The sequence below is a fragment of the Crinia signifera genome, chromosome 4 (genome assembly GCF_055691185.1).
Source record: "Crinia signifera chromosome 4, ASM5569118v1, whole genome shotgun sequence".
In the NCBI taxonomy this organism is placed as follows: domain Eukaryota; kingdom Metazoa; phylum Chordata; class Amphibia; order Anura; family Myobatrachidae; genus Crinia; species Crinia signifera.
The window spans coordinates 6,276,729-6,348,817 of record NC_139220.1 but is presented as its reverse complement, the minus strand read 5'-3'; the positions used below and the strand labels follow the sequence as shown (position 1 = coordinate 6,348,817).

The 72,089-nt window shown below is 48.7% G+C and overlaps 1 protein-coding gene across 3 annotated transcripts; it reads left to right on the top strand.

Annotated features, from left to right (window-relative positions):
- The first annotated feature begins 32,162 nt into the window (after positions 1–32,162).
- Positions 32,163–61,599, top strand: DCP1B (decapping mRNA 1B). 3 transcript variants are annotated; one of them, XM_083180869.1, is made up of 9 exons: positions 32,163–32,356; positions 34,177–34,217; positions 35,414–35,541; positions 39,832–39,898; positions 48,992–49,124; positions 55,607–55,726; positions 56,925–57,650; positions 60,462–60,689; positions 60,906–61,599. In XM_083180869.1, the coding sequence occupies exons 1-9, from the start codon at positions 32,210–32,212 to the stop codon at positions 60,990–60,992; spliced, it is 1,677 nt and encodes a 558-aa protein (XP_083036995.1). In that variant the 5' UTR covers positions 32,163–32,209; the 3' UTR covers positions 60,993–61,599. The 3 variants fall into 3 exon arrangements, with proteins under 3 accessions (XP_083036995.1, XP_083036996.1, XP_083036998.1); XM_083180870.1 differs by having other exon boundaries at positions 32,164–32,356; positions 60,465–60,689; XM_083180872.1 differs by lacking the exon at positions 55,607–55,726 and having other exon boundaries at positions 32,164–32,356.
- The last annotated feature ends 10,490 nt before the right edge of the window (positions 61,600–72,089 follow it).

Here is a 72,089-nt window from a genome sequence, read left to right as displayed (position 1 = left end):
AGAAGCTGGATACAGTACACAGGCTCCGCCATGTCAGGAAGGCCTCTGAGTGCTACGTCCCAGGTGCAGGAGGAATTACCTTCCCTCTCGTACAGGCCTGAGAAGGCCTCACTAACACAGATCAGTCAGAAGCGGGATACAGTACACAGGCTCCGCCATGTCAGGAAGGCCTCTGAGTGATACGTCCCAGGTGCAGGAGGAATTACCTTCCCTCTCGTACAGGCCTGAGAAAGCCTCACTAACACAGATCAGTCAGAAGCGGGATACAGTACACAGGCACCGCCATGTCAGGAAGGCCTCTGAGTGATACGTCCCAGGTGCAGGAGGAATTACCTTCCCTCTCGTACAGGCCTGAGAAGGCCTCACTAACACAGATCAGTCAGAAGCGGGATACAGTACACAGGCTCCGCCATGTCAGGAAGGCCTCTGAGTGATACGTCCCAGGTGCAGAAGGAATTACCTTCCCTCTCGTACAGGCCTGAGAAGGCCTCACTAACACAGATCAGTCAGAAGCGGGATACAGTACACAGGCTCCGCCATGTCAGGAAGGCCTCTGAGTGATACGTCCCAGGTGCAGGAGGAATTACCTTCCCTCTCGTACAGGCCTGAGAAGGCCTCACTAACACAGATCAGTCAGAAGCGGGATACAGTACACAGGCTCCGGCCTTTCAGGAAGGCCTCTGAGTGATACGTCCCAGGTGCAGGAGGAATTACCTTCCCTCTCGAACAGGCCTGAGAAGGCCTCACTAACACAGATCAGCCAGAAGCGGGATACAGTACACAGGCTCCGCCATGTCAGGTAGGCCTCTGAGTGCTACGTCCCAGGTGCAGGAGGAATTACCTTCCCTATCGTACAGGCCTGAGAAGGCCTCACTAACACAGATCAGTCAGAAGCGGGATACAGTACACAGGCTCCGCCATGTCAGGAAGGTTGCCGAGTGATACGTCCCAGGTGCAGGAGGAATTAACTTCCCTCTCGTACAGGCCTGAGAAGGTCTCACTAACACAGATCAGTCAGAAGCGGGATACAGTACACAGGCTCCGCCATGTCAGGAAGGTTGCCGAGTGATACGTCCCAGGTGCAGGAGAAATTACCTTCCCTCTCGTACAGGCCTGAGAAGGCCTCACTAACACAGATCAGTCAGAAGCGGGATACAGTACACAGGCTCCGCCATGTCAGGAAGGCCTCTGAGTGATACGTCCCAGGTGCAGGAGGAATTACCTTCCCTCTCGTACAGGCCTGAGAAGGTCTCACTAACACAGATCAGTCAGAAGCGGGATACAGTACACAGGCTCCGCCATGTCAGGAAGGTTGCCGAGTGATACGTCCCAGGTGCAGGAGAAATTACCTTCCCTCTCGTACAGGCCTGAGAAGGCCTCACTAACACAGATCAGTCAGAAGCGGGATACAGTGCACAGGCTCCGCCATGTCAGGAAGGCCTCTGAGTGATACGTCCCAGGTGCAGGAGGAATTACCTTCCCTCTCGTACAGGCCTGAGAAGGCCTCACTAACACAGATCAGTCAGAAGCGGGATACAGTACACAGGCTCCGCCATGTCAGGAAGGCTGCCGAGTGATACGTCCCAGGTGCAGGAGGAATTACCTTCCCTCTCGTACAGGCCTGAGAAGGCCTCACTAACACAGATCAGTCAGAAGCGGGATACAGAACACAGGCTCCGCCATGTCAGGAAGGCCTCTGAGTGATACGCCCAGGTGCAGGAGGAATTACCTTCTCTCTCGTACAGGTCTGAGAAGGCCTCACTAACACAGATCAGTCAGAAGCGGTATACAGTGCACAGGCTCCGCCATGTCAGGAAGGCCTCTGATTGATACGTCCCAGGTGCAGGAGGAATTACCTTCCCTCTCGTACAGGCCTGAGAAGGCCTCACTAACACAGATCAGTCAGAAGCGGGATACAGTACACAGGCTCCGCCATGTCAGGAAGGCCTCTGAGTGATACGTCCCAGGTGCAGGAGGAATTACCTTCCCTATCGTACAGGCCTGAGAAGGCCTCACTAACACAGATCCGTCAGAAGCGGGATACAGTACACAGGCTCCGCTATGTCAGGAAGGCCTCTGAGTGATACGTCCCAGGTGCAGGAGGAATTACCTTCCCTCTCGTACAGGCCTGAGAAGGCCTCACTAACACAGATCAGTCAGAAGCGGGATACAGTACACAGGCTCCGTCATGTCAGGAAGGCCTCTGAGTGATACGTCCCAGGTGCAGGAGGAATTACCTTCCCTATCGTACAGGCCTGAGAAGGCCTCACTAACACAGATCCGTCAGAAGCGGGATACAGTACACAGGCTCCGCTATGTCAGGAAGGCCTCTGAGTGATACGTCCCAGGTGCAGGAGGAATTACCTTCCCTCTCGTACAGGCCTGAGAAGGCCTCACTAACACAGATCAGTCAGAAGCGGGATACAGTACACAGGCTCTGCCATGTCAGGAAGGCCTCTGAGTGATACGTCCCAGGTGCAGGAGGACTTACCTTCCCTCTCGTACAGGCCTGAGAAGGCCTCACTAACACAGATCAGTCAGAAGCGGGATACAGTACACAGGCTCCGCCATGTCAGGAAGGCCTCCGAGTGATACGTCCCAGGTGCAGGAGGAATTACCTTCCCTCTCGTACAGGCCTGAGAAGGCCTCACTAACACAGATCAGTCAGAAGCGGGATACAGTACACAGGCTCCGCCATGTCAGGAAGGCCTCTGAGTGATACGTCCCAGGTGCTGGAGGAATTACCTTCCCTCTCGTAGAGGCCTGAGAAGGCCTCACTAACACAGATCAGGCAGAAGCGGGATACAGTACACAGGCTCCGCCATGTCAGGAAGGCCTCTGAGTGATACGTCCCAGGTGCAGGAGGAATTACCTTCCCTATCGTACAGGCCTGAGAAGGTCTCACTAACACAGATCAGTCAGAAGCGGGATACAGTACACAGGCTCCGCCATGTCAGGAAGGCCTCCGAGTGATACGTCCCAGGTGCAGGAGGAATTACCTTCCCTCTCGTACAGGCCTGAGAAGGCCTCACTAACACAGATCAGTCAGAAGCGGGATACAGTACACAGGCTCCGCCATGTCAGGAAGGCCTCTGAGTGCTATGTCCCAGGTGCAGGAGGAATTACCTTCCCTCTCGTACAGGCCTGAGAAGGCCTCACTAACACAGATCAGTCAGAAGCGGGATACAGTACACAGGCTCCGCCATGTCAGGAAGGCCTCCGAGTGATACGTCCCAGGTGCAGGAGGAATTACCTTCCCTCTCGTACAGGCCTGAGAAGGCCTCACTAACACAGATCAGTCAGAAGCGGGATACAGTACACAGGCTCCGCCATGTCAGGAAGGCCTCTGAGTGCTATGTCCCAGGTGCAGGAGGAATTACCTTCCCTCTCGTACAGGCCTGAGAAGGTCTCACTAACACAGATCAGTCAGAAGCGGGATACAGTACACAGGCTCCGCCATGTCAGGAAGGCCTCTGAGTGCTATGTCCCAGGTGCAGGAGGAATTACCTTCCCTATCGTACAGGCCTGAGAAGGCCTCACTAACACAGATCAGTCAGAAGCGGGATACAGTACACAGGCTCCGCCATGTCAGTAAGGCCTCTGAGTGATACGTCCCAGGTGCAGGAGGAATTACCTTCCCTCTCGTACAGGCCTGAGAAGGTCTCACTAACACAGATCAGTCAGAAGCGGGATACAGTACACAGGCTCCGCCATGTCAGGAAGGCTGCCGAGTGATACGTCAAGTGGACAACAATTGATATAAATGCAATAAGAAAAGCCAATAATCACATCTAGCGTGGCCTACAACCTGGAATAAATGGGAACGTTACTGAATCAATAGGAAGATGGAGATTGAATTGGCGCCGCTGTAGATGAGACTGGGGCTGGGATCTTCCGCATGCCCCACAAATGTTCCATATTTACTGCAATTTTACCTCAGACAAAGGAATGTGTTTACTACAATCTGCTTTCCTGGTTGTTCTAGCACTCGCCATGCGCCACATTACAGTGCACAGGTACTATATACAGTATTATATATATATATATATATATATATATACATATACATATATATATATATAGGTAATAAAGGGCCTGATTCCTGATTCAGATGTTATCGCCATTGTGTGAAGTCTATCGATTATCGAACAACTGCGCATGCATATTGTGGTGCGCATACGCCTGGCCAAACAGCAACATAAATCAGGAATTACTCTATTCGCAACCCCCTCGCAAGTTGATTTACAGGAAGCCGGCATTTGGGGTTGATAACTGGCAGTTTTCTGGGAGTGTCCGGAAAGACAGGCGTGGCCAAGTGTTTTAAGGGAGTGTGCAATCAGCAGCGGCCTTGATTAGCTTGTCTCTGTCGCAGAGTTGTGGAAGGGTCAGAGATTCGCACACTTGTGCACATTGGGGAAATCATTCGATAGTAATTTGCGAATGGCTTTGCAGCTGGTCAGCGATCCTCCCAACTGTCCTGATTACAGCGGGACAGTCCTGCTAGTTGAAGACTGTCCCTCCCGCAGGTTGCAGTGTCCCATGGGTGTGGGGACCGGAGAACACTGCTGGGGGAGGGAGCAGCCTGTGATCACTGAAGAGATGATGTGAGAGAGCCGGGGCTGTCCAACTGCTAGGGGCGCCCCCGAAAATGATGAAAATGGGGGTTGCGTGTCTGTGGTCATACCCACCTGGCGTGCAGCACCGCTTCTTCTGTGCGGCAAGTTTTCAGCAGTTGGGAAAGTTCCATAGGGCCCAGCTCTTAACTGGAGGAGTCATCAAGCCACCTTGTGTTGGTTTTATCCAAACCGTTTCAGCAGTGTCCGAATGCATACCGTACAAACAAACAGACAAGTAACAGACAACAAATATGCAAGAGATTGCGGTACAGCACTGTAATATAAAATATTGCAGTACAGCACTGTAATCTATACTATTGCAGTACAGAACTGTAATATAAATATTGGGGTACAGGGCTGTAATATATAGTATTGTATTGCAGTATAGCACTGTAATATGTAGTATTGTGGTACAGCATAGTAATGTATAGTATTGAGGTACAGCGATGTAATATATATAGTATTGCGGTACATCATTGTAATATAAAATATTACAGTACAGCGTTGTAATATATAGTATTGCGGTACAGTGCTGTAATATATAGTATTGTGGTACAGCACTGTAATATATAATATTGCAGAACAGAACTGTAATATAAAATATTGGGTACAGTGCTGTAATACATAGTATTTTAGTACAGCGCTGTAATATATAGTTTTGCGGTTCAGTGCTATAATATATAGTATTGTGGTACAGCACTGTAATATATAATATTGCAGAACAGAACTGTAATATACAGTATTGCGGTACAGCGCTGTAATATATAGTTTTGTGGTACTATACATAGGAGGTAAATATCTGGTTATTAGACGTCATCGCAGGGCGGATGATGTAATGGTTAGCATTACTGCCTCATAGCATTGAGGTCATGGGTTCGATTCCCACCATGGCCCTAACTTTGCAGAGTATATTCTCCCCGTACTTACGTGGGTTTTCTCCGGGTGCTCCCGTTTCCTCCCAAAATATACTGGTAGATTATTTGGCTCCTAACAAATATTAACCCTAGAATGTCTGTGTGTACGTGTACATGTGGTAGGGAATATAGATTGTAAGCTCCACTGGGGCAGGGACTGATGTGAATGTTCAAATATTCTCTGTAAAGGGCTGTGGATTATGGCCCTTATTCAGATCTGATTGCAGTACAAATTTGTTCTCAAAATGGGCAAAACCATGTGCACTGCAGGTGGGGCAGATGTAACATGTATAGAGAGAGTTAGATTTGGTTGGGGTGTGCTGAAACTGAAATCTAAATTAGTGTAAAAATAATGCAGCCAGTATTTACCCTGCACAGAAACAAAATAACTCCCCCAAATCTAACTCTCTCTCTCTCTATACATGTTACATCTGCCCCACCTGCAGTGCACATGGTTTTGTTCATTTGAGAAGGAATTTGTACTGCGATCAGATCTGAATATATATGCGCTATATAAGAAACTGTTAATAAATAAATAAATAAATTGCAGCAACACCGATAAATCACAACAGTAGAAATGACGCAGAAGGATGACTGACTTACAAAGAGTTCAAATTCTATTTATTTTGTTTTATCCTTTTTAAACTTCTAAATCCCGTGCATGGGGACATAGTGGGAACATAGCCACGTACTGGCCTGAACTAATATTTATAAGTGCATTCATAGCTTTCATTACGATAAAGGAGTTTTTCCGGTAAATTCCGTCTTGCGCAGAATGATTTATGCATCGAAAATATTTTAAAAACGCACCTAAGTTTAGCGAGTGCAGCAATAAGCACCAGCGCTCGTATACAGCCATGTTGCTGCCATGTGTTTTCTGGAAACAGAGACTCTTCCTAACATGTGTCATCAGTTTATATAAGAGGCACGTGCCCGGTGAAGGAGATGGATTTTGTGTATACAGAGCAGAGTCTCTCAGCCCTGACCCTGAATGGAGTAAAATCTGTGTTGTTTATTTATTCACAAGCTGTATTGTATCCTAGAGTCGGACTTGGCAATGCGCCCCCTGCGGATCCCCGGAATGTACAACACAATAGGTGTCATACTGACGCCACGTGCCAAGACAGTGGGTGAGATGCATCAACCCTTGGAAATAAAGTGGAGAGAGATTAAGTACCAGACAGTTTATTGCCACCACTGTATCTCTGTCCAAGCTTTAATACATCTCCCCCAGTGTGTTTTCGGAAAGTAGCATTACACGAACTTGACATGATGTTCCTGTACAAGCTCCAATGTTGTTGATTGCATTCCCAATGCTAACATACCAGCATATATACAGCCCATTAGCAGAAGATTAAGAAGAACTATGTAACCAACACGCTGCAGACCTAATATTTGATGTTACAGTACAGCCTGATAACGGGGCCACAATACAGTGGAGACCTATCAGTCATGGCTGGCTACTCGAGTGCCTGGTCCATAATGTCACTCCAGAATACTTATCCAGTATAAAGTTAGCACACTCTGAATGAACTGGATGACATGTTCTGGTAGAGAGAGGTGGAGAGTTCCGGAGAAAAGTTGCAGCTCTAGTGGAGTCCAACCTGTAACTATTATGAGACAGCTCCCAAACAACCTATCCCTGGATGGTGATTGTGCATTCATGGATCAGACTATATTACATTCTTAATGTTGCTGTTACTTTGCTATAATGCACCTGCTTCACTATTAAGCCGGTAGATCTTCCCAATTCCTATCTATATATTGATTGCAGAAGGACGACTTTTCTGAGTAATTAACTTCTATGTTGCTGCTGTTGAGCACATCATATACCAAGTTCTTGGTCCGTAGATTTGGAGAATTATACTGGCGATGTAATCGGTTGCTTAATTTCCGAGTTATATGGTAAAATGTCCACCTGCCATTTACAAAGCATCACCATTGTGCTCTGGAAAATGTGCCAGTTGGTGAACTCTCACTGTGTATCTTCTGGGTGACCTGGAACATGTGACCTGCTGGGTCATCTGTAAACTGTGAAAGCTATTTGCAGCCACCCACTAAGCAGGGATTTTTTTTATTTTACTCCTAAGGGGGGTGATAAGGGGTAAATTATCCCCCCACATCAGCTAGTTCCTCGGAATAACGCAAGAACGGGAGAATTCTTGGGTCTGACAAGTGCCGCGGTTCAACAAGATAAGTAGAATTATAATGGCAACATGGTGTTTATAGAAACTATTCTAAAACTGGGAATTTCTCAGATATTTAAAAAGATCTCCGGACATAGGGCCTTATAATGTAGTGTATACATTAGGTGTAATGGTTAGCAGACCTATGAGCCTTTCTATGGGCCTTATTTTGGTTCATTCTTTCTGACAAAATCCTTCTTAGATGGGCAAAACCATGTGCACTGCAGGTGGGGCAGATGTAACATGTGCAGAGAGAATTAGATTTGGGTGGGGTTTTACTTCAAAGTGAGATCTATATTGCAGTGTAAAAATAAAGCAGTCAGTATTTTCCCTGCACAGAAACAAAATTACTCACCCAAATCTAATTCTCTCTGCACATGTTACATCTGCCCCCCTGCAGTGCACATGGTTTTGTCCATCTAAGAAGGATTTTGACAGAAAGAATGAACCAAAATAAGGCCCATAGAAAGGCTCATAGGTCTGCTAACCATTACACCTAATGTATACTACGGATGGCTGAACTATCTGCAAAAAAACCATCGAGTGCTGTTTGTCTTAGAATTCACTGAAGCGCGCGGTGTAATCTCATAAATAACATATAGTTTTATTTACACAAGAACAGCCATGTTTAAATTTCCATCTGGATGTGATATAAGGCAGAGCCCAGGACAGTTACACACATACAGTGTGCTACAGCGTCTAGCCTCAGCTCGGGGGGGGGGGGGGGGGGGGGGGCGTTAATAAATGGCTGTTTGCAGAGGTGAAATAGAAGCAGCTGTTCCTTCTTTTCTTCTTAATACATGTGACCCAATTACGTATACAATGATTTGCAGGTATTCTACTGGTGCTGGTGCCGGCTGGTTACCCCCTGACATTAGGTAAACACCATGCGGGACCTGTCAGTTTAGGAAACTTAGCATTGACTTGCGGCAAACTCTACTGACTTATGTGCTGTCACCTCCAAGAGAGAGCGATAAAGGTGCCAATTGCGACATTGTGACACCCCCCCCCCCCCCCATCGCTTTATTAGTGCAATACGGCATATCGTGGCATCGTACAAAAGGGGTATGGATCATTGAGTCAATCAATATTTTTTTGTCGAGAAGCCCCCTCTTTATCAGGGTCCAGCCAGGCTCTCCATGCCTCTGAGGGTAGGATACTTCCAGTAATGGGTTGAATTTTATTCAGGAATCATTGCCCTTATTCTGCGGCCCTGTACTGATCAGCACAGAGGAGTCGTTCTACCTGGGAAGTGAAGACAATGGTGCCCCTTATAATACAAGTAATGATACTTTACAATGCATTACAATGACCACACAGAAACGCGTGGGTGGCAGATGATCTCTTGCAGCATAACAATGGGGGCGTGGCTGCAGAAACCGGTGGGAGTGGTCACATCGTGATGGGTGTGGCCATGCTCCTGGTCATCAATTTTTCCGATTTTTTTATTGCGTTTTATGGAAATACCACTCAGCCTAAGGCAAACGTGAGACGGTGGGTGTCTGTTTCGCTAAACTGAGGATCACTGGGAGGAATTGATCTAGGTTTGGACAAATAGAAGCAATTTAAATGAAAATCCTCTAGAGAATATTTCATTATTTTCAAACATTTACAGGTCCTGTTTCCGGAGATGATATTAATCGAGCACAGAAAGATATCGCAGCATGAATCCGCCCCGGACCCACCACTGCCGAGACGACATTAGTATGTTTGTATTAGGAGTATTTCAGGGGGGCTGCAGAGGACCGCCAGGTATTAGGAAATAATATTACGCCACCTACTGGGGTTAGCCAGTAGCATTCCGAAACATTAACAGTGAACAGATGTTTCTTTGATATTCAGTTTTACCTCTTTGGGATTTGACAATACTATAGAAACCCTATAATTGGGTTCAGGTACAAAACCCTTTATTAAATAACACATTTAGATACGCTGAAGTACATGGGATTCAAACCTATGGTCTGTTGCATTCCAGTCAAACTTCTTAGTCATTGAGCTGCTTAATCCTGCATAAAAAACTTTGAGATTTCTAATTTAATGAAGCTCCCTGTACTTTGTAAGGGGAAAAAAATCAGATCTATTGAGCAGATCTATGTAGAGTGTCTGGCTGCAGTGTCACAGGTGGTGGGTTTGAGTCCCGGGTGTGTCAGTGTCTTGAAATATAATAAGGGACAGTGTGACTGAGTGGCAAAGATCTACCAAGTTGAGTTCATGAATGTTGTATAGGTATAAGCGATGGAGGGGGAGGGGTATGGAGACAGGAGACGCCGGACCTCAAAGAGGGGAGGAAAGCTACAAGTGAAAGTAATTAAAACAGAACATTGACAAGTGCTACCAACAGCAGCACTGTAAGCGGTGGCACACTCCGCACCACCCTAATTACAGTCCTGAAACCCATGTCCGGCCTTGTGGTATTTGTAGAACTTTGAATGAATTACATTTATTGCATGCAGAAAAAATGTCAAATCTCATATCTTCTACAAGACAAAATGGATAAAAGTACCCAAATACGAGATCCACCATTGACACGTTCCTCAAGGGATTACGGTGCTGTAAATAAACATAATGTGTACGATCTGTTTTGATTATTACTCTTAAAAGACCCATTAACTAATTTAGGTTTCAGAAGTGATTGCTACTGGGTAAACAGTGGACTTGACACAATTCTATTTCTTTCCCAGAATTCCTTTCTCTGTACCTTTTCATTTCCTTTCTCCTTCCTTCTTTCCCATAAAGGTCATTATTATTTTTGTCTCATATTATACACACTCAGAATCCAGCTTCGAATATAATTTTATAATTTATATTGAACTAGTGACAATTACAAATACCAGGCCAGGCCTATCCTGGATACCTCTGCCCCAAAGCCTCCTCCTCAGCGCCACATAAGGGTTCCAGCGGATTCAGTATTGAATCCCGGCGGTCGGGATCCCGGCGTTCAGAATCCCGACGCCGGAATCCCGACAGCCGAAATGCCGACAAGGGGGGGACGTGGATCGCCCCCCTTGCGGGCTCGCTGCACTCGCCACGCAGCGGGCCCGGTGCCTCGCTACGCTCGGCACACTAATTTATTCTCCCTCCAGGGGTGTCGTGGACACCCCAGGAGGGAGAATGTGTCAGCATTTCGGCGGTCGGGATTCCGGCGTCGGGATTCTGAACGCCGGGATCCCGACCGCCAGGATCGTAACTGCATCCCGGTTCCAGCAACCGCCCACACACAAGCAGAATATTCTGGAAGGTCACCCGCATTGTCTTTGAACCTCAGGCTCCATAGAGGATGGAACCAGTTGGGTTATTGTGTCATTAGTGTCTTGGATCTGGTGCATTCACCTGAGAGGTTCATGGTTTCTCCGTAAAATGAATTATGGCCTCAGTTAGTATTTTCCAGTTCCTAAAACCCATTTGACAGCAATATCTTCTCTTTCCCTGCTGCCAATACCCCTTTCTCTAGAGGACAATTTCCTGCTCAGGAATAGGACTGAATTTTCTCTCTCCATTATTGCTTGGGAAAGGACAGCTCCCAGACCAGCCTCAGGAACATCCGTGCCAGAAAATAATGATCAAAGTCAAGTGCAATAAGGCGCCGTACAGCACAGTCCAAGTGTTTTCTGGTTTGCGCAGTCCGTACCGCTTATAATTGAATGATCCTCATATAGATATTGCCCTGTCTTATATATACGGTGTTGGAATATGGTTGGGCGCCATATAATGCACATAAAGCAATACGGAATATTGAAATTGACCATTTGTCAAATCGAGAGACATCGTTTAACTGTATTAATTAAGTCATTGACTTAACGTCATTACAAAACCAATTATATCCATCAAGTTTTGGCATCAAGACAATAGCACTTGACTAGTTACTGAGAGTATTGATTACCCAAAGACCTAATGTATTTTCTACCTACTTTGTTTTATTCATTTCTATTTATTTAGTAACTTGCTCTCAGCTGTTGGCGGTTCTCCAGAGGTAAGTTCCCAGTAAGTGCATCCCAGGGACAATCTTATTGATAACCGTGATCTGATAATTGAGAGGATGTTGGGATAAATGGCTGCCTGGGTGCTCAGTAATTATATGTTCCCCATGTCCGTGTCCCTCATCAGGATACGTCTAGTGCATATCTGTACGTGTGATATATATCTGTACTGTCACCGTTCCTTGTTCCCACCCTGGCTATTGCACAGCAATCCAAACCAAATTCCTAGTATACATAAGTTAGCTGATTCTGATAAACTGTTAGCAACTGGGAATGGACTTTATAAACATACCAGCAGATAAGTGGCGGCAGCCGGTGAGGATGCCGGAGCGCACATCAGCGCTCACCGCCGTGACATATACAAAGTATAAGTGAGCTGCTTTCAGCTCAGAATCGCCCAGTGTGTATGGTCCTTAAGTTCTTCGACATGGAGAGGATGGCTGCTGCACAGTGTTTGTCTGGGGCACTGAACAATGTGTGAGTGTATCTCCTCCTATACATGGAGGTAGAAGGATAGCATTAGAGACACCCACTGTCTGTGTAACTGGGATACTGGGATATGGAGAGCAGTGTGATAAGAGTAGTTGTACAAGGGATTTCATTGCACAGATATTGAGCCTCTTGTGCAGTCACAGAATTCATGGTGGAGAAGGACTAGGCTTGTGTGGAGCGCAGCCTTCCTGTGCCCTAATATGGATACAAGGCAGGGAGACCAGATTTTTGGTGCACTTCCAGCAAGGTGCACAGGAAATAGTATATACATTTGCAGAGCTGCCGTAGCATTGTTTGCTGATGGAGTTCACACATGCACAGCGGGAACTCCATTGTCATAACCAAGACGCGCGTTTCGCCGGAAGGCTTTCTCCTAGCTAAAGGCAACAGGAGGTGACATCTCTGTCTAAGCAATATAAACGTGTTGCCCCCCAAAACGGTACAGAAATGCGTTAAAGATATATAGAAGCATATTTAGTAAAGGTTATCGGACCAGTCAATCAATTAAGGTTGTCTGAAGGTAGGAAGCCAGGAATATAAAGTAGGATATTTAGTAAAAGTTGTCTGAAGGTGGAAAACCACTAAAGCGTATTTGTTTAAAGTTAACCCTTCATCTTGCACTCATTGTATGTGGAACGCATTGTGCGTGTCCAGCAGGAACAAGTGATGTCACCTCAAGCCTCAGTGATGTCACTAGTACCTAATGCACTGACACAAGTCCCAAAATATCTGTGGCTGCTGTGTGCATGTGACAGTTTCACTGTAAAAGGACACATTTGTATTATGCACACTGTATAGAAGTAGGAAGCATTGATATTACCAGGTCCGATGTGTGTGTAGGTGTGCGTAGGTGTGTGTGCGTGGGGGGGGGGGGGGCTGGAATGGATTACATTCTGCAGGAGGTAATATATGCACTTCCATGTGTGTGTACATAAGTGTTTTGTGTACACATATATAGTTGTGTGTGTGTGTGTGTGATTACACACTCAGCTGATAATATCCATAATACCTCTCTTCTGCTAGACCTGACATTGCATAATACCACTTAGCCATTTTTCCAAATTAGCGAGGCTTTCACTTTGCTCGCCAGCCTGCGGGCTATCGCTTTGTGTCTAGCAAACAAGCCTCCTGTAGACACAGCCTCTTCCTAAACGCTGCTGTGTCCACCGCTCGTGTCTGGGGCGCAGAGATCAAGGTTATCTCCAGTGCTGCAGTGGGGCAGACGCATCGCTGTGGGGACTACAATGCAGAATAATCAGCAAATCCCCGACTGGTGATTTCTGCAGTGCTGACAGAGGCAACGTTACAGGAGACTGCTGCAGTCACTGCAGCACTGACACATTCTGCAACCGTGCAGCACATCCACCTCGCGTCACATCGTCACACCGCATCTTCCGGGCATAGTAAATGGAGATTCAATAAAACTACCAATAAAGCAAAATGAAATAGTCAAGACACAATATAAAAATGATATACGCTTGATCTGTATAAGAGAATTGTTTTTAGATTTTGTTCAGAGAAAATATTGCCATGGAATGTGAAAACACCTTATTTCGGTACCCAAATCAAAGAAGTGCTAAAATGCGGCTATATCATACACAGAGCAGCGAATTTCGATAGAGCCGGGCTCGTGTGGTGTTAGCTCATTCTGATCGTCTGCCAGGTGTTCAGCTACTTAAATCCCCGAAGCGCTCAGTAACCGTCCCTCCGATTCCGCAGGGCGATATTGTAGGCGCTGTCTGGGGAACCAAAGGCTAATTTAGCCACGTGTTTAGTCTGAAGGTCGACAAGCCTTAAATCGACATGCCTAAGGTCGACAGGGTCGTATTGTCGACACACGTATTAGGCCGACATTGGGAAGGTTGACAGTCAAAATGTCGGCATGGGTTTTTCGCATGTTTTTTTTAGCCGACAGGCGGTATTCCACGCCCTACCATCCACTAGGGCGTGGAGGGAGAATATAATAGTGTGCTGAGAATAGTGAGGCACCGCACCCGAAGCATGGCGAGATCACCTCCTGTGAGGCATTTGGGGATTCCGCGAAGACGTTCCAGCTGAAGATCCCCCATTCACTTCTCCAGGGGAAGACGTCGCATAAGATTTCCCTTGCACCGCCCAGCAGCTTTCCGGGCGGCAGGGTCACATACACCGCATATTATGTATCGTGTGGGATCCCGGCCACGGCTGCCGGATCCGATAAATCGATAGTGCAGCCCTTGCGTTCTCTGGCTCCGATCCGATGTCAACGGGACTGCGCATCAGATCGGATGTCAAACACATGTGATTTTGCCACTTCATCCGATTTCTCGCCCCGGTGCGCTGGATTCGGGTAAACAGGGCCCAAATGGCACTTCACAGGTAAGTTCTATAATGACATCATATATTATATATAATTATTCATACAGAGTTACAGTATACTCTGCACAGATTGGGACTCGTAGGTCTGTTGCCTGCAGATTTTTTGGGCAATTTCCAAGATTTGAATCTTCATTGAATGGTAAGGTACACTATAATATAACATCCAGTACAATGTATTGGAATTCGATGAGGAGCCCATTAAGAAACAGTACAATATGTAATTGGGGGGGGGGGGGGGGGTAATTAATGTTGTGTATAGGGGGCGACCTGACCCCTAACGAATAATTACATGATGCAATGATCACCGATCCTGTAATAACGCTGTGCAGGAATGGTTGACGTACCTCTTGGCCATAAATACCTTATATTCCTCTATATAAGACGCTGGTAGTCTCCCGAACGCCCCGATTCCGCACGACAATACAGATTTGGGGTTACCCTGTGATTTCCACATACGTCCAGGAATTTATTTACCAAATATTGTACAGCAATGCTGTGTGCCCACACTGAGTGGCCACGCCCACCACAACGCAGGCACACCCCCAGCGTGCCGCAGTGTCGCACCAAAGTCCCCATTCCCAACGTTGGGAGGTATCAGAAAATATAAATGCTAACGGACAGCAGACACAGTTGCCAGCGGAGATTACAGCCAGATTGGGACAGAGTGTACGAAGCCTTCGAGAGCAATAAGGTGGAGGGAGATCAAGTGGAAAGAGATAAAGTACCAGCAACCCAGCTCCTGCCATTATTCAACCACAGCCTGTAACACGGCAGCTAGTACTGAGCTGATTGGTTCATAGTTTGGGGCAGATTTAATGAGTTATATTCTTTTTAGTCACTCCTTCAGAATAATAATTGCTCCTAACTGTCATGTGCTGATTGTCTGGAGCACCAATATGTACGTCCTCGCCGCCAGATAGCAGCACAGAAATGACACTCACAGATGATTGTTATTGGTGGCGACTGTTAACCCTGATATTCTACAGTAACTGCCGGCAACGTCCTTTCCACCAGCTACAGTCGTTATTCCGCTGCCTTATGTGTTACTTGTTTCCCACAACTCTTAGATTGTAAGCCCATGTGGTTAGGACTATCATAGTATGTCATTTGTTCTGTGACCTCAATGTATAGCACTTTGGTAAGCTGCAAGCTGATCCGTTGCTATGGGTTACACCACTCGTCCTCTATAAAACGGTTCCATCCATTTCCTATATTATCTCCGGATCTCCGATCCCGCGGCTCCTATACGTGTGAAGTCTCTCAGCCGCCGTTATACAAAGGAATGTTTATTATGGGTTTAGCGTTCTTTAATCCAACCTATAACAAGATCAATGTTACTTTAATAAATCCTCTGATTGGATGTGAGTGGATTTGGACTAAGCCTTACACCTCGTCGTCGCTGTGGAGAATACAATAGCGCGGTTGTGTATTATCCCCCGTAGGTTATGGAAACTTTGCTGATAAGTGAGGCCGGTACATCGAGTTCTCCAGAGCAGCACAGAAGGCAGCTTTCCGTTCTGGAGCAGATGGCTGGAATGAGATAAGGGCGGGGGGGGGGGGGGCTTTGGTGCAAGCTTCACTCTTCGGTTCTCTCTGGATGACTTTGGGGGTCATTCTGATTGACTCAGTGAGCTGTGAAGCTCGCAACTTACCAAGTCCCTGTGACACCGCCCCACGAATCCCCACCGTATCCCCTCACAACCATGCAAGGGGATGTGTTTGGAAGATTTCCCCAAATATAAGTCAGTTGACACATCCGCCGCCACCGCCGCTCCCCTCTGTGAACTGCCCGACGAGTGAGCAACTTGCCGCGTCTGTCTGAAGTTGGGATTTGCACCTGCGCAGATCCAGGTGTAGATATAAAATAAACAAGGTCAATGAAGTCTTTGCATATACTACCGTCTGTACATAGCTACCAGCTGGAAGTAGAGGCTTCTCTCCCCATAACAATGAGTATATGTCTCATTATTGAACACAAGATCTCGGATGCCACCAAACTGCGCCATGAAACCCTCTACAAGTCTCTTCCTGCGCCCGGCGCATTCGGCATGTGATGATGCGTTGCCAAGTGGCACCGACACTAACATATGTGCGTTCGTCATGCGCATGTTAGGGCGTACTTCATATTTTGGGGCACATTTTTATGTCATGGTCCCCAAGCCGACACAAGACCTACGTCATCCTATTTTACTGATTTTCTTTGCTCTATTCTTATTTCGTGGTTGGGGGAACCCCGATTTGTACATTTCACCCAGGTTTGTGCAGGTCCAGCAGAGACAGTAAGGGGAACCGTCAATAACCGACACCAGCGCCTGTTTATACAGGATAATCCGGGAAGTGGCTGCTGAACAGCTCCTTCCAATAGACCACTTGGTATTTTTATGACAAACGCGTGTTGCGAAATTGTCCTTTATCCACTTGCCAAGACGTCTGGCTCAGTCCTTGTACATACTTCCCAAGCCCATCTCTACTCTCAGCCTGCGCCCAATCTGTCTCCCTCAGACCCTAAATAGCTAAAAAATGTGAGAGTCATCTGAGAGTGCGGTGGGGTTGGGGCAGCGTTGTGTCAGGATGATGACTGCGTCCTGGGGTTGTTGCATTTCGCTGTCTTTATTATAACGGACAGTTTATATTGCACAACCTCATATAAAGATACAGCGAGAAGATATAATACTCCTACGGCCGGACCAGCAGCGTCGGATTTCTGCCATTGTAAAACAAGATATAAGATCTGCAGTTATGTTTGTTGGTTTTGTGGCAGGGACGGCATCTTTTCACACGAAGGTAATGTGGAAGATCCATTCCAGTAGCAAGAAAAACTGATGTGATCAAGGTTGGGCTGATTAGCAGCACCTGTGGCTTCCTAATAAAGGTGTTTCCAGGGCAGGAGGTGATTGCGCCTGACGGTGGACGAGCTGCCCAGGTGATAGGCACCGGAATATACTAAGGAGTCTGTACTATGTTGAGACATTTGTATGCTGCAATGCAGTAACTATACTTGCCCATGATGAAGCCGTTGTGCCTGCTACAAAATAAAGACCAAGACTCCATCTTTATCCAGTGTATGTGTATCCTTGTCACGGTTTACGTAAACCGACCGCAATATTCATCAAATAAAACAATGAGAATAAAAGAAGGAATCAGATGTAGTGGAATGCAAACTCTACACACCCAATATCGCATAGAAAGTCAGTGGCCTCCTGGGAACGGAACCTAGATAACTGCTGGTAGTGGTGACTGCTCCCCCAAAGTCTCCTTCGTGTCTTCCTGTCCTCTCCAATTACAACCGGCGCGTTTCAACTCCGAACAAAAGTCTTTTTAAAGGTGAATAACTCCATGGTGGCTTGTAAGTGTATATATACTCGTTGGCTTGTAACTGTATATATATACCCCGTAACACCTCCTCATTGGCTCCCGGGTACAAGCACGTGTCGCACTGGGAATTAATTCCCTTCGGAGTATCGATCCAACCTGAATTAGCCCAATGGTGCAGATCTGGACGTATGCCAATGACATTTTGGCTCGATGCATATTTCCTTCCTGCGTACAGGTGTATGTACTCATAGACAGATTACAGCCTATCAAATGGCGGCATACCTCTAGAGGCAGAATGGGATTGGAAGGAGTACTGTAAGGATGATCTCATGTAACTGTAACTGCCAAACTGCCACACAAATTGGACAAATTTTCTCTTTTTTTTGGGGGGGGGGGGGGGGGGGGGGGGGGGGGGGCTAATTCGCGAGGGGTTGGTAGAGCTAAAGCTTCCAAGCTCTGTCTATAGTTTTCCAGACTGTAATAGTGAATTGGACTATAAACGGTTAAATTGCTATAGGTACTTTCGGAAATCTACCCGGTAAATCACATCCGAGCCTAGGGGCTGCGCGCTAACATCCAGGTCATCCTGACAATCCGTGGACACATCTCAGTGTTATCGTTCTCTGGGGACACTTTTACACTCTTGGCAGGACAGAGATTAGGGGGGGGGGGGTGATGGGCTGCTGGGTAAACCTGGAAGCTGCAGACACTTTCCATCAATAGTCCGTGATCGATACACTCAGCGGCGGACACTAAATGTGCATTTAAATGTATACTCCCCTGTGGAGGTGCCGTGCCAAGCGGCTGCGTAATGAAGTGTTCTGTAACGTTATATTATTACAGATTGGTCAGGAACAGGAAGCTTTCCGTGTGCGGTAACCCTGTCCCTGGCACAAAGTGTACAAAGCAGTTTTTCCATAAGTAAGGAAAGAAGTACTACAACTGCCAGCATTCCATGCTGGTTATACGGCTGATGTAGACCCGGCCTGCGCTAGGATACACGTATGGTGCCTGTCCGTGCGACAGATACTGATATGGAAGTTACACTGTAGCGAGTTCATGTTTCCATGGCAATACGGCTCTGAAGATCCCTCCTGTCTCATCTGTTGCATTTTCCCACAAATAAAATTTCATTATGCTCCTAAGCAAATATCATGGTGCGTTACCATGTGATGAGTAGCAGATTGGGGGGGGGGGGGGGGTACCTGGGGACAGCTTCTGGCCTGAGGGGCAACACAGAAGCATGTGGCCCTGGCTCAATTATCATTGGGTCGCAAAATGTACAGGCACGGTTTTATTATACACCTCATTAGGAACAGCATTCTACTGACTGAGCAATATACAATACAGGTAGCATTCCAGGGACAGATACGCAATACAAAGAGCATTAATTTATATGCAGAGCATTCTAGTGACCAATGTACAATACAGAGAGCATTCCAGTGACTAATATCGGTGGTAGCTCCTAGGACAGCACTGCAGACAGTCCACCTCCAGGGGTAGCCGGTCCCACAGAGTGAACGAGACAGCACTGCAGACAGTCCACCTCCAGGGGCAGCCGGACCCACAGAGTGAACGAGACAGCACTGCAGACAGTCCACCTCCAGGGGAAGCCGGACCCACAGAGTGAACGAGACAGCACTGCAGACAGTCCACCTCCAGGGGCAGCCGGACCCACAGAGTGAACGAGACAGCACTGCAGACAGTCCACCTCCAGGGGCAACCGGACCCACAGAGTGAACGAGACAGCACTGCAGACAGTCCACCTCCAGGGGCAGCCGGATCCACAGAGTGAACAAGACAGCACTGCAGTCAGTCCACCTCCAGGGGCAGCCGGACCCACAGAGTGAACGAGACAGCACTGCAGACAGTCCACCTCCAGGGGCAGCCTGACCCACAGAGTGAACGAGACAGCACTGCAGACAGTCCACCTCCAGGGGCAGCCGGACCCACAGAGTGAACGAGACAGCACTGCAGACAGTCCACCTCCAGGGACAGCCGGAACCACAGAGTGAACGAGACAGCACTGCAGACAGTCCATCTCCAGGGGCAGCCGGACCCACAGAGTGAACGAGACAGCACTGCAGACAGTCCATCTCCAGGGGCAGCCGGACCCACAGAGTGAACGAGACAGCACTGCAGACAGTCCACCTCCAGGGGCAGCCGGACCCACAGAGTGATGAAAACGGGGTTCGGGATACAAAACCCTTCCCGTGAGACCACGACCGCTGTCAGGTAACGTGAGCCAAAGGCAGGGAGATCTTCATGTGCACCAGGTATCACAGGGCACAGGGACACCCTTGACCGATATGTCATTCAGAGTACATCCTAATTACCAATATACAATACAGAGAGCATTCTAGTGACCAATATGTCATTCAGAGTACAGCCTAATTACCAATATACAATACAGAGAGCATTCTAGTGACCAATATGTCATTCAGAGGACAGCCTAATGACTAATACAGAAAACATCCTAGTTACCAATATACAATACAGAGAGCATTCTAGTGACCAATATGTCATTCAGAGTACAGCCTCATTATCAATACAGATAACATTCTAGTAACCAATATACAATACAGAGAGCATTCTAGTGACCAATATCTCATTCAGAGTACAGCCTCATTATCAATACAGATAACATTCTAGTAACCAATATACAATACAGAGAGCATTCTAGTGACCAATATGTCATTCAGAGTACAGCCTCATTATCAATACAGATAACATTCTAGTAACCAATATACAATACAGATAGCATTCTAGTGACCAATATGTAATTCAGAGTACAGCCTCATTATCAATACAGATAACATTCTAGTAACCAATATACAATACAGATAGCATTCTAGTGACCAATATGTAATTCAGAGTACAGCCTAATGACCTATACAGATAACATTCTAGTAACCAATATACAATACAGAGAGCATTCTAGTGACCAATATGTAATTCAGAGTACAGCCTAATGACCTATACAGATAACATTCTAGTAACCAATATACAATACAGAGAGCATTCTAGTGACCAATATGTCATTCAGAGTACAGCCTAATGACCAATACAGATAACATTCTAGTAACCAATATACAATACAGAGAGCATTCTAGTGACCAATATGTAATTCAGAGTACAGCCTAATGACCTATACAGATAACATTCTAGTAACCAATATACAATACAGAGAGAATTCTAGTGACCAATATGTAATTCAGAGTACAGCCTAATGACCTATACAGATAACATTCTAGTAACCAATATACAATACAGAGAGCATTCTAGTGACCAATATGTCATTCAGAGTACAGCCTAATGACCAATACAGATAACATTCTAGTAACCAATATACAATACAGATAGCATTCTAGTGACCAATATGTAATTCAGAGTACAGCCTCATTATCAATACAGATAACATTCTAGTAACCAATATACAATACAGATAGCATTCTAGTGACCAATATGTAATTCAGAGTACAGCCTAATGACCTATACAGATAACATTCTAGTAACCAATATACAATACAGAGAGCATTCTAGTGACAAATATGTAATTCAGAGTACAGCCTAATGACCTATACAGATAACATTCTAGTAACCAATATACAATACAGAGAGCATTCTAGTGACCAATATGTCATTCAGAGTACAGCCTAATGACCAATACAGATAACATTCTAGTAACCAATATACAATACAGAGAGCATTCTAGTGACCAATATGTAATTCAGAGTACAGCCTAATGACCTATACAGATAACATTCTAGTAACCAATATACAATACAGAGAGCATTCTAGTGACCAATATGTAATTCAGAGTACAGCCTAATGACCTATACAGATAACATTCTAGTAACCAATATACAATACAGAGAGCATTCTAGTGACCAATATGTCATTCAGAGTACAGCCTAATGACCAATACAGATAACATTCTAGTAACCAATATACAATACAGAGAGCATTCTAGCTACTGATATACAATACTAAGAAAATTATAAAAAGCAACATTTTAACTTTACATACATTGGGGTCAATTTACTAAGGCTTCTAAAAATGAAAAGATGTGATGTTGCCCATAGCAACCAATGAGATTGGTTTTTCTAGGATGTCATAATGTTTTTTTTTTTTTTTTTACAAAATTTTTAATTTCTATCAACATTTCTATCTATCATATAGACTGGGACAGAGCTCACCGCTCCCATTGTATTCCCCGGCCGTCAGCAGCCTGTCAATCTGGTGAACGAGGCACTGCGACCGGAGCCACATGCGCACTGCAGCGCCAATGCACGCGCACCCCCTGACAGCATCAGTCCCTAATCCAGGGGTGCATTGTGCATGCCTGAATCAGGCCCTTAGCTTGCGCTATGACAATGACACTGGGACACGAGCCAGGCTATTGTGTGTTGGATCCTAGTAGTGGTGTCACAAGCAGGGGCGGCATGCTGATTTGAGTCATGAGGCACTGTAGGTGGCGAGGTACAGAGCAGGGACGGAGAGCGATAGCGTGCTGATCTGAGGTATGAGGCACTGTAGGTGGCGAGGTACTGAGTAGGGACGGAGATCGATAGCGAGCTGATCTGAGGTATGAGGCACTGTAGGTGGCGAGGTACAGAGCAGGGACAGAGAGTGATAACGTGCTGATCTGAGGTATGAGGCGCTGTAGGTGGCGAGGCACAGAGCAAGGACGGAGAGTGATAATGTGCTGATCTGAGGTATGAGGTATGAAGCACTGTAGGTGGCGAGGCACAGAGCAGGGACGGAGAGCGATAGCGTGCTGATCTGAGGTATGAGGCACTGTAGGTGGCGAGGCACAGAGCAGGGACGGAGAGCGATAGCGTGCTGATCTGAGGTATGAGGTGCTGTAGGTGGCGAGGCACAGAGCAGGGACGGAGAGTGATAATGTGCTGATCTGAGGTATGAAGCACTGTAGGTGGCGAGGCACAGAGTAGGGACGGAGAGTGATAATGTGCTGATCTGAGGTATGAAGCACTGTAGGTGGCGAGGCACAGAGCAGGGACGGAGAGCGATAGCGTGCTGATCTGAGGTATGAGGCACTGTAGGTGGCGAGGTACAGAGTAGGGACGGAGAGCGATAGCGTGCTGATCTGAGGTATGAGGCACTGTAGGTGGCGAGGTACAGAGTAGGGACGGAGAGCGATAGCGTGCTGATCTGAGGTATGAGGCACTGTAGGTGGCGAGGCACAGAGCAGGGACGGAGAGCGATTGCGTGCTGTGGATGGGTTACCGATGACAATCTATTTGATTTATTTTATTTTCTGGTAACAGATGTTTCTAGAAAGGTATAATGTGGCCTTGGGGCGATCCGGGCCTCTCGCACACAATCAGTACTGTGTCATCTCTAGTGATGGACGCAGGACTCACGCTACATACAATGAGCTATCTGGCGCAATATGTCTTCCCTGCGTGATGTATGCGCAGATACAGCTAAGGCCGCAGCGCTGCTGATCTGTGTTATCTTCTCTGCCGCTGCCATATCCTGTCCCCAATGTCACCGCTCTGATTAATGGGAACCGACCGCCTTGTCATGTTCCATGTGATAGGAAGCTCCAGGCTGCTCGCACATAATAGGCCCGCCACATCGTACAAAGACGGGGGCGATTTATGTGCCAAGGCCCGGGGCCTAGCAGAGTTTCCAGGATCTGTAATGCAGCACTACTGTATATGGGGCAGACACTATACTGCACCTGCTGCCGTGACTTCAGCATCTCTCCTGCCATACGATACTGGCAGTAACGTGCCCTCGGGGCGACACATGATCCTGCAGGAGGGGGCGGAGCTGTCTACAATATGGGCTTTAACATGGGGAAAGCAAAAAAGCAGGGGGCAGATATAACACATGCAAAGACACCTGGGTAACATAATGCTGCACCGGTAACAACACGCTGTGCTGCAAAGGGGCAGATGTAACTTGTGCATTAGCCAATTATCCTTAATGATATGCACAATAACGATATCGGTAACAATATTTTCGAACAGCTGATGTGACATAAATTGCAGATGCTTTATAACTCCATGTCCCTCCGCTGTCATATTGGCAAGTGTCAATTTGGTTTTAGATTTTACGCAACCAAAAGCGTAAGGGCCTCCAGCTACCGGGGCAAGAATGGGATATTAAACGGGGATAAAACCCCAATAAAACCCACAAACCGCACGTATTTTAAGATCGTCTCCTTGAAATCACTGACTTTGAAAGACTAAAATGGCGGGAGAGGGCGTATGATACACTACTGTATCCTCATCGTTTATATAAGGAATTTATATTGGTGACGAGAGTCAGCCGGCGGATCCCACTGAAATTCTGGAAATGAAAAACAATCACTTGGCAAGCGGGAAGTGTATTCAGCATATACGTCGGCTAGATTCAGCGCTGACAGATCGCAGCGGCTGTGCCAACAGCGCAGATAAAATAAATGTCATTTCATGGTACAACCGGACAATAACGTAACAGAAGGTTTCATGAGAGACCTATCTTTCCTAGAATGTATTTATTTATATGAGGTACTTAGTGGGTCATCCGTACAGAAGCCAATAAGAGGGGTCATCCGTACAGATGCCAATAAGAGGGGCCATCCGTACAGATGCCAATAAGAGGGGTCATCCGTACAGATGCCAATAAGAGGGGTAATCCGTACAGAAGCTAATAAGAGGGGTCATCCGTACAGATGCCAATAAGAGGGGTCATCCGTACAGATGCCAATAAGAGGGGTCATCCGTACAGAAGCCAATAAGAGGGGTCATCCGTACAGAAGCCAATAAGAGGGGTCATCCGTACAGAAGCCAATAAGAGGGGTCATCCGTACAGATGCCAATAAGAGGGGTCATCCGTACAGAAGCCAATAAGAGGGGTCATCCGTACAGAAGCCAATAAGAGGGGTCATCCGTACAGATGCCAATAAGAGGGGTCATCCGTACAGAAGCCAATAAGAGGGGTCATCCGTACAGAAGCCAATAAGAGGGGTCATCCGTACAGATGCCAATAAGAGGGGTCATCCGTACAGGTGCCAATAAGAGGAGTCATCCGTACAGATGCCAATAAGAGGGGGCCATCCGTACAGAAGCCAATAAGAGGGGTCATCCAGATGCCAATAAGAGGGGTCATCCGTACAGAAGCCAATAAGAGGGGTCATCCAGATGCCAATAAGAGGGGTTATCCGTACAGAAGCCAATAAGAGGGGTCATCCGTACAGGTGCCAATAAGAGGGGTCATCCGTACAGAAGCCAATAAGAGGGGTCATCCGTACAGAAGCCAATAAGAGGGGTCATCCGTACAGATGCCAATAAGAGGGGTCATCCGTACAGAAGCCAATAAGAGGGGTCATCCGTACAGATGCCAATAAGAGGGGTCATCCGTACAGGAGCCAATAAGAGGGGTCATCCGTACAGAAGCCAATAAGAGGGGTCATCCGTACAGAAGCCAATAAGAGGGGTCATCCGTACAGATGCCAATAAGAGGGGTCATCCAGATGCCAATAAGAGGGGTCATCCAGATGCCAATAAGAGGGGTCATCCGTACAGATGCCAATAAGAGGGGTCATCCGTACAGATGCCAATAAGAGGGGTCATCCAGATGCCAATAAGAGGGGTCATCCAGATGCCAATAAGAGGGGTCATCCGTACAGAAGCCAATAAGAGGGGTCATCCGTACAGAAGCCAATAAGAGGGTTCATCCGTACAGATGCCAAGAAGAGGGGTCATCCGTACAGATGCCAATAAGAGGGGTCACTAGTACAGATGCCAATAAGAGGGGTCATCCGTACAGATGCCAATAAGAGGGGTCATCCGTACAGATGCCAATAAGAGGGGGCCATCCGTACAGATGCCAATAAGAGGGGTCATCCGTACAGAAGCCAATAAGAGGGGTCATCCGTACAGAAGCTAATAAGAGGGGTCATCCGTACAGATGCCAATAAGAGGGGTCATCCGTACAGATGCCAATAAGAGGGGTAATCCGTACAGAAGCTAATAAGAGGGGTCATCCGTACAGATGCCAATAAGAGGGGTCATCCGTACAGATGCCAATAAGAGGGGTCATCCGTACAGAAGCCAATAAGAGGGGTCATCCGTACAGAAGCCAATAAGAGGGGTCATCCGTACAGAAGCCAATAAGAGGGGTCATCCGTACAGATGCCAATAAGAGGGGTCATCCGTACAGAAGCCAATAAGAGGGGTCATCCGTACAGAAGCCAATAAGAGGGGTCATCCGTACAGATGCCAATAAGAGGGGTCATCCGTACAGAAGCCAATAAGAGGGGTCATCCGTACAGAAGCCAATAAGAGGGGTCATCCGTACAGATGCCAATAAGAGGGGTCATCCGTACAGGTGCCAATAAGAGGAGTCATCCGTACAGATGCCAATAAGAGGGGGCCATCCGTACAGAAGCCAATAAGAGGGGTCATCCAGATGCCAATAAGAGGGGTCATCCGTACAGAAGCCAATAAGAGGGGTCATCCAGATGCCAATAAGAGGGGTTATCCGTACAGAAGCCAATAAGAGGGGTCATCCGTACAGGTGCCAATAAGAGGGGTCATCCGTACAGAAGCCAATAAGAGGGGTCATCCGTACAGAAGCCAATAAGAGGGGTCATCCGTACAGATGCCAATAAGAGGGGTCATCCGTACAGAAGCCAATAAGAGGGGTCATCCGTACAGATGCCAATAAGAGGGGTCATCCGTACAGGAGCCAATAAGAGGGGTCATCCGTACAGAAGCCAATAAGAGGGGTCATCCGTACAGAAGCCAATAAGAGGGGTCATCCGTACAGATGCCAATAAGAGGGGTCATCCAGATGCCAATAAGAGGGGTCATCCAGATGCCAATAAGAGGGGTCATCCGTACAGATGCCAATAAGAGGGGTCATCCGTACAGATGCCAATAAGAGGGGTCATCCAGATGCCAATAAGAGGGGTCATCCAGATGCCAATAAGAGGGGTCATCCGTACAGAAGCCAATAAGAGGGGTCATCCGTACAGAAGCCAATAAGAGGGTTCATCCGTACAGATGCCAAGAAGAGGGGTCATCCGTACAGATGCCAATAAGAGGGGTCACTAGTACAGATGCCAATAAGAGGGGTCATCCGTACAGATGCCAATAAGAGGGGTCATCCGTACAGATGCCAATAAGAGGGGGCCATCCGTACAGATGCCAATAAGAGGGGTCATCCGTACAGAAGCCAATAAGAGGGGTCATCCGTACAGAAGCCAATAAGAGGGGTCATCCGTACAGATGCCAATAAGAGGGGTCATCCGTACAGAAGCCAATAAGAGGGGTCATCCATACAGATGCCAATAAGAGGGGCCATCCGTACAGATGCCAATAAGAGGGGTATGAGGTGGTCATCCGTACAGATGCCAATAAGAGGGGTCATCCGTACAGATGCCAATAAGAGGGGTCATCCGTACAGATGCCAATAAGAGGGGTCATCCGTACAGATGCCAATAAGAGGGGTCATCCGTACAGATGCCAATAAGAGGGGTCATCCGTACAAATGCCAATAAGAGGGGTCATCCGTACAGAAGCCAATAAGAGGGGTCATCCGTACAGATGCCAATAAGAGGGGTCATCCGTACAGATGCCAATAAGAGGGGTCATCCGTACAAATGCCAATAAGAGGGGTCATCCGTACAGAAGCCAATAAGAGGGGTCATCCGTACAGAAGCCAATAAGAGGGGTCATCCGTACAAATGCCAATAAGAGGGGTCATCCATACTGATGCCAATAATAGGGGTATGAGGTGGTCATCCGTACAGATGCCAATAAGAGGGGTCATCCGTACAGATGCCAATAAGAGGGGTCATCCGTACAGATGCCAATAAGAGGGGTCATCCGTACAGAAGCCAATAAGAGGGGTCATCCGTACAGATGCCAATAAGAGGGGTCATCCGTACAGATGCCAATAAGAGGGGGCCATCCGTACAGATGCCAATAAGAGGGGTATGAGGTGGTCATCCGTACAGATGCCAATAAGAGGGGTCATCCGTACAGATGCCAATAAGAGGGGTCATCCGTACAGAAGCCAATAAGAGGGGTCATCCATACAGATGCCAATAAGAGGGGTCATCCGTACAAATGCCAATAAGAGGGGTCATCCGTACAGATGCCAATAAGAGGGGTCATCCGTTCAAATGCCAATAAGAGGGGTCATCCGTACAAATGCCAATAAGAGGGGTCATCCGTACAGATGCCAATAAGAGGGGTCATACAGATGCCAATAAGAGGAGGCCATCCGTACAGATGCCAATAAGAGGAGGCCATCCGTACAGATGCCAATAAGAGGGGTAAGGGGGGGGGGGTCACCCGTTCGGATGCCAATAAGAGGGTGGGAAATGCGGGCAGCAACGGATCTTACAGATTTCATACTTGGTGATTAATACAATAAAACAAATCATTATCTAGGAAAATACGGGGGAAATTCAATGGTATTATAAATGCGTTCAGAAATGAGAGTACACTGAACGTCTTGAAGTGGGAGAGGGTTTAGTGATTTGATCAATGGTGTTAAGCTAATTGGAAGATTAAAGGTATACGGATCTATGCCAGCACGCGCAGTGTGGCAGTCTGCCTGCAATCAGCCTTTCTAGTTATAGATATTAACAAGACTGCTGTACCCAAGGGGCGGTGTTACTGCGGCACGTTCAGGAGGCCAGCGTACAGTAGTGAGGGGGGGTGGGGGGGGGGGGGGGGGGAGAGTACAGTAGTGAGGGGGGGAGGGAGCAGAGTACAGTAGTGAGGGGGGGCAGAGTACAGTAGTGAGGGGGGGGGCAGAGTACAGTAGTGAGGGGGCAGCGTACAGTAGTGGGGGGGGAGCAGAGTACAGTAGTGAGGGGGGGAGCAGAGTACAGTAGTGAGGGGGGGAAGAGTACAGTAGTGAGGGGGGGGGGAAGAGTACAGTAGTAAGGGGGGGGAGCAGAGTACAGTAGTAAGGGGGGGGGAAGAGTACAGTAGTGAGGGGGGGGGAGCAGAGTACAGTAGTGAGGGGGCCAGCGTACAGTAGTTAGGGGGGGGGCAGAGTACAGTAGTGAGGGGGCAGCGTACAGTAGTGAGGGGGAGAGGGGAGCAGAGTCCAGTAGTGAGGGGGGGGGCAGAGTACAGTAGTGGGGGGGGACAGAGTACAGTAGTGAGGAGGGCAGCGTACAGTAGTGAGGGGGGGAGCAGAGTACAGTAGTGAGGGGGGGGCAGAGTACAATAGTGAGGGGGGGCAGAGTACAGTAGTGAGGGGGGGGCAGAGTACAATAGTGAGGGGGGCAGCGTACAGTAGTGAGGGGGGGCAGCGTACAGTAGTGAGGGGGGGCAGCGTACAGTAGTGAGGGGAGCAGAGTACAGTAGTGAGGGGGCAGCGTACAGTAGTGAGGAGGGGCAGCGTACAGTAGTGAGGGGGGGGAGCAGAGTACAGTAGTGAGGGGGAGGGGGGCAGAGTACAGTAGTGAGGGGGACAGAGTACAGTAGTGAGGAGGGGCAGAGTACAATAGTGAGGGGGGCAGAGTACAGTAGTGAGGGGAGCAGAGTACAGTAGTGAGGAGGGGCAGCGTACAGTAGTGAGGGGGGGAGCAGAGTACAGTAGTGAGGGGGGCAGAGTACAGTAGTGAGGGGGGGGAGCAGAGTACAGTAGTGAGGGGGGCAGAGTACAATAGTGAGGGGGGCAGAGTACAGTAGTGAGGGGAGCAGAGTACAGTAGTGAGGAGGGGCAGCGTACAGTAGTGATGGGGGGGGGCAGAGTACAGTAGTGAGGGCGGCAGCGTACAGTAGTGAGGGGAGCAGAGTACAGTAGTGAGGGGGGGGCAGAGTACAGTAGTGAGGGGAGCAGAGTACAGTAGTGAGGAGGGGCAGCGTACAGTAGTGAGGGGGGGAGGGGGGGGGAGAGTACAGCAGTGAGGGGGGCAGCGTACAGTAGTGAGGGGGGGAGGGGGGCAGAGTACAGTAGTGAGGGGGGGGGAGCAGAATACAGCAGTGAGGGGGGGCAGAGTACAGTAGTGATGGGGGGGGGAGCAGAGTACAGTAGTGAGGAGGGGCAGAGTACAGTAGTGAGGGGGAGAGGGGAGCAAAATACAGTAGTGAGGGGGCCAGCGTACAGTAATGAGGGGGGGGGGGGGCAGAGTACAGCAGTGAGGGGGGGCAGAGTACAGTAGTGAGGGGGGCAGCGTACAGTATTGAGGGGCCAGTGTACAGTAGTGAGGGGGGCAGCATACAGTAGTGAGGGGGGGGGGGGAGGGGAGCAGAGTACAGCAGTGAGGGGGGGGCAGAGTACAGTAGTGAGGGGGCCAGTGTACAGTAGTGATGGGGGGCAGAGTACAGTAGTGAGGGGGGCCAGCGTACAGTAGTGAGGGGGGCAGAGTACAGTAGTGAGGGGGGGCAGAGTACAGCAGTGAGGGGGGGCAGTGTACAGTAGTGAGGGGGGATAAAGTACAGTAGTGAGGGGGGTATGTACAGTAGTGAGGGGCGGGGGCAGATTACAGTAGTGAGGGGGGCAGTGTACAATAGTGTGGGGAGGGGGGCAGTGTACAGTAGTGAGGGGGGGGCAGCGTACAGTAGTGAGAGGGGCAGCGTACAGTAGTGAGGGGGGCAGAGTACAGTAGTGAGGGGGGCAGAGTACAGTAGTGAGGGGGGCAGTGTACAGTAGTGAGGGGGGGGGGGCAGTGTACAGTAGTGTGGGGGGCAGTGTACAGTAGTGAGGGGGGGCAGAGTACAGTAGTGAGGGGGCAGCGTACAGTAGTGAGAGGGCAGCGTACAGTAGTGAGGGGGGCAGCGTACAGTAGTGAGGGGGGGCAGTAGTGAGGGGGGCAGAGTACAGTAGTGAGGGGGGCAGCGTACAGTAGTGAGGGGGGCAGAGTACAGTAGTGAGGGGGACAGCATACAGTAGTGAGGGGGCAGAGTACAGTAGTGAGGGGGGCAGAGTACAGTAGTGAGGGGGAAGAGTACAGTAGTTAGGGGGCAGAGTACAGTAGTGAGGGGGGCAGCGTACAGTAGTGAGGGGGGCAGAGTACAGTAGTGAGGGGGGCAGCGTACAGTAGTGAGGGGGCAGCGTACAGTAGTGAGGGGGGCAGAGTACAGTAGTGAGGGGGGCAGAGTACAGTAGTGAGGGGGCAGCGTACAGTAGTGAGGGGGGCAGAGTACAGTAGAGAGGGGGGCAGAGTACAGTAGTGAGGGGGAAGAGTACAGTAGTGAGGGGGGCAGAGTACAGTAGTGAGGGTGGCAGCGTACAGTAGTGAGGGGGCAGAGTACAGTAGTGAGGGGGGCAGCGTACAGTAGTGAGGGGGGCAGCGTACAGTAGTGAGGGGGCAGAGTAAAGTAGTGAGGGGGGCAGCGTACAGTAGTGAGGGGGCAGCGTACAGTAGTGAGGGGGGCAGAGTACAGTAGTGAGGGGGCAGCGTACAGTAGTGAGGGGGGCAGAGTACAGTAGTGAGGGGGCAGCGTACAGTAGTGAGGGGGGCAGAGTACAGTAGTGAGGGGGGCAGCGTACAGTAGTGAGGGGGGGGCAGCATACAGTAGTGAGGGGGGCAGAGTACAGTAGTGAGGGGGGCAGCGTACAGAAGTGAGGGGGCAGCGTACAGTAGTGAGGGGGGCAGAGTACAGTAGTGAGGGGGGCAGCGTACAGTAGTGAGGGGGGCAGAGTACAGTAGTGAGGGGGGCAGCGTACAGTAGTGAGGGGGGCAGAGTACAGTAGTGAGGGGGGCAGCGTACAGTAGTGAGGGGGAAGAGTACAGTAGTGAGGGGGGCAGCGTACAGTAGTGAGGGGGAAGAGTACAGTAGTGAGGGGGGCAAAGTACAGTAGTGAGGGGGAAGAGTACAGTAGTGAGGGGGGGCAGTGTACAGTAGTGAGGGGGAAGAGTACAGTAGTGAGGGGGGCAGAGTACAGTAGTGAGGGGGGCAGCGTACAGTAGTGAGGGGGGCAGCATACAGTAGTGAGCGGGGCAGCGTACAGTAGTGAGGTGGGCAAAATACAGTAGTGAGGGGGGCAGAGTAGTGAGGGGGGCAGAGTACAGTAGTGAGGGGGGCAGAGTACAGTAGTGAGGGGGGTAGAGTACAGTGGTAGCAGATCCCATCAGGCCTGTGTGCTGGGTGGGCAGAGGGGCATGGTGAAGGGTAATGATGGTATATAGATATTACATTCTCAGGAGTTTGATGTCCAGTCCGGCATTCCGGTGTCTTATCCGATTCCGGATTTTACCCATACCCCATTCTCAGCCCCATTCCCTCCGTCTCTATCACAGGGTATACGGCTCCTTCATGCCGTTCCCATGGTAACACAACAGCTTGTTGCTACAAGTTACCGCTCTCGGCGCTCCCCCTGCTCTCTCGGCGCTCGCTTGCTCTGGTCTGGAGAGCAGCAAGATGGCGGCGTCCGGTAGCGGGCCCCCGGGCCGGGGCCTGGACATCAGCCTGGCGGCTCTGCGACGACAGGACCCGTATATCCAGGGCATCGTGGACGTGGCCAGCCAGGTGGCGCTCTACACCTTCAGCCACAAGAGCAGCGAGTGGGTGAGTGCGCCGGGCCCGGGGTGCTGTGCTCGGGGAGAGGAGGAGGCCCAGGCCGGAGCTCCAGCTGCACCCAGTGTGTGTGTAGCAGCTGGTCCCCCAGCTCCCTGCACCTCTCCCTGCGCTGGTCCCCCAGCTCCCTACACCTCTCCCTACACTGGTGACCCAGCTCCCTACAACTCTCCCTGCACTGGTCTCCCAGCTCCCTGCATCTCTCCCTGCGCTGGTGACCCAGCTCCCTACACTGGTGACCCAGCTCCCTACACTGGTGACCCAGCTCCCTACACTGGTGACCCAGCTCCCTGCACCTCTCCCTGCGCTGGTGACCCAGCTCCCTGCACCTCTCCCTGCGCTGGTGACCCAGCTCCCTACAACTCTCCCTGCACTGGTCTCCCAGCTCCCTGCATCTCTCCCTGCGCTGGTGACCCAGCTCCCTACACTGGTGACCCAGCTCCCTACACTGGTGACCCAGCTCCCTACACTGGTGACCCAGCTCCCTACACTGGTGACCCAGCTCCCTGCACCTCTCCCTGCGCTGGTGACCCAGCTCCCTGCACCTCTCCCTGCGCTGGTGACCCAGCTCCCTGCGCTGGTGACCCAGCTCCCTGCGCTGGTGACCCAGCTCCCTGCGCTGGTGACCCAGCTCCCTACACCTCTCCCTGCGCTGGTGACTAAGCTTTCTACACCTCTCCCTGCGCTGGTGACCCAGCTCCCTGCCTGCGCTGGTGACCCAGCTCCCTGCACCTCTCCCTGCGCTGGTGACCCAGCTCCCTACACCTCTCCCTGCGCTGGTGACCCAGCTCCCTACACCTCTCCCTGCGCCTGGTGACCCAGCTCCCTACACCTCTCCCTGCGCCTGGTGACCCAGCTCCCTGCGCCTGGTGACCCAGCTCCCTGCGCCTGGTGACCCAGCTCCCTGCGCCTGGTGACCCAGCTCCCTGCGCCTGGTGACCCAGCTCCCTGCGCCTGGTGACCCAGCTCCCTGCGCCTGGTGACCCAGCTCCCTACGCCTGGTGACCCAGCTCCCTACACCTCTCCCTGCGCCTGGTGACCCAGCTCCCTACACCTCTCCCTGCGCCTGGTGACCCAGCTCCCTACACCTCTCCCTGCGCTGGTGACCCAGCTCCCTACACCTCTCCCTGCGCTGGTGACCCAGCTCCCTACACCTCTCCCTGCGCTGGTGACCCAGCTCCCTACACCTCTCACTGCGCTGGTGACCCAGCTCCCTACACCTCTCCCTGCGCTGGTGACCAAGCTCTCTACACCTCTCCCTGCGCTGGTGACCCAGCTCCCTACACCTCTCCCTGCGCTGGTGACCCAGCTCTCTACACCTCTCCCTGCGCTGGTGACCCAGCTCCCTGCCTGCGCTGGTGACCCAGCTCTCTACCCAGCTCCCTTCCTGCGCTGGTGACCCAGCTCTCTACCCAGCTCCCTGCCTGCGCTGGTGACCCAGCTCTCTACCCAGCTCCCTGCCTGCGCTGGTGACCCAGCTCTCTACCCAGCTCCCTGCCTGCGCTGGTGACCCAGGTCCCTCCCCCGCTCATTGTGCACTGGTCACCCACCTCCCTACCCAGTTTCCTGCCTGCGCCGCTGCCTGCACTGGTCACACAATGCAGGGAGTGGGCTCCATGGCGTCATGCTGCCACTTCCCAGTGTCTTGCTGGGCTCGGCCATTAAGTGTCTTCGCTCGCTATACTGGATGTGATTTGGCAATTAGGGGTACACGGTAATCTGTGTGTGTTGTGTTCTGTGTGCGACTAAATCGCCTTTGTTATAGGGGAATGTAAATGTCTCGGGCTGACTCATTAATTATGTTCTTTTAGGAGAAGACTGATGTGGAGGGGACGCTGTTTGTGTACACCAGGTGAATCACCTTCTATTATACCGTGGGTTCCTGCGCACATGATCTGTGCTGTATACACCATTGTACTGTACCTGCCAATGCCTCATACACCCTAACACCCCTAGTGCTGGCCAATGCCTCATACACCCTAACACCCCTATAGCCTGCCAATGCCTCATACACCTTAATACCCCTGGTGCTGGCCCTATAGCCTGCCAATGCCTCATACACCCTAATACCCCTGGTGCTGGCGCTATAGCCTGACAATGCCTCATACACCCTAATACCCCTAGTGCTGGCCCTATAGCCTGACAATGGCTCATACACCCTAATACCCCTGGTGCTGGCCCTATAGCCTGCCAATGGCTCATACACCCTAATACCCCTGGTGCTGGCCCTATATCCTGACAATGCCTCATACACCCTAATACCCCCGGTGCTGGCCCTATAGCCTGACAATGCCTCATACACCCTAATACCCCTAGTGCCGGCCAATGCCTCATACACCCTAACACCCCTAGTGCCGGCCAATGCCTCATACACCCTAAAGCCTGACAATGCCTCATACACCCTAATACCCCTAGTGCTGTCCCTATAACTTGCCAATGCCTCATATACCTTAACACCTTGTTATAATCAAATACATTGCCATACATGTCTGATAGATCAATTATAATATAAAAAATATTTATGCAAATATTACACAATTGCCTGCACAGATGATTGCACGCTAGCGCAGTCACTAGCAATGGATGTTATGTATAATCACACCAAGTGATATCGCTAATGGCCTTAATACATATGGAATGTGATCACTCCGTCCTTCTGATGGGATCAGTATGAAATCCCGGCTGTCGGAATCCCCACTGTCGAAATACCGACGCAGGAATCCTGACCGCCGCCAGGGGAGGGGGGGCGGTGCCTCACTACGCTCGGCACACCATTTTATTCTCCCTCTATGGGTGTCGTGGAACATGGTACCACCCATAGAGGAACGTAGTACTGGCATTGCAGCGGTCGGGATTCCGTCTGCATCCCCTTCTGATGTGTACACAGGATCTGGGCAGCTTTAACTATAGTGTCCTGTTTATAGAACTAGATAACTCCCCATCCACTGAAGGCTCTGTTATGCTGATATCGCCACCCCCCCCCCCCCTGCCCGGCCCAAAGTGGGGTGTCTTCCTGTTTACTTATCACTGCTCATTGTATCCTACCAGATCCGCATCCCCCAAACATGGCTTCACCATTATGAACCGGCTGAGCATGGAGAACCGCACAGAGCCCATTACCAAGGATCTGGATTTCCAGCTTCAGGACCCCTTCCTGCTGTACAGGAACGCCAGGTGTGAGTATACAGGGGGGGAGTGCCACCTTCTGTCGCCTGACATGCATCATACAGTTACACAGACCTGCTGTCCCCGATCCCAGCCCTTTACAGCTGCCTGTGGGGGGGGGGGGGATTTCTGGATGATCCTGAGGTCGCACTGATTAGCAGGCTGCCGCGATGCGGTGTAAGTGCCCTCTCAAGTCTGTGAGAGCCCTCCATCTCTCTGTGTGTATCCAACAGAAGCCGTCACCCCTGCCTAGTGGTGACTATTGAGGCAGAGTAATGGGGAGGGCGAGAGCGCTGACCCTGTGGAGCGCGAATTTCCCCTCACCCATTTGCAGCCTTGGGTGGATCGAATTCATTCGATGGTCGCCAACGTAGTTGATAAAAATCTCTTTTGTGTGCGAACGCGCAGGGGCGCAAACCATAATAACCACCATATTCCCCAGCTGTTTACACTGAATGTTTGACCAATCACATGAGTCCCTGTCCCAGTGGAGCTTACACATATATTCCGTACAACACGCACACACTTCTACCCCATGCACACTACGATTGTCTTGTCTGCGGGTTAATCACTGAACATTATCAAGTGCTGTCACCGGAACCCCCGCCGACAATAACATCGAATTTGTCTGCATCTTAAGGCGATCAGGTTTATTGTTAATGATATAGTTGGTAGACGCTGAACAATCTTATCACAAATTGTATATTATGTACCCAGTCTTACACACCAGGGTTCATTTTTGCTGGGAGCCAATTGGCCTACCAGTATATTACTGGATTGTGGGTGGAAACGGGAGAAAACGCACACAAGCACGGGGAGCACATACAAACGCCACTATGTAACTATTATTAATAACCATGCGTATGGGAGAGACATGAAACAAGTGGATTCAAAAGAAAGATGGCGCCGGAGCTGCGAGGGAGTTTGCTGGTGATGACAAATGTGGTTTCTTTTGCTTTTAATACCGATAAATGTTGATGGTTTTCCCTTGGCTGTGGGTTGATGCAGGATGTTGGCGCTGGGTTGTTTTGGCGTTCTTGATTTAGTCGGTAGCGGTTAATGTGTGTCATTGTGGCTACCTGGCATTGGCGGACGCGGCTTCCCGTAGCGGTGGCACAATACCCGTGTGTGTATATGTGTGTGTGTGTGTATATATATATATATATATATATATATATATATATATATATATATATATATATATATATATATATATATATATATATATATATATATATATATATATATATATATATATATATATATATATATATATATATATATATATATATATATATATATATATATATATATATATATATACATTTGTGTATCCAGCGAGCTACGTTACTGAGACTCCCACTGACAGAGCAGGAACCGCCCCCAAACGGGGAGCCACCAGCTGCCGCGCGGCACCGCAGCTATAATTACTGAGCAGAGGAATTAAGTATAGGGAACACTGCAAGACACCTGCCTTATGGGGCCTCCAGTCATTATCAAGTATTTGTGTCGTGTCCCAAATCTACCAAACACATCTAATCTCACAAAGGCCTAAGGAATCTGTGCTCTCCTCCGATTCCCCACATGTCCCCGTAGCCGCCGCAGTCTTAGCAACCACATACAGTCTTGGCAGGACACTTACTCCCCCCTGTGGCCAGTACCTGCCATCGCTGCTGCGTTGTAATATTAATCATACTTTGGCCCTTATTCAGATCTGATCGCAGTACAAATTTGGTCTCAAAATCGGCAAAACCATGTGCACTGCAGGTGGGGCAGATGTGACATGTGCAGAGAGAGTTACATTTGGGTGGGGTGTGTTGAAACTGAAATCTAAATTGCAGTGTAAAAATAAAACAGCCAGTATTTACCCTGCTCTGAAACAAAATAACTCCCCCCAAATCTAAAGGTGTGTACACACTGGTAGATTTGGCCAACGATTCAATCTAGTTAAAGATTTCCTCTGAACTCCTGCACAAACGATTTGGTGTCAAATGATGAACGATTGAGCAAACGATTACACGTGAACGGTTGATCTTTAACGATGGTGGAGGGAGACAGTCAATTAGCGATATATCGTTCATACACAGGGAACGATTTGAGCGATTGGTCGTTTCAATCAGTCGGGAACGCCGAGATCTTTTGCCAAATCTATCCGTGTGTACGCACCTTTACTCTCTCTGCACATGTTTCATCTGCCCCACCTGCAGTGCACATGGTTTTGCCCATTTTGCGAACAAATTTGTACTGCGATCAGATCTGAATAAGGGCCTTTGTCCATGAACTATTTCTTGGTAGGAAATCACATATGTCTGTCGCACATGCATGCGGTGTGATCGGAGACACGTGCGGTATATAAAGCGCACAAATGACGAGCGTGGTCACAGGGGCTTTGCGGAGGCTGACGCTGATATACGATCAGTGTAATCCTACGGTATGCTACAAATCGTGACGTTCCAAGTAAACAAACCTTCAAGCACTGAATACACCGGAGTGACGGACCCCAGCAAACAACGCTTTATGTTCTGCTATTTGCATGTAATTACTGCCTTTGCCGCGTGCGCAGCCCACAGCAGGCGACAGTTGCCGTAACGGAGGCGACCGTGCGCAGAATCGAAGCCTGCAGCAAACTCTGGCAATTGCTGGAATTTGTGCTGTGACAATCGCTCGGCAGTTGCAGATTACGCGCTGTTCTATGTATAGAGTCTCTTTACACAGCTAATTAATGGTGTTCGGAAAAAGTGTTTCACTCGTACGGGGAGGAAAAACCCATCTCCTGCGGACGTGAATGATTGGCGGACGGTATTTAAATGAGATCCTGAACGGCTCTTATTATATTGGCTAATAATTGTCGCTTGTAACCGGTGCATGGCTGCACCATCGGAATCACATCGGAGTCTCTAATGCCTCCGATCGCTGCGTTTCTCTAGCCATGTAAATACTGCCGCCAGCTTTTTCTATGGTGAGTTTCTGGCTCGTTTTGACAGAAATGGTGAATCTTATTGCAGTTTGCAAAACTCGTTTGTAACATTCGGAATGCGCTGTCCTTCCAGCGTTCAGTAATCGTAGCGCCACCGACCCCCGTATCCTGCCTGCACCAGTCTGGCTGCACCTCGCATTATTTAGGGTCGAGACTCTTCTGTATTACATGGTACATTTTATAAGCTTTCTTACCTCCAGGAGGAACGTGCTCGTAGTCCATTTCGATTTCCGATACCATGTTGCCCTTCCAGAATACGCTAGGCCGTGGAGCCATGTTCTTGGGCATAGGCCGGTAGGTGGCTGAAGCGTGGCGGATGAACGAGTGAAACATCCTCCCGATTCCAGAAATCTGCCGCGTTTAATACAAAGGGAACGTCCCGGTGGCTCTCGTCTGGGATAACAACCGTCTAGGGTCGGGATAATGCACCGGGAGCCACCATGTCAAATAGGTTTCGCCTTTTCCCTTCCCAGATTTGTAGTTTTCTTCGTCCCCTCCTCCCGCTGCCATCCAGTGTACGTTTACTGATTGTGGCCTGCGGGGAGATTGAACTTATCCGCCTGTCATTTGCCCACTTCACCCAGTCATGAGGGGCTCTGCTTTCCGTCTCTGTCGCTGACGGCTCCGATACAAGGTCTAAAGTTGGAGAGAGCGGGGGGAGATAACGGCGTCCATTGGGTCAAGTGCTCCGAGCCCAGCACTACGGGATCCACAACTACATGCAGGGGTGGTCTCTGTGTTCCACCTCTTCTAAGGACATTCACCACTACCTCCAGTATAGTCAGGGATCATGCCGCCTTCACCTTTTATTTACGGTCCATAATTCGGATTCATTAGTAATGAGCGAACGTACTGTATTGTGGTACACATTGTACTGAGAGTATGTAAGGGTTTGTTATTGAGCACAGCAGCGTCTGTGACCAAAATAATGGCGAACTTTGCAAGTGAACATTACGACAAACCAATGCAGCAGAAACTGCGAATAGAATTCCAGTAAGGAGGCTTTCTTCTCCCCCGTCCCCGCGTCCTGTGCGCCCCTCTCCGCAGCGGTCGCTGAGCCTTCCCAGGAGATCGCCATTAATCAGGTCTAGTTTCTGTAACGCACGGCCAATATTACTTCTGGTTTTCACACTTGTTATCGGAGTGTAAATGGAATTTGTGTCCCCCGCGAGGCTCCCGGCCATCCGGCTCGGAGTGTGGGAGAGATATGGAACAGGTATATGAGAAGACGTCACGTCTGTGCGTGCAGCGTGAGCAGGCGTGCTAGTATTGATGGTCTGGATACCTCTGTACGTTAATCTTGTTTCTCTTCTTTTACCCCTAGTTTGTATTTATGGAATTTGGTTTTACGACAAGGGAGAATGCCAGCGGCTTGCCGGACTCATGAAGAAGTAAGCGGGCTCATGGGGTGGGGATGGCAGCTTGTAGTGCGGGATTGGTATGAGGGTACCTAATTATTTATTTCCAGTTACTTATATAGCGCAGCATATTCCTTTTCCACTTTACAATTGGAAACCACAGTTATTAAATAAACTGGTTAGGAGAGCCCTGCTCGCAAGCTTACAATCTATAGGGTTGTGGTTCTAGGTGGAGGGTATGGAATGTGGGTACAGGTACAGGTGGAGGCTACTAGATTTGGGTTAGGTGGAAAGGAGGTAATGAATAAGGCGAGCACTGCATACCTGGGTGAGGACCGCACAAGGAGCATTGTTGTGTGTTAGATGTTTGTGCGTATGTACAGAGTACTGGGTGCGCTCCTGTGCTTCCATGTTCCACGCCATTCTACACACCACTAACTGGTTTTATTGCCTGATATACTTTGCCCAATAGCACCATCTGCTGGAATCTCTGAGCATTACCTTATTTATGTTCTATTTATTTATTTATTACCAGTTATTATATAGTGCACACATATTCCGCAGCGCTGTACAGAGAATATTATCACCAGTAATTATATAGTGCACACACATTCCACAGCGCTGTACAGAGATTATTACCAGTTATTATATAGCACACATATTCCGCAGCACTGTACAGAGACTATTATTACCAGTTATTATATAGCGCACACATATTCCGCAGCACTGTACAGAGACTATTATTACCAGTTATTATATAGCGCACACATATTCCGCAGCGCTGTACAGAGACTATTATTACCAGTTATTATATAGCGCACACATATTCCGCAGCACTGTACAGAGATTATTATTACCAGTTATTATATAGCGCACACATATTCCGCAGCGCTGTACAGATACTATTATTACCAGTTATTATATAGCGCACACATATACCACAGCGCTGTACAGAGAATATTATTACCAGTTATTATATAGTGCACACATATTCCGCAGCACTGTACAGAGATTATTATTACCAGTTATTTATATAGCGCACACATATTCCACAGCGCTGTACAGAGACTATTATTACCAGTTATTATATAGTGCACACATATTCCGCAGCACTGTACAGAGATTATTATTACCAGTTATTTATATAGTGCACACATATTCAGCAGAGCTGTACAGAGACTACGATTACCAGTTATTTATATAGTGCACACATATTCCGCAGCGCTGTACAGAGAATATTATTACCAGTTATATAGCGCACACATATTCCGCAGCGCTGTACAGAGACTATTATTACCAGTTATTATATAGCGCGCACATATTCTGCAGCGCTGTACAGAGACTATTATTACCAGTTATTATATAGCGCGCACATATTCTGCAGTGCTGTACAGAGACTATTATTACCAGTTATTATATAGCGCGCACATATTCTGCAGCGCTGTATAGAGACTATTATTACCAGTTATTATATAGCGCGCACATATTCTGCAGTGCTGTACAGAGACTATTATTACCAGTTATTTATATAGCGCGCACATATTCCGCAGCGCTGTACAGAGACTATTATTACCAGTTATTTATATAGCGCGCACATATTCCGCAGCGCTGTACAGAGACTATTATTACCAGTTATTTATATAGCGCACACATATTCTGCAGCTCTGTACAGAGAATATTATTACCAGTTATATTATATAGCGCACACATATTCCACAGCGCTGTACAGAGACTATTATTACCAGTTATTATATAGCGCGCACATATTCCACAGTGCTGTACAGAGAATATTACCAGTTATTTATATAGCGCACATATTCCGCAGCGCTGTACAGAGACTATTATTACCAGTTATTATATAGCGCACACATATTCCACAGCGCTGTACAGAGAATATTATTACCAGTTATTTATATAGCGCACACATATTCCGCAGCGCTGTACAGAGAATATTATTACCAGTTATTATATAGCGCACACATATTCCGCAGTGCTGTACAGAGACTATTATTACCAGTTATTATATAGCGCACACATATTCCACAGCGCTGTACAGAGACTATTATTACCAGTTATTATATAGCACACATATTCCACAGCGCTGTACAGAGACTATTATTACCAGTTATTATATAGCGCACACATATTCCGCAGCGCTGTACAGAGAATATTATTACCAGTTATTATATAGCGCACACATATTCCGCAGTGCTGTACAGAGACTATTATTACCAGTTATTTATATAGCGCACACATATTCCACAGCGCTGTACAGATACTATTATTACCAGTTATTATATAGCGCACACATATTCCGCAGCGCTGTACAGAGACTATTATTACCAGTTATTATATAGCGCACACATATTCCGCAGCGCTGTACAGAGACTATTATTACCAGTTATTATATAGCGCACACATATTCCGCAGCGCTGTACAGAGACTATTATTACCAGTTATTATATAGCGCACACATATTCCACAGCGCTGTACAGAGATTATTATTACCAGTTATTATATAGCGCACACATATTCCGCAGCGCTGTACAGAGACTATTATTACCAGTTATTATATAGCGCACACATATTCCGCAGCGCTGTACAGAGACTATTATTACCAGTTATTATATAGCGCACACATATTCCACAGCGCTGTACAGAGACTATTATTACCAGTTATTATATAGCGCACACATATTCCACAGCGCTGTACAGAGACTATTATTACCAGTTATTATATAGCGCACACATATTCCGCAGCGCTGTACAGAGACTATTATTACCAGTTATTATATAGCGCACACATATTCCGCAGCGCTGTACAGAGAATATTATTACCAGTTATTATATAGCGCACACATATTCCACAGCGCTGTACAGAGACTATTATTACCAGTTATTATATAGTGCACACATATTCCGCAGCGCTGTACAGAGACTATTATTACCAGTTATTATATAGCGCACACATATTCCGCAGCGCTGTACAGAGACTATTATTACCAGTTATTATATAGCGCACACACATTCCACAGCGCTGTACAGAGACCATTATTACCAGTTATTATATAGCGCACACATATACCGCAGCGCTGTACAGAGACTATTATTACCAGTTATTATATAGCGCACACATATTCCGCAGCGCTGTACAGAGACTATTATTACCAGTTATTATATAGCGCACACATATTCCACAGCGCAGTACAGAGACTATTATTACCAGTTATTTATATAGCGCACACATATTCCGCAGCGCTGTACAGAGAATATTATTACCAGTTATTATATAGCGCACACATATTCCGCAGTGCTGTACAGAGACTATTATTACCAGTTATTATATAGCGCACACATATTCCACAGCGCTGTACAGAGACTATTATTACCAGTTATTATATAGCGCACACATATTCCGCAGCGCTGTACAGAGACTATTATTACCAGTTATTATATAGCGCACACACATTCCGCAGCGCTGTACAGAGACTATTATTACCAGTTATTATATAGCGCACACATATTCCACAGCGCAGTACAGAGACTATTATTACCAGTTATTTATATAGCGCACACATATTCCACAGCGCTGTGCAGAGACTATTATTACCAGTTATTATATAGCGCACACATATTCCGCAGCGCTGTACAGAGAATATTATTACCAGTCATTATATAGTGCACACATATTCCGCAGCGCTGTACAGACACTATTACCAGTTATTTATATAGCGCACACATATTCCGCAGCTCTGTACAGAGAATATTATTACCAGTTATTATATAGCGCACACATATTCCACAGTGCTGTACAGAGAATATTACCAGTTATTTATATAGCGCACACATATTCGGCAGCACTGTATAGAGAATATTACAGCACGGATGGTGTAATGGTTAGCATTACTGCCTCGCATTGCTGAGGTCATGGGTTCAATTGCCACCATGGCTCTAGCTGTGCACAGTTTGTATATTCTCCCCGTGCTTGCGTGGGTTTCCTCCGGGTACTCCGGTTTCCTCCCACAATCCAAAAACATACTAGTAGGCTAATTGGCTCATAACAAAAATTAACCCTAGAATGTCTGTTTGCGCTATAAATAACTGTTAATAATAATAAATCATATAGCGCACACATATTCCGCAGTGCTGTACAGAGACTATTACCAGTTATTTATATAGCGCACACATATTCCGCAGCGCTGTACAGAGAATATTATTACCAGTTATTATATAGCACACATATTCCGCAGCGCTGTACAGAGATTATTATTACCAGTTATTATATAGCGCACACATATTCCGCAGCGCTGTACAGAGACTATTATTACCAGTTATTATATAGCGCACACATATTCCGCAGCGCTGTACAGAGACTATTATTACCAGTTATTATATAGCGCACACATATTCCACAGCGCTGTACAGAGACTATTATTACCAGTTATTATATAGCGCACACATATTCCACAGCGCTGTACAGAGACTATTATTACCAGTTATTATATAGCGCACACATATTCCGCAGCGCTGTACAGAGAATATTATTACCAGTTATTATATAGCGCACACATAATCCACAGCGCTGTACTGATACTATTATTACCAGTTATTTATATAGCGCACACATATTCCACAGCGCTGTGCAGAGAATATTATTACCAGTTATTATATAGCGCACACATATTCCATAGCGCTGTACAGAGAATATTATTACCAGTTATTATATAGCGCACACATATTACACAGCGCTGTACAGAGAATATTATTACCATTTATTATATAGCGCACACATATTCCGCAGCACTGTACAGATACTATTATTACCAGTTATTTATATATTATATATTCCATGGATCATTTTGTTTGGAGCCAATTAACCTACCTGTATATTTTGGGAGGAAACCAGAGTACCCAGAGGAAACCCACACAAGCACGGGGAGAACATACAAACTCCACACAGTTAGAGCCATGTTGGGAATGGAACCCATGACCTCAGCACTGTAAGGCAGTAATGTAACCATTACACCATCCGTATCCGTACTGCCCCGTATATATAACACATGGTGGGAATAGAACCCATGACCTCAGCGCTGTGAGGCAGTAATGCTAACCATTACACCATCCGTATCTGTACTGCCCCGTATATATAACACATGGTGGTAATAGAACCCATGACCTCAGTGGTGTGAGGCAGTAATGCTAACCATTCACCATACGCACTGCCCTGTATATATAACACATGGTGGGGATAGAACCCATGACCTCAGTGCTGTGAGGCAGTAATGCTAACCCTTACACCATCCGTACTGCCCTGTGTATATATAATACATGGTGGGGATAGAACCCATGACCTCAGTGCTGTGAGGCAGTAATGCTAACCATTACACTATCCGTACTGCCCCGTATATATAACACATGGTGGGGATAGAACCCATGTCCTCAGCGCTGTGAGGCAGTAATGCTAACCATTACACCATCCGTACTGCCCCGTATATATATCACATGGTGGGGATAGAACCCATGACCTCAGTGCTGTGAGGCAGTAATGCTAACCCTTACACCATCCGTACTGCCCTGTGTATATATAACACATGGTGGGGATAGAACCCATGACCTCAGTGCTGTGAGGCAGTAATGTAACCATTACACCATCCGTACTGCCCCGTATATATAACACATTGTAGGGATAGAACCCATGACCTCAGTGCTGTGAGGCAGTAATGTAACCATTACACCATCTGTACTGCCCCATATATATATAACACATGGTGGGGATAGAACCCATGTCCCCAGCGCTGTGAGGCAGTAATGTAACCATTACACCGTCCGTACTGCCCCGTATATATAACACATGGTGGGGATAGAACCCATGTCCCCAGCGCTGTGAGGCAGTAATATAACCATTACACCGTCCGTACTGCCCCGTATATATAACACATGGTGGGGATAGAACCCATGACCTCAGCGCTGTGAGGCAGTAATGCTAACCCTTACACCATCCGTACTGCCCTGTGTATATATAACACATGGTGGGGATAGAACCCATGACCTCAGTGCTGTGAGGCAGTAATGTAACCATTACACCATCCGTACTGCCCCGTATATATAACGCATGGTGGGGATAGAACCCATGACCTCAGTGCTGTGAGGCAGTAATGCTAACCATTACACTATCCGTACTGCCCCGTATATATAACACATGGTGGGGATAGAACCCATGACCTCAGTGCTGTGAGGCAGTAATGCTAACCCTTACACCATCCGTACTGCCCCGTATATATAACACATGGTGGGGATAGAACTCATGACCTCAGTGCTGTGAGGCAGTAATGCTAACCATTACACTATCCGTACTGCCCCGTATATATAACACATGGTGGGGATAGAACCCATGACCTCAGTGCTGTGAGGCAGTAATACTGACCATTACACCAACCGCACTGCCCCGTATATATAACACATGGTGGGGATAGAACTCATGACCTCAGTGCTGTGAGGCAGTAATGTAACCATTACACCATCTGTACTGCCCCATATATATAACACATGGTGGGGATAGAACCCATGACCTCAGTGCTGTGAGGCAGTAATGCTATAACCATTACACCGTCCATACTGCCCCGTATATATAACACATGGTGGGGATAGAACCCATGACCTCAGCGCTGTGAGGCAGTAATGTAACCATTACACCGTCCATACTGCCCCGTATATATAACACATGGTGGGGATAGAACCCATGACCTCAGCGCTGTGAGGCAGTAATGTAACCATTACACCGTCCATACTGCCCCGTATATATAACACATGGTGGGGATAGAACCCATGACCTCAGTGCTGTGAGGCAGTAATGCTAACCCTTACACCATCCGTACTGCCCTCTGTATATATAACACATGGTGGGGATAGAACCCATGACCTCACTGCTGTGAGGCAGTAATGTAACCATTACACCATCCGTACTGCCCGTATATATAACACATGGTAGGGATAGAACCCATGACCTCAGTGCTGTGAGGCAGTAATGTAACCATTACACCATCTGTACTGCCCCATATATATATAACACATGGTGGGGATAGAACCCATGTCCCCAGCGCCATTACACCGTCCGTACTGCCCCGTATATATAACACATGGTGGGGATAGAACCCATGACCTCAGCGCTGTGAGGCAGTAATGCTAACCATTACACCATCCGTACTGCCCTGTATATATAACACATGGTAGGGATAGAACCCATGACCTCAGTGCTGTGAGGCAGTAATGTAACCATTACACCATCTGTACTGCCCCATATATATAACACATGGTGGGGATAGAACCCATGACCTCAGTGCTGTGAGGCAGTAATGCTATAACCATTACACCGTCCGTACTGCCCCGTATATATAACACATGGTGGGGATAGAACCCATGACCTCAGTGCTGTGAGGCAGTAATGTAACCATTACACCATCCGTACTGCCCCGTATATATAACACATGGTGGGGATAGAACCCATGACCTCAGCGCTGTGAGGCAGTAATGTAACCATTACACCGTCCGTACTGCCCCGTATATATAACACATGGTGGGGATAGAACCCATGACCTCAGTGCTGTGAGGCAGTAATACTGACCATTACACCAACCGTACTGCCCCGTATATATAACACATGGTGGGGATAGAACTCATGACCTCAGTGCTGTGAGGCAGTAATGCTAACCATTACACCATCTGTACTGCCCCGTATATATAACACATGGTGGGGATAGAACCCATGACCTCAGTGCTGTGAGGCAGTAATGCTAACCATTACACCATCCGTGCTGTCCCATATATATATAACACATGGTGGGAATAGAACCCATGACCTCAGTGCTGCGCGGCAGTGATGTAACCATTACACCATCCATACTGCACATCACACCCTATAGTAATGTAGTCTGAGTTACATGGGCTAACGAGCTATACCAAGCCATGGCGGACCCTGCTCCCTGCAGCTGCTGTCCCTCTAAATGGTTCAGCTTGTAGCCATGTGGTATATCCCACATCCCACAGTAGCTCAGTATATATCCCACATCCCACAGTAGCTCAGTATATATCCCACATCCCACAGTAGCTCGGTATATACTTCACATCCCACTGTAGCTCAGTATATATCCCACAGTAGCTCGGTATATATCCCACAGTAGCTCGGTATATATCCCACAGTAGCTCGGTATATATCCCACAGTAGCTCGGTATATATCCCACAGTAGCTCGGTATATATCCCACAGTAGCTCGGTGTATATATCCCACATCCCACAGTAGCTCGGTGTATATATCCCACATCCCACAGTAGCTCGGTGTATATATCCCACATCCCACAGTAGCTCGGTGTGTATATCCCACAGTAGCTCGGTGTGTATATCCCACAGTAGCTCGGTGTGTATATCCCACAGTAGCTCGGTGTGTATATCCCACAGTAGCTCGGTGTGTATATCCCACATCCCACAGTAGCTCGGTTTGTATATCCCACAGTAGCTCGGTGTGTATATCCCACATCCCACAGTAGCTCGGTATACATCCCACAGTAGCTCGGTATACATCCCACAGTAGCTCGGTATACATCCCACAGTAGCTCGGTATACATCCCACAGTAGCTCGGTATACATCCCACATCCCACGGTAGCTCGGTATATATCCCACAGTAGCTCAGTATACATCCCACAGTAGCTCGGTATATATCCCACATCCCACGGTAGCTCGGTATATATCCCACAGTAGCTCGGTATATATCCCACATCCCACAGTAGCTCGGTATATATCCCACATCCCACAGTAGCTCGGTATATATCCCACATCCCACAGTAGCTCGGTATATATCCCACATCCCACAGTAGCTCGGTATATATCCCACATCCCACAGTAGCTCGGTATATATCCCACATCCCACAGTAGCTCGGTATATATCCCACATCCCACAGTAGCTCGGTATATATCCCACAGTAGCTCGGTATATACACCGTCCTATTGCACCCAGTGAGTATGGGCCTATTACGTCCAGCTCCCTCCAATCAGAATGTGGGATACTCTGGTCTCTGTATACGGATATGGCGCACTGACGCACGTATAACCGGAACTCATTTCATGCTCTGCAGCCTAACCCAGCAGGAGCAGATGAAGGCGCAGAAGTCCGCCGGCGTGGAGGTGTCGCCCATGATCCTGCACCCGGAGGGGAAGGAGGTGGACATCTTACAGATGCTGACCAAGGCCAAGGACGAGTACAGCAAGGTGAGCGCAGCATCATTTATTTATAAGCTGCACACAGGGCCTGATTCAGGTGGGTTTGCAAAGCACATTTGGTTTAATAATAAACAAAACCATGCTGCACTGCAGGTGGGGCAGATGTAACATGTGCAGAGAGTTAGATTTGTGTGGGGTGTATATTTCAAACTGATAGCTTGTACAGAAACAAAATAACTCGCCCAAATCTAACTCTGCACCTGTTACATCTGCCCCACCCCCAGTGCAGCATGGTTTTGTCCATTAGCGAACCAACCTGAATTGCCCCCTTATTCCGCAGCACTTTACAGAGCTTCCGATGTGTCTCATTGTATGTCAGAGCAGGTGTCTCGCCCGTAGGCCCGGCTGTGTCCTCTCTCCCGCCACCTCTGTCACCGCCCCATCTGCGTGTCTGTGTCTTGCCCCTGGCTGTGTCCTCTCTCCCACCACCTCTGTCACCGCCCCATCTGCGTGTTCCCGTAGGGCCGACTGTGTCCTCTGTCTCCCACCACTGTCCCATCTGCGTGTATGTGGTGTCGGTGTCTCGCCAGGGGGCGCGCACACTAGACGCTCGCGTGCCCCATCGCAACAGAGCTACCCCCGGGTCCCCCTCGCCGCCACGACCCCGCCGATGGAGGATTTGCATCCCAGTTCAGTGTAGCCCCTGTCTGTCGGCTCTCGCCAGAGTAGCGCTTTGGGGTGGTGGGGGGGTGTCGACAGTTGGACTTGATCACAGTCCTCCAAGATTGTCCCTATGTGGAGAAGTAGTGGATCTTTAGAAGACGCGTTTCGCTGCACACAGGGCGGCTTTATCAATTCAAGATGACTGGCAGTCGTTCTCTGCTGTGGTTTATATCCGATTGGTCAGCACCTAACCTTTTGCCTACTATTGACATGATGCATCAGGCCGCCATCCCTACTCCACGTCCCTGTGTTGCCTTCCAGTCCTTTCGTTTTCCAGCCCTCCAAGGCCAAGGGTAAACGTCTCTGTGCCACCAGGCGACCTGACTCTAAGCCAGAGGATAAGCCCTCAGCATGACAGGGCGGCGCTCAACCTGGGGGATCACAGGGTCTATCCCGGTTTTCAGACATCTGGCTGGAATCCACAACAGACGCATGGGTTTGGGACGTGGTCTTCTGAGGCTACTCCCTCACCTTTCGGCGGCGTCCACCAAGCTCGTTCTTTTCCACGAGTTCTCCAAGGGACTTGGAAAAGCGCAGAGCTCTGGAGCAGGCCATCCAGAAACTCCTGTTGACCGGTGTCATAGCTCCAGTCAGCGAGGCACAGGTTTTTACGCCAGCCTCTTCCTAGCCCGGAAGCCCAATAGGTCATTCTGCCCCCTCCAAGTGGTCAGAATCCTACTCCAATATTCGGTCCCACCTGATTTCTAACCGGATGGATCTCCCTCTCCAGGTGGTTTCTAGACCAGAACCTCACAGCGGAAGACTGTTTTGGGTTCACCAGTGGACTCTTCTCACCATGGATGCCAACCTCTGCAGTTGGGGAGCGGTGATTTGCCAACGATCTTTCCACGGGTTATGGAATGCACAAGAATCCGAGCTATCAATCAATGTCCTCAAATTGAGGACAGTCTTGCGGGCCCTTGGCCTGGGGGTACCCTGGCTCCGAGGTCTCCCTGTGCAGGTACAATCGGACAGTGTGACAACAGTAGTTGTAGCAGCAGCAGCAGCCTGGCTCCGAGGTCGCCCTGTGCAGGTACAATCGGACAGTGTGACAACAGTAGTAGTAATAACAAACAAACAAAAAAAATTACAAGATGTGTTTATAAAATACAGCATACATAGGGGTATAGCTGGTAGAACTAAAATCAGCATCAGTTCTGAAGTAGGTGTCAAAATTGGGTACTTATGTAGTATCTGGGCTGCCGATTTTTTGATTGTATGCCTTAAGTTAAGGCATACAATCAGATGCGATGCGATGCGATATCGCATCGCATCGCATCCGATATCGGATGCGATGACCCGATTTTTCCATAGGAATCAATGTTAAAATGATTCCTATGGAAAAATGGGTCCTTTTCATACCCCTACTATCCAAGTGGGCATGGAGTTGGATATAAACCTGTGGCGAGCGTAGCGAGCCACCGAGCCCGAAGCGTGGCGAGCGAAGCGAGCCCCGCGAGGGGACGGTATTCGTCCCCTCGCGGGGCTCGCTTCGCTCGCCACGCTTCGGGCTCGGTGGCTCGCTACGCTCGCCACAGGTTTATATCCAACTCCATGCCCACTTGGATAGTAGGGGTATGAAAAGGACCCATTTTTCCCATTGAATTCCATGTTAAAATGGACTCAGTCCATTTTAACATTGATTCCTATGGAAAAATCGGGTCATCGCATCGCATCGCATCGCATCGAATCGCATGGTCGCATGCGATGCGATGCGATCTCCCGATCCGACCCGATTTAGAAATCGGCAGCCCAGATACTACATAAGTACCCAAAATTGTCAACGACACTGAAGATTAAGTAGAGGAAGTGAAGGACAGGAGCACAGGTGAGGTAAAGAGGTAGGGTGAGGAAGGAGGGCCCTACTAATAAGAGTTAACTTACTAAATGGAGGTGGCTGGACGAACAAAAAACAATAGGATAAGTAGGAACGGAGGCAGGAGGATCAAAAGAGGTTAGGAGGAGGAGGGAGGGATAGGCTAGTCGAAAAAAGAGTGTTTTCAGGGAGCGTTTGAAGGGAGGTAAAGGAATCAGAAAGCCTCATGGGCGGCGGGAGGTTGTTCCAGTGCAGGGGGGGGGGGGGGGGGCAGCGCGAGTAAAGTCTTGGACACGGGAGTGGGAGGAGGTGATTAGGTGAGAGGTCGGCGGACATCGGCAGAGCGAAGAGGACGGGAGAGAGTGTGGATAGAGATCAGTGAACAGAGGTAAGGAGCGGTGGTGGTGAGGAGTTTAAAGAGAACTCGGAAAGAAATGGGGAGCCAGTGAAGAGATAGACAGAGGGGGGAGGCGGAGGTAGAGCGGCGGGAGAGGAAGATGAGCCTAGCAGCAGCGTTAAGAATGGATTGGAGAGGTACGAGGCGGGTGAGAGGTAGCCCAGAGAGAAGGATGTTGCAGTAGTCAAGGCGGGAGATGACAAGAGAGTGAATGAGAATTTTGGTTGCGTCAGGGGAGAGAAATGGTCTGATGCGCAAGAAGTTGCGTAGGTGAAAGCGGCAAGACTGTGAGAGCACGAATGTGGGGGGTGAAAGAGAGGGAGGAGTCAATGATGACACCGAGGCAGCGCGTTTGGTCGGTGGAGGTGATCTCGGTTTCACCAATGCTGATGGAGATAGTGGGAGAAGAGGGGATGTTCGGGGGATGAAAGATTAGAAATTCAGTTTTAGCCATGTTTAGTTTCAGGAAGCGTTGGGTCATCCAGGCTGAGATGGCCGTGAGGCATTCGGAGACCTTGGACAGGAGTGATCGGGATAGGTCGGGGGAGGGGAGATAGATTAGGGTATCATCAGCATAAAGGTGGTAATGGAAACCATAGGAGCTGATGAGGGTGCCCAGAGAGGTGGTGTAGAGGGAGAAGAGGAGAGGGCCAAGGACTGACCCTTGGGGAACACCGTCTGGCTGCGGGGTAGTAGGAGAGGAGGAGCTCGGAGTGGAGACGGAGAAGGAGCGATCGGAGAGGTATGAAGTGAACCAGGAGAAGACCGTGCCAGTGATGCCAAAGGAACAAAGGAGGGTGTTGAGCAGGAGAGGGTGGTCAATAGTGTCAAAGGCAGCCGACAGATCAAGCTGGATGAGGATAGAGAAGAGGCCTTTGGATTTAGCCGATAGTAGATCGTTAGTGACTTTGGTCAGGGCAGTTTCAGTGGAATGTAAAGGGCGGAACCCGGATTTGAGGGGGTCTAGAATGGAGTTAGCAGTAAGGTGGCTTAGGAGATGATTATAGGTCAGACGTTCTAGGAGCTTGGAGGCAAATGGGAGGAGGGAGATGGGCCTGTAGTTGGACGGAGAGTTAGGGTCCAGATTTGGTTTATATCAACGGTGGCTTATATCAACCACCAGGCTGGGGCACTCAGAGCCGGGCGGTCATGGCAGAGACCTTCCACATCTTTAAATGGGCAGAGGAGAAGATTCCTGCTCTCTCAGCAATCTTTATTCCGGTGTTCCTCAATTGGTAAGCGGACTTCCTGAGCGGTCAGACTCTGGATGGCGGTGAGTGGGCCCTCCGTCCGGAGGGGTTTCAGATGTTGGGGCAGACCCGAGGTTGACTTGGTGGCATCTCGCCACAACCACCAGGTCACCCTGTATGGGTCCAGGTCTTGCGACCTGGGGGTCCTGCGTGGTAGGCACCCTGTTGCCGTTTGCTCTAATGTACGCCTTTCCCCCGATCTCACGTCTCCTCAGAGTAATTCGCAAGTTGAAGGCACATTGATCCTAGTGGCTCCACATTGGCCCAGACGGATCTGGTTCTCTGTTTTGCAGGCACTGACGGTGGCCCCTCCGATCCATCTGCTTCTACGTCCAGACCTGCTCACTCAGGGACCGTGTCTACATCGGAACTTGCAGAGTCTGGCTTTGCCGGGGTGGCTGTTGAGACCTCCCTGTTGAGGCTTTAACTCTAGGGTCATCTCAGGCTGGTGCTTACCATCACATCTGGCGGGCTTACTTTTCCTGGTGTTGCACTCGCCGTTTCAATCCCAGGACTTGGCCAAGATTCTGTAATTTCTGTAGAAGGGTTTAGAGGCTGGATTGCGCTTATCTTTAAAAGTACAGGTTTTGGCTCTGTCCATCCTGTTCCGCAGGAAATTGGCATTATTGCAGGATGTCCTCTGTATCCAATCTCCCTTTGTTCCCCTGGTTTCTCTGTGAGATCTTTCCCTGGTACTTGTGACTCTTCAGGCTCCACCATTTTAACCATTTAAGATCGGTGGACTCTTGTTGACTTACACGGAAGACCGTTTTCCTGTTGGCAATTGCTTCGGCCCGGAGGCTGTCTGACTTATCGGCCCTGTCCTGTCAGTCACCTTTCATGATCTTTAATCCTGACAGGGCAGTTCTTCGAATTGTTCCTTCACACCACCCCAAGGTGGTGTCTAAATTTCATGTCAACCGGGAGATTGTGGTCCCTGCCTTTCGGGGGCTGGATGCCTCTTCAGAACAGTCTTCCCTAGATGTGGTCCGTGCTTGGCGCATTTATGTGCGCCGCACTTATGCTCTTCGGAAGTCGGACTCTCTCTTTGTACTGAGAAAAAACAGGTACCGGAGTAACTGTTGGGACGTCTGTGTGAGTTGTAAGGCCAGCAGCAATCTGAGAAATTCCCCATTTTTATTGATCTAATTCTATCTACTATATTGCAATTGCACCTATTTTAGTGTGTTATATGTACCCAATAAATTGTTGTTATTATTACTTTTAAATATACACCTTGTTCTGCCATCAATTTAGTGCAATCTACACCTTCGCAACTCTCTCTTTGTACTCTACGAGTTTCAAAAGAGAGGTTGGCCTGATACTAAGTAGACAATTGCCCATTGGCTGTAATCAAGCAGGCTTACTTGGACGCCTTCCTCCCGGTTCCTGCGGGGGTCCAGGCTCATTCCACGCAGTCTGTGGGTGCGTCTTGGGCTGTTAAATGGTGTAACCGCATAGCAGCTTTGCAAGGTGGCTCTTGGTCGTCCGCCAACATCTTCTTGCGATTTTGATACATTTGCCGACCAGGACTCGGCTTTTGGCCAGAGTGTACTGGCTGCAGCACAGGTGGGTCTCCACCCTTAGGTGGCTGCTTTAAGACGTCCCTAGTGTTAGCCGTGTGGCCCCTGACATGTCCTGAAGAATAAAAGGAGATTTATGTCTTACCTTTTAAATCTCTTTCTTCGAGGACCTCAGGGGCCACAGGGATCCCTCCCTGCTGCGCCTGCTTCAGTTGTGTTGAAGTTAATTGTTCCTCTGTTGAGTGAACTCACATATGTTCCGAATGTGTTCTGTGCGGTGCTTCTCTTCCTTCTCCTTGTCTCCTGCCTTGGCTTGTTAAAATCTGAGCTTCCTGGCCTGGAGGAGGGGAGGAGCCTGGCCTGGAGAAAGAGGGGAAGAGGAGGGGAGGAGCCTGGATGTCTGGGAGGCAGCAAGAAGTTTAACCTTTCTGGTGCTGGAATGCTCTCACCACTCCACTACCCAGTGTTAGCCCTGTGGCCCCTGACATCCTTAAAGAAAGATTTAACAGGTAAGATATAAATCTCGTTATATGCGTGTTTGTGGTGTCGGTGTCTCGCACATAGGGCCGGCTGTGTCCGCTCTCCTGCCACCTCTGTCACCATCCTATCTGCGTGTTTGTGATGTCAGTGTCTTCCCCCATAGGGCCGGCTGCGTTCTGTCTCTCTCCCGCCACCTCTGTCACCATCCCATCTGCGTGTTTGTAGGGCCGTCTGTGTCCTCTCTCCCGCCACCTCTGTCACCGCCCCCATCTGCGTGTTTGTGGTGTCGGTGTTTCTCGTTGCACCAACTTATGGTTGTTCTTGTCTGTTCCTCATTACAGTCTAAGTCATGTTCAGAGCCCAAGATGATCACCAGCTCCTCAGCCATCCATAGTAACCCCAACCTCATCAAACCCATTGCAGTGAAAGCCAGCAACCCGTCACAGCCGGCGCCTAGCAAGGTGACGTGTTAGGGGGGGGTTGTAGCCTCACTCAGGGGAGTTTTGGGGGGTGGGTTTGTAGCCCTGCTCAGCGGACAGTTAGTGGGGGCTGCAGCCTTGCTGAAGGGAGTGTTGGGGCGGTGGGGCATAGCCTTGCTCAGAGGAGTGTTGGAGGGGGGTGTAGCCTTGCTCAGGGGAATTTTTTCTTTTGGGGAGAGGGGGTAGCCTGGCTCAGGCGAGTGTTACGGGGTGTGTAGCCTCACTCAGGGGAGTGTTGGGGGGAAGGGGGTGTAGCCTTGCTCAGGGGCGTGTTAGGGGGGGAAGGGGTCTAGCCTCGCTCAGGGGCGTGTTGGGGGGGGAAGGGGTGTAGCCTCGGCCAGGGAAGTGTTGGGGAGGGGTAGCCTCGCTCAGGGGAGTGTGTCTGACGGAAGCTGTGTGTTCCCCTAGCTGTCTATGTGCTTGCTGTACTCTGTCCTCTTCAGTCATTTACAGACTGCTCCCAATGGGGCCTGGACCTAGTAAACCTACATTGACAGGAATATACATGTGTGACACCGCACACCCTCCCATTGGGGTCATACATGCACCTCCCCGGCTAAGCATTGCGATATTACTGGTCCGTAGGCTTTAAAGGCCTCCAGCAAATGTTCCCATAGTTCCCTGCACCGAGCCTGAAATCCCGCTGCTCCATTATACACGCCAGCCCTGTAATATCTCACTAATGTTTGACTGTGACGGGTCCACTGACCGTGGAATTACAGACGGTAGAGCAGGGGGAGGCATGTCACACACAACTGTGGCAGGGCATGCTGGGAGGTGTAGTTCCACAGCAGCTGAAGTGCTGTAAGTTACTACAGGAGCCGGCAGTGACTGGGTTATACCTGCTAGTGGGGTAATATAGAGCAGCTGAGAATCCTTTATTTGTGTTTTCTCTTATTTCTGTAGATCCGTGCAGTATCGTACGCTGCAAATATTATTAAATATATCAATTATTGTAAAAAATAATGCGCAGACTATTCCCTGGCCTGTCCATGTAATCTAATTCTGGCTTAGGGCGGCACAGTGGCCAGGACAGGTGGGTGAGGGGTTACTTACCTGGCGGCAGTGCAGAGACCAGGTGTTACGGTACCGTTATTAGACTCGTACCAGTGCGACGTTACCCCGCTAGTAGCGTCCATCGATGGAAGTGATTCTCAAAGCATCTTTCTTTCTTCCACAGCCTGGTGATCCAGAACCCCAGCACCTGTCCCTCACCACCCTGTTTGGGAAAAAGGTCCCTGCGGAGGTCGCGGATTACAAAGACTCCCCCGTGGTGCGCCCCCCAGTGGTTCGCTCCTTATCCTATGAGGAGCTGGGTCTGTTCGCGGAGAGCTGCGATAAACAGCTCTGTCCTGCTATCCAGAAGCTGATGGTGGGAGGAGCTGACCTTCATCCAATCTCCAAGCAGCCTGAGATCCAGCACTGCCCCAACGGCAGCTTCCACCCTCCCGGCGACGTCTTCAGCAGCCTCTTTCTGCCGGTGGAGGACGCCGCTCCGTTACCTGTCCAGGAACACGAGAGCGGGGAGAGTCTTCTCCACATCCTCCAAGGGCCACATTCCAGGTTACTGCAGCCTGAGCGCGGGCCTGCTGCCGCCATGCACAGCGGAGGGCTGGCCTGCGCGGCGGGGAAGCTTCTGGTGACTGCGCCCATTAGTTTTTACGACCACTCTCAGCAAACCCAAAGGACTATGGTGTCTGTACCTCAGATGCCCCCTCCGTCGCCCGGGGCGATTTCTCCTCAGGAGCTTCTGAAGAAACTAAATCTAGTACCTCAGGACCAACATTTCCAGGCCAGCCCCAAGCCGGCCCTGGCTGCCAAATTCCCTGTGGTCTCCCCCAGTGCTCCGAAACCTTTGTGGGGAGAGAAGATATCTGCGGGGGAGAAACACAACCCGCTACTACAGGTGACGGCTGCTACCCCCCCCAACAGTATATAGATATATGTGTATATAACCCGCTACTACAGGTGACGGCTGCTACCCCCCCCCAACAGTATATGTGTATATAACACGCTACTACAGGTGACGGCTGCTAGCCCCCCCCCAACAGTATATGTGTATATAACCCGCTACTACAGGTGACGGCTGCTACCCCCCCCCCCCCCAACAGTATATAGATATATGTGTATATAACCCGCTACTACAGGTGACGGCTGCTACCCCCCCCAACAGTATATGTGTATATAACACGCTACTACAGGTGACAGCTGCTAGCCCCCCCCCCCCCAACAGTATATGTGTATATAACCCGCTACTACAGGTGACGGCTGCTACCCCCCCCCCCCCAACAGTATATAGATATATGTGTATATAACCCGCTACTACAGGTGACGGCTGCTACCCCCCCCCCCCCCCAACAGTATATAGATATGTGTATATAACACGCTACTACAGGTGACGGCTGCTACCCCCCCCAACAGTATATGTGTATATAACACGCTACTACAGGTGACGGCTGCTAGCCCCCCCCCCAACAGTATATGTGTATATAACCCGCTACTACAGGTGACGGCTGCTACCCCCCCCCCAACAGTATATAGATATATGTGTATATAACCCGCTACTACAGGTGACGGCTGCTACCCCCCCCAACAGTATATGTGTATATAACACGCTACTACAGGTGACGGCTGCTAGCCCCCCCCCCCCAACAGTATATGTGTATATAACCCGCTACTACAGGTGACGGCTGCTACCCCCCCCCCCAACAGTATATAGATATATGTGTATATAACCCGCTACTACAGGTGACGGCTACCCCCCCCCCCCCCCCCCCCCCAACAGTATATAGATATATGTGTATATAATCCACTACTACAGGTGATGGCTGCTACCCCCCCCCCCCCCCAACAGTATATAGATATGTGTATATAACCCGCTACTACAGGTGATGGTTGCTACCCCCTCCCCCCCCCCAACAGTATATAGATATATGTGTATATAACCTGCTACTACAGGTGACGGCTGCTACCCCCCCCAACAGTATATAGGTATATGTGTATATAACCCGCTACTACAGGTGACGGCTGCTACCCCCCCCCCCCAACAGTATATAGATATATGTGTATAAAACCCGCTACTACAGGTGACGGCTGCTATCCCCCTTCCCCAACACTATAGGTATATGTGTATATAACCCGCTACTACAGGTGACGGCTGTAATCCCCCCCCCCCCCCCCCTCCCAACACTATAGGTATATATGTATATAACCCGCTACTACAGGTGACGGCTGCTATCCCCCCCCAACACTATAGGTATATGTGTATATAACCTGCTACTACAGGTGACAGCTGCTATCCCCCCCCCCCCCCAACAAAAAAACTATAGATATATGTGTATATAACCCACTCCTACAGGTGACAGCTGCTATCCCCCCCCCCCCAACACTATAGGTATATAACCCGCTACTACAGGTGACAGCTGCTATCCCCCCCCCCCCCCCCCAAACACTACAGGTATATATGTATGTATATAACCCACTACTACAGGTGACAGTTCTTACCCCCCCCCCCACGCAACGCTATAGGTACATATGTATATAACCCGCTACTACAGGTGACGGCTGCTATCCCCCCCCCCTTCCCCAACACTATAGGTATATGTGTATATAACCCGCTACTACAGGTGACGGCTGTATTCCCCCCCCCCCCCCCCCTCCCAACACTATAGGTATATATGTATATAACCCGCTACTACAGGTGACGGCTGCTATCCCCCCCCCCCCCCCCCCAACACTATAGGTATATGTGTATATAACCCGCTACTACAGGTGACGGCTGCTATCCCCCCCCCCCCCCCCCCAACACTATAGGTATATGTGTATATAACCCGCTACTACAGGTGACGGCTGTATTCCCCCCCCCCTCCCAACACTATAGGTATATATGTATATAACCCGCTACTACAGGTGACGGCTGCTATCCCCCCCCCCCCCCCCCAACACTATAGGTATATGTGTATATAACCCGCTACTACAGGTGACGGCTGCTCTCCCCCCCCCCCCCCCCCCCAACACTATAGGTATATGTGTATATAACCCGCTACTACAGGTGACAGCTGCTATCCCCCCCCCCCCCCCAAAAAAAAAAACTATAGGTATATGTGTACATAACCCACTACTACAGGTGACAGCTGCTATCCTCCCCCCCCCCCCCCCCCCCCCCCAACACTATAGGTATATGTGTATATAACCCGCTACTACAGGTGACAGCTGCTATACCCCCCCCCCCCCCCCAACACTATAGGTATAAGTGTATATAACCCACTACTACAGGTGACGGCTCCTATCCCCCCAACACTATAGGCATATGTGTATATAACCCACTACTACAGGTGACGGCTGCTATCCCCCCCCAACACTATAGGTATATGTGTATATAACCCGCTACTACAGGTGACAGCTGCTATACCCCCCCCCAACACTATAGGTATATGTGTATATAACCCACTACTACAGGTGACGGCTGCTACCCCCCCCCCCCCCCCCCCTCCCCAACACTATAGTTATATGTGTATATAACCCACTACTACAGGTGACGGCTCCTATCCCCCCCAACACTATAGGTATATGTGTATATAACCCACTACTACAGGTGGCGGCTGCTATCCCCCCAACACGGTGAGTGTGTGTGCTTGTGTGTGTGTGTGTGTGTGTGTGTGTGTGTTTGTATATAACTATAGCTAAACTCACTGTTTCTGTCTTCATCTTTCCCAAGCAGGTAATTTCTCCGCAGCGGATCCCAGCCACAGTCTCCCCAGCTCTCCTCATCTCTCCTATGGTGTTTACCCAAAGCAGTGCTCACAACCGGACAGCTGATATGACAACAAAGCCCCCTCCACCTGCTAACCTGCTACTCCCAATATCCCTCCCTGAAACCCCAAGTAACCAGTGCAGTGTCCTCACCAAGAACCAGCTCCAGGGGACCCTACTCCACCTCCTCCAGGTGAGAACCATGTAACCGTTGCTATGACGTGTACCGTGTGTTATTAGGCTGAATCGGGATGGAGGCCGTATCCCAGAATTGGAGAAATATCCTTTCTGAATCAGCTACATGCAGCAGCAGTCAATATTTATACCTGGTCTTTAGTGTTTACCTTGCAGCTAACATGTACTAAAAAACACTGACGCTCCGCCAACCCCTTCCCCTCTTCTGTTACAGAATGACGAGAACTTTTTGAATACGATCTATGAGACATACCTGTCCGTGTGCAGCCGGGACAGAGGGCCGCCTCTTCGGAAGTACTGACCATCTGGCTCCACCTCTGTTACATTCCTCACCTTGTCTCTGTGGTGGGGTGGTCTAAGCAGGTAGTAGTTGATGGAAACTGTAGACCGCAGCACATCGCAACTTTTTTCTTTTATAAACACCCGGGGCTTTTAAACCAGGGTAGTTTTTTTTCTTTCTTTTAACCTGATCTGTTCAGCGATCATTAATAGGGGGTTGGAGTAATCCTATAACTATTGCCTGTAATACAAAACATGTCTAAGCCAGTCTTTTTTTTTTTGGTATACATATGTATATTTTGGGAAAAACTTATTTAAGAGATGGCATGAGTAGGTTTTTAATGCACAAGAGATCAATATTGAATATTTTAGTCTTAGAGTTATTTTTTTTAACAAAAAATTACAAAGAATTCTGTATTTTTCATATGAGAGAAATGATTCCGCGGGAATGTGTACAGTGTTTATCTTGGTTTTTTTTTTTTTAGGATAAAATATAAAGATTGTGCAGTTTTCCTTGTAAATATCAAAAGTAACGCAGTTTGTAGGGCGCCCACTAGATGGTGCTGTGAGCTTTTCCAGATTTGCTTTCAACACCTCTGCAGCTACAATAAAAGTTGTTTTATTTGAAACCGCGTCAAATCATTGTGATGGGAAAAAGTGACCGAATCACATCAGACTGAGACCCCGATGGAAGCAGGAGGGGTGAATAGTTTTCTTAGACTTTAGTGGTGTTAATACAACCAACAGTTATCCCCAACACATAACTGCGGCTCTGACCAGAAGGCATCTAGGGAAGCCAACCCCATGGCATTTTTTTTTTCAATCCCGGAATTCGGGATTGAAAATTGCTCAATTCCGGGATTCACGAGATCTCTGGATTGGTTTACCTAATAAAAAAAAAAAAAAAGCCTGGGCCACCCTGCATTTTTACCTGCAGGCGGGAGTGGGCGGAGCTGTGCTGGCGGGCAGCTGTGAGGCTGGGTCATTGTCTGGGCCCCCCGGCCAGGGAGAGTTGCGGAGGTGCGTCTGGCGGGCGGCTAGAGCAGAGTCAGGGAGCGATGCAGTGATGCTGTGGGTGGGTGTAGCGACTGTTTGGCCTGCGGGCCGGGCAGCATTTGAGCGAGTGCTCAGACGCTGCCTGGCATTAGACCGCGCATGCCAAAATCCTAAGGTACACATAGCGGGAGTGCCCACTGTGAGGGATGTAATATGTGCGTATGGGATCATGTATCTAATTGGGCAGCATACATGTCTTGTGTACTGACGTCTCTGTATTGCACACCTGTCTAGAATCCCATTGAGGGATACAGGAAATCTTTTATATTTTTTATTTGATCATTACATTATGCTCAAAGAATATAAAACTTAGAAGAAAACTATAAATAAACTCTTCGTATCCCATCAATGTTGGACCTTCACCCCCTTCTCCTTGGAGGCTTGTATTCTTATCCATTTGCTAGGGGCTGTATATGTAAGTGTATTCTGATGGGTGTTTGTTCAGCCCTGTTAATAGAAGCCTCCCCCACTGTATATACACAATAGTCTTCACATCGCTATGTAGTATGGACATTTCACTATAACGGGACATGTGTTATGCACTGAGATAACGCGTTTCACCAGTAGGATGTCATCAGAGTGAGCCCAGACTCCCAGCTGTTACAGAAATGTTCCTCCTCATCCAGCGATAGTGCCCAGATCATGTACAGTAATATGAGGCTGAAATCCTTTATCCCCAGCACTATAACTGTACATAACTGAGATATAAATTGTGATTCACCAGAAGGACTTTATTAGATGGAGCCCAGACTCCCAGCTGTTACAGAAATGTTCCTCATTCAGCTATAGTGCCCAGATCGCGTACAGTGATATGAGGCTGAAATCCCTGTATCCCCGGTGTTATAACTGTACAAGTGCTATACACGGAGATATACAACGCATTTCACCAGTAGGACTTTATTAGATGGAGCCCAGACTCCCAGCTGTTACAGAAATGTTCCTCATTCAGCTATAGTGCCCAGATCGCGTACAGTGATATGAGGCTGAAATCCCTGTATCCCCGGTGTTATAACTGTACAAGTGCTATACACGGAGATATACAACGCATTTCACCAGTAGGACTTTATTAGATGGAGCCCAGACTCCCAGCTGTTACAGAAATGTTCCTCATCCAGTAGTAGAGACCAGATCACATACAGTAATATGAGGCTGAAGTACCTCTATCCCCGGTGTTATAACTGTACATGTGCTATACATGGAGATATACGGCGCATTTCACCAGTAGGACTTTATTAGAGGGAGCCCAGACTCCCAGCTGTTACGGAAATGTTCCTCTTCATCCACGATAGTGCCCAGATCATGTACAGTGATATGAGGCTGAAATCCTTTATCCCCAGCACTATAACTGCACAAGTGCTATACACTTATATACAACGCATTTCACCAGTGGGACGTCCTCAGATGGAGCCCAGACTCCCAGCGGTTACAGAAATGTTCCTCCTCATCCAACGATAGTGCCCAGATCACATACAGTAATATGAGGCTGAAATCCTTTTTCCCCAGCACTATAACTGGACATGTGCTATACACTGAGATATAAATTGTGATTCACCAGTAGGGCTTCATCAGAATGGAGCCCAGACTCCCACCTGTTACAGAAATGTTCCTCATCCAGCTATAGTACCCAGATCACATCGTGATATGAGGCTGAAATCCCTCTATCCCCGGTGTTATAACTGTATATGTGCTATACACTGAGCTATACAACGCGTTTCACCAGTAGGACTTCATCAGAGGGAGCCCAGACTCTCAGCTGTTACAGAAATGTTCCTCTTCATCCAGCGATAGTGCCCAGATCACATACAGTGATATGAGGCTGAAATCCCTCTATCCCCGGTGTTATAACTGTATATGTGCTATACACTGAGCTATACAACGCGTTTCACCAGTAGGTCTTCATCAGAGGGAGCCCAGACTCACAGCTGTTACAGAAATGTTCCTCCTCATCCAGCGATAGTGCCCAGATCACGTACAGTGATATGAGGCTGAAATACCTCTATCCCCGGTGTTATAACTGTATATGTGCTATACACTGAGCTATACAACGCGTTTCACCAGTAGGACTTCATCAGAGGGAGCCCAGACTCTTAGCTGTTACAGAAATGTACCTCTTCATCCAGCGATAGTGCCCAGATCACGTACAGTGATATGAGGCTGAAGTAACTCTATCCCCAGTGTTATAACTGTATATGTGCTATACACTGATATACAACGCGTTTAACCAGAAGGACTTCATCAGAGGGAGCCCAGACTCTCAGCTGTTACAGAAATGTTCCTCTTCATCCAGCGATAGTGCCCAGATCACGTACAGTAATATGAGGCTGAAATCCCTGTATGCCCGGCTCCTGTGATTAAGGGCCAATGAAATGATTTCAGGCTGCCTGGCATGGGTATGGATTGAAGGACAGCCCGAACATACTGTAGGCAGTCGGTTGACAACATGTGGACGACTGAGTCATAAGTTTGACAGTTAAGAAGTTGACGCACACAATGCCGGCACGCTTTTTGTTGTTGTTGTTGCTATTATTTTAGCCCTAGTTCTAGCGCTCCCCTTACTGCCTAAACTTGGGTACACGTTAGACGATGTCTTCGCTGGAGTGCGCCTGGATCATTATATAATACGTACACACTAAAGGATATGCACAGAAACATTGATAATGACGTTATGATCACGCATAATGTTTAGTAACATTGCTTTATGTGTACCCAGCGTTACCCAATCCCTCCCCTAAAGGGTGCGTGTACACTATGCAATGTCGTCTACGGGGGATGTCTTCAATGATTTCCCCATGAATTCCCAGGCAAATGATATGGTGCATACACGCTGATCAGTAACTCTAACGATCTCGTTAGTGACATCACCTGGCCCTCTCCGACTATGATGTCATTGACAGTATGGTCAAATTGAGCTGCATATACAGATGACAATAATAGGGGATCATTAACAACCTGTGGGAGCGTGCATCGTTAATCATAGTGTGTACACAAAATACGATATGCATTACATAGTTCTCGTTCATATCGTTATATAAGTTCTACAGTGTATATGCACCATTACAGTCCTCACCAGCAGCCTGGCCTTTAGGCTGGTTTCACACACTCCGGCTCCTGCCGGACGGTGAAATCCCGTACGGCCAGGGAGCCGTGCCGCACACAGTGGTTTATCATGGAGGGGATGGCCACAGCCCGGCAGCCGTGCCTTCCAGTGGCAGGATCCGGCTGCAGCAATAGTGTCCATTCACAACTACTGTGTGCGGCATGGCTCCCTGGCCGTGCGGGATTTCACCGTCCGGCAGGAGCCGGAGTGTGTGAAACCAGCCTAACTCTCCCCCAAGTTCCTCACCTTAAACATCTGGTAATACCATGTGTTGCTCTTTTTTGTGTAGATCATGTGCGTGTTTTTTTTTTTCACCCTGTCGACCTAATAACCATATGAGGTCGACCTGTTGACGGCCCATCTATGTATTGTATCTTTACCTTTCGGAGACTGCTTGGCACTCCAGTACATTCCAGCACATTGCCCTAATGCCCAGAGGACCAACTGGGACTGTGGCATCAACAGCTGGCATCTCTTATACTGTATGTGTACAGATGGCGTCTGTACTGCATGGTAGCAGAGGGTGAGTGATGCACAGCGGTAAGTACTGTGACCTGGTCCATGCTCCGCCCACAATGACCGTACTGACCCCGGAGCAAGCAGTGCCACCTCCTACGCCCTGTACAGTAACCTAGGGTGTATTCCAATGTACGCTAGTAAGAATTTGGGGTAAATTAGTAAAAATGCCGTTGTGTCGTTACAATACTAAATATTTGTGAAGTTATTCTCTATAGGATCCTTGTACTTCTCTATAGGTCCCCCCCCCTCCCCTTAGTGCCAGAGACCAGTGTTACAGCCCGCAGCTGTCTGTTTTGGCCATTAATTAGAGCAGGGGATCCACAGGTGGAGCTAATTATTTCGCTTGTGATTCTGTGAGGAGACATGCACTGTGTAGGGTCCTGAGGACCGAGTTTGAGAGCCTGTGAATTAGAGAACCCAGCTTTGCAGAATTTGCATATGTAGATTTAGGAAGCGGCCTATAATGAGCAGGCGAGGGCGGATGTTCCTGTGGGTGTGCAGCGTCTCTGGGCTCTAGGCCCCGACCAGCAGTTTGGCAGTGCCTATGGTTATGTGTGTGCGGTGTGTCCTGTCTTAATGACACGCAATCACATTATACCCGCTGTCCGTGATGTAACGGGAAGCGGTGATGGAGCAGCTGATATATTTAGACCGTCTGTGTCATGGAACAAGGGAGAGATCCAGATCTTCAGCCTCAGTTCCGGCTGTAATTGCGGTGGTGAGACCACGTAACACATGCTGCGGTGTGTTCCCAATACACACTGCAGGGACGAAAGGTTCCACAGAGAACGTACATCGAAACATCGTCTGTCCCGTGCGTCTCCTGCGTCTTCCCATCGGGTACCTGAGACATTGACTCCTAATCATCGATGGATTTTGGTCGATGTAGATTACATTTGCCATCGATGGGGAAAGACAGGTTTTGCTTTATCGATGTCACAACAATTGGGCTAGTGTGGGCAGTTTCCATATCCCAGACAGAAAACTCATTGTAGTCCCATTCAGATCATCCACCCTAACGTTCTCTGCCTGTCCTGTTTATTGCGCCAGATGTGCGCAGCCACACGTGATTTACTGGTCATGTTCATCCTATACCCATTATGGGGAAATAAATGCACAGCCTGTACTATGGATGTGGCCCCTGCCCGGCTGATGGCTGCAGGCCGCATTGCAGTATACACCCCCCCGGGACTCGCGCTGTTAATTGCCCTGAGCCTTAATTTATATGTAGACAGAACTTGGGCAGCTCTTGGGGCTGTGTCGGCGTCATATCAGCACTTTCCCGCTGAAGGATCTGCTTTTCCTGCTGCGTCCGGACAGAGTTTCCTCGCGTCCAGCTGAACGCTGGGAGATGAAGCTTTACAGACATTGACTTTCTGTCCAGTAAAAGGGGGCGTCTCACCCTGGGCCGTGCTTTATAGGAGACCTGTCTGCTGCAGTGTTCTGCACCCTCGCAGTCCAGGATGTAAGGATATCCACTTCTGAGGACGGGTGGTTAAAACAAAATGACTGAGATACTAGTTGTCTCCTTGTAAGACTTCTACAAGAAAATTCATTCCTAGTGTATAGTGATCACATCTACACGGTTCTAGTATAAAGGGCTGACGGTGTCTACGTCAACAGTCAATCCATCAGCATCAAAAGATCGACACGTACAAGGTCGACAGACAAAAGTTCAACTCGGACAAAATGTCGACATGGAAATGATTGACATGAAAAAGTCGACATGAGCTTTTTTTTAGGGTTTCTTCAGAGTATATTTGTAGATTAGAACACGTTGACTTTATATAAGTGTTCCGCGCGTCAGGCCACTTTACCGTTCCCAATCGCAGTTACAAAAAATGTTTGTCGACCGTTGCCATAACGACCGTTTGCTCGTGTTGACATTTTGTCTGTGTTTGTGCACGTTGATTTTTTTGGTTCTGACCTATCAAATGTCAACCCTTTTATACCATAACCAGTTAAATGCGTTGACCATGCACCTATAGGGGATGCTGGTTGTCGTCTCAACAATCTGGATTCCGAAGATCAGAATGCCGTCATAAGAATCCCGGACGGACAGGGGCTAATCTCTTTTGTGGGGGTCCAATACCCCCATTGCGGGAGTATAGAACCTGTGGAGAGCCACCGAGCCTGCAGCGCGACAAGTGCAGCCAGCCCGCAAGGGGATTCTTTCCACTATCCCCTCAGTTGCTGTAACGACGGTCAGGATTCCGATGCCGTCTACTGCCCATCGGAATCCCAACTGTCGGGCCGGCATACCACACCCCAAGAGTATTTTATTGTTTGATGCAGAGGTTCCCAAATGTGTTCCTCAAAAACCCAGGACAATGGACAAAAACATTCAGTCATATTGTTTAAATCAAACGATTCGACTACAGGACCTCGTCTGAGCGCAGGTTTCGTCCGTGCCCAGATTTTGGGTGCAAAGTACTGTAGTAATCCAGTCCCAGATTTTTATTCCATCCAACCAACTAGTTAGATGGTTGGATAAAAGTCGGTCGGATGTGTGGCCAGCAATGCAAGGCCAGAGGATCAGCAGGTATGGTGGAAATGAATTTCCCTTTATTTTCATGGTACATATTATGTATTTCAGTTTTATCCTTTGCAGCTCTAATGAATAGTTTTGCACAGAACACTTCATCAGCTAATTATATATAGGGCAGGATGCACTAAAGGAAAAATGTGGTAAAAACCCCATTATTGGGTTTTTTATTGCATTATGGTATGCAGGAAACCCCCCCCCCCTCATCTTGTCCGGGCAGTGCTGTGCTGCCCGGACCAGTGACCTCCTCCTCCCTGCACTGTACATCCCCTTCTGGGTGCAGGGAGAAGGAGGCGGAGTCCGCCACACAGCAGCAGCAGCAAGCAGCCAGGTAGGAGGAGGGATCCGCCGGGCACCTGCTCACCCCCCCGCCAGCTGCTCCACAAAGGGCAGCTCTTACTGCAAGACTGTGGTATCCGGCGAAGTGGGGCGGCATATGATAGCGCATCCCACCCATAGTCTTTTTTAAAACTTAATGAACAATAAACATCCTGCATCTGCGTTCTCCTGTGACCACCAGAATAGGGCAAAATGCTTTTCCATTCTCCAGCTGTTCTGGAATGAGTCTCCACGATGAAACCCTCTTCCAGCTGGTACAATGTTAGGGATAAGGGGAACTTAGCCAACACTACCCAGTACCCCGTATATGTTGCAGTATTGTGTCTGCACATACTCAAATATCGGCAGCTCCCGCGATCGGTGGTCGGAATCTGGGAGAGGTGGCAGCAGGTGCCAGTGTAGGAGCTTCTGTGGAACCAGGTGCTGATGGTGGCAGCAAGTTCCCGGTCCACTAGGCAGTGGGTGGAGTCAGTAACAGCCGGATACCAATGGTGGGTAAGGGATCCCTAGGAATGGTGAAGGACGCCCACTCCGTTATGCCGGGGCATGTAACCACCCTCTTTCCTATACATATCAACCATCTATGATCACCTGGTGGCGCGCGGTCATCCGATCACAGATTCTCTTTGTCTCTGAGATCCGTACCTCGCCCTCATGACGACTAAGGAGCCTCATTATAGAGCCCCGTCTGCTGCACAATCGCCTGGTTTATTGTCTATATGTCGCTGCTCATTATAATAAAAAACTGCCGCCAGCCTGGATGTAACGGAGAGGGGGGAATCCAATGCAATACAGCTGCTGTATATACAATGCAGGGAGCAGAGTGCTGGGCATCACCCCCCCCCCCCCCCCCCCCCTTCTCCCCGTGCACTTCAGATTAAATCCGGAGATTGCAATCGCCGCATGTACGATTTATCAGATCCGGGGGTGGTCGCAAACAATACATCGTATGCTAAAGGACCGCATACGATATGTCGTATTTCAAAATGATATATCAATACTGAGAAAAATCACAAAGCGTGACTTTTGCAGAGTCCAAGCTGTGCCATATTGTGCCATATTGTGCCATACATGGCGCAGTAAAACCAAGATGTATGTGGACACATCTGTATATCGGGAAACCCGGCAGCTCACCAATATCATCAATAATAATTGTATCAGTTTCTGGTACCAGAGTGAGAACCCCAAACTCTGTACTCAAAGCCACCTAACATTACTGCTTTTGAGGATATCCCTGTTTGCTCACAGTTATCAAAAAACCCTAGATCAGGAACCTTCGTCCCTCCAGCTGTTGTTGTACTACACATCCCAGCATGCCCTGATACAGTTTTGCTATATGGCCAACTGTTGAAGGGCATGCTGGGATGTGTAGTTTGACAACAGCTGGAGGGACAAAAGTTCCCTATCCCTGCCCTAGACCATCATGTCAGAGTTTGGGGACCCGGTTCTAGAGCAGCCTTTTCCAATCTCGCAGTCTAGATTTTAGTGGTATCCATGCTTGAGCACAGGTGACTAAATTAGTACCTCCGTTATTTAGATGTAACCATCTATGCCAAAGGTTCCCAAAAATTGTCATCAAGGCGCCCCAACGTCCAGGGTTTAAGTACCATGGCTCAGCACAGATGGGTAAATCAAATTGACTGAGGTGCTAATTAAATCACCTGTGGCCAAGCACGGAACAACGATTGCCCATCGGCCAGTGTGTACCAGCGATGTGTCTGCAAACGACATAGTTCATCGTATGCGACCCCCAGCATGTGGTGCGATAAATCTAATGTGCAGCGACTTGCAATCTCCGGCTCTGATCTAACGCGCATGGGAACGCACTTCAGTTCAGAATCAAATCTATCAATCAGGAATATCAGAGTCAGGGTCTGTATTGCGCTCTGGGAATGTGCCCCCCCCCCCCCCCCCCCCACGTCTCCGGGGGCTGTTACACAGGAGCTGGCAGAGCCCCTCGTCCTCCTGGCGCCGGCGGCAGCTGCCCCAGATGAGGTGCTGTCCTGTGGGCTGTGGAGATTTAATGAAGATTAATTAGCGGAGGAGTGGGATGTAATTGCTGCTGTTGGGAGCATTCGCTATCCAGGCATGATGACATCGAATGCAGCAACTCAGCCAGCCATGGATCAGCGTCCCTGTATCGCCCGGCCTCCAGGAGCGGAAAATCAGCTCCAAATAAAATCTACCGTTCCGTATAAATGAGTCTGTCGTGAGGTTATTTATAGAGTGTCATTACCTTACTGTCCCTTTAAACTGGGACACTCATGAATTACACAGGTTCTGGGGCTGGCTGACTACAAGCCTTCATTTCACCTGGTTTTAGTTAGCCACAGAACCTGTGTAATCCATGGGTCATAGGTCATAGGGTCGACACAAGCGTTGGGTTGACAGTCAAATGGTCAACAATGGTTTTTGATGTTTTTGTACCAAATTTTGATGTAAGTTGACACGGACAACGCATCAGTGCATCTCGTCCCCTCGCATGGATGGCCGCACTCGCCATGCTTCGGGCACGGTGCCTCGCTGCGCTATTCTATTCTCCGTCCATGCCATAGTGAATGGTAGGGCATGAAATACTGCCCGTCGGCACAAGTCGGCTCAAAAAGACGTGCAAAACTCGTCGACTTTTTGACTGTCATCTCAATCCATGAGTGTCCCGGTATAGTAAAGTCTAATTCCATTCATCTCAATAATTAGAAGTATTGTTAATATTTATTATTGTGTGATATAGGCTGTAACGTCATCCCAAAAGGTCGAAATGAACAAGGTCGACACTGGGAAAAAGGTTGACATCAACAAAGTCGTGGAAAAGGTTGACTCTTAAAAGTCAACATACATTCTCCGGTTTGTGTGTCAATATCGACACACATTGAACCCCAATTAGTGCACCGCCTCCCCTCTCACAGCTCCCTTACCATTCTCTATAGAAGCCACATTGCAGTTACTGTTTTAACTCTGGAAGTCCCGGGAGCTGCAGATGTCACCGTCCGATCAGACCTTCTCACAACAAGGGTTAAATGAAACTAATTGCACAAACTAATTTCCCATCGGATCTTGCAGGGAGACTGGCGAGGAGTTCATTAATGCCTGGACTGCTGACTCTGTTCCCTGCGTAATCAATGGATTGCATTAATTCAGCCCAGGGTGGGGGTGGGGGGCGGTAAATCTGGGAGTTTAATAAAAGTAAATGATGTTCCGCTCCATCTGATGTTACTGGTCTGGAAAATAAATATTTGACTGCTCTGTAACAGCAGAGTAACCAAAGCTAATGTCCACTTATCCGTATCCGTGGCGCTGGTGGTGGGCGATATTCCCAGAGCTGTCGCAGAAGGTCCGGAGGGGTGTAACTGGCTCCCTGGGATTTGTTATATTGTTGTTCTCTGTGTTTTACAGCAGTGCTGGTGGAGTGTAACCCAGTGTGTACGTGCATGGAGGGCGGGGGTCACATGGGGGTACAGGCCACTGTCCATGGATTTCTCAGGCCACAACCTGTGTACAGTGGTTCTTGTCAGCCTGGGGTGGGGGATAGGACTGAGAAATGAGGGTGTGTGGTTTGGAGGCAG

Bases quoted from the DNA above. Each gene is read 5' to 3' on its own strand.
- DCP1B (XM_083180869.1), top strand. From the start codon at position 32,210: ATGGCGGCGTCCGGTAGCGGGCCCCCGGGCCGGGGCCTGGACATCAGC. The intron at 49,125-55,606 runs GTGAGCGCAGCA...TCCTCATTACAG, and splicing joins CCAAGGACGAGTACAGCAAG to TCTAAGTCATGTTCAGAGCC. The intron at 57,651-60,461 runs GTGACGGCTGCT...ATCTTTCCCAAG, and splicing joins AACACAACCCGCTACTACAG to CAGGTAATTTCTCCGCAGCG.